The sequence below is a fragment of the Erpetoichthys calabaricus genome, chromosome 11, assembly GCF_900747795.2.
Source record: "Erpetoichthys calabaricus chromosome 11, fErpCal1.3, whole genome shotgun sequence".
Lineage (NCBI taxonomy): Eukaryota > Metazoa > Chordata > Cladistia > Polypteriformes > Polypteridae > Erpetoichthys > Erpetoichthys calabaricus.
The window spans coordinates 39,889,173-39,950,120 of record NC_041404.2 but is presented as its reverse complement, the minus strand read 5'-3'; the positions used below and the strand labels follow the sequence as shown (position 1 = coordinate 39,950,120).

At 41.0% G+C, this 60,948-nt stretch overlaps 3 protein-coding genes across 5 annotated transcripts; 2 read left to right on the top strand and 1 right to left on the bottom strand.

Moving 5' to 3' along the window:
- The first annotated feature begins 447 nt into the window (after positions 1-447).
- dele1 (DAP3 binding cell death enhancer 1) lies at positions 448-28,615 on the top strand. The gene is made up of 12 exons (XM_028812995.2): positions 448-652; positions 3,377-3,500; positions 3,825-3,933; positions 6,862-6,991; positions 10,287-10,457; positions 10,812-10,885; positions 10,971-11,064; positions 11,199-11,341; positions 11,476-11,634; positions 15,471-15,563; positions 16,965-17,124; positions 24,915-28,615. Exons 1-12 carry the CDS (start codon positions 622-624, stop codon positions 25,205-25,207), a joined length of 1,581 nt encoding a protein of 526 aa, XP_028668828.2. The 5' UTR covers positions 448-621; the 3' UTR covers positions 25,208-28,615.
- A 1,407-nt stretch (positions 28,616-30,022) lies between these two features.
- LOC114661268 (transmembrane O-methyltransferase homolog) lies at positions 30,023-42,192 on the top strand. The gene is made up of 4 exons (XM_028814482.2): positions 30,023-30,378; positions 34,043-34,305; positions 38,010-38,206; positions 41,741-42,192. Exons 2-4 carry the CDS (start codon positions 34,047-34,049, stop codon positions 42,044-42,046), a joined length of 762 nt encoding a protein of 253 aa, XP_028670315.2. The 5' UTR covers positions 30,023-30,378; positions 34,043-34,046; the 3' UTR covers positions 42,047-42,192.
- A 590-nt stretch (positions 42,193-42,782) lies between these two features.
- pcdh12 (protocadherin 12) lies at positions 42,783-55,845 on the bottom strand. 3 transcript variants are annotated; one of them, XM_028812992.2, is made up of 4 exons: positions 52,478-55,845; positions 51,638-51,726; positions 47,967-48,115; positions 42,783-43,169 (listed from the first exon to the last, which is right to left on the bottom strand). In XM_028812992.2, exons 1-4 carry the CDS (start codon positions 55,355-55,357, stop codon positions 42,790-42,792), a joined length of 3,498 nt encoding a protein of 1,165 aa, XP_028668825.2. In that variant the 5' UTR covers positions 55,358-55,845; the 3' UTR covers positions 42,783-42,789. The 3 variants fall into 3 exon arrangements, with proteins under 3 accessions (XP_028668825.2, XP_028668826.2, XP_028668824.2); XM_028812993.2 differs by having other exon boundaries at positions 51,638-51,729; positions 52,484-55,845; XM_028812991.2 differs by having other exon boundaries at positions 51,638-51,729; positions 52,478-55,844.
- Positions 55,846-60,948: the final 5,103 nt, after the last annotated feature.

Below are 60,948 nucleotides of genomic sequence, written 5' to 3'. Positions count from 1 at the left end.
ATACAATTTATGCTATTAGTGTTGCAGGCTAGACTGTGATTATCTCCTTCACTGAACCTATAATTTTAATATTCTGTATGTAGAAACAAATAAATGTTATTGATCAAATCCGGGCTCTCAAGTTTCAAACAACACCTTCTCTTTATATAGTTTAGTTGCTAGATGTTACCTGAGATTATAAATGTGAACTTCCAAGCGCTAGACTGACTAAACACCCTCCTCTAACAGAATTTTAGGTGACATCTGACCAGTAGTCGGCACTGTGTCTCCTTCGGTGGACTGCCACTTACTTCCTTTTGGAACGCAGCATCTCCGCCAGCGAATCACATCGTTTGTTTATGTCACATGACTAAACATCTTCCCACCAGCAACACATGCCTGGGCATGGAACAGGAATAGCTTTATATACGCGTCACTTCCGTAAGTGGAAGTGGGTGTTATGTCGCAGATCGGGTAGCGACATCCCCTAAACTGTCTCGTGATCTGAAGGGCGCTGCGACGATCCCCCATCATGACGCAATCGAAGAGATCCTGGCTGAAGGGGAATCACCTTGTTTGACTGTATTTTTTATGTTTGGCGTATGATATACATTTTAGCAGGAGGAGTGCACACGCTGCAACATGTGGAGAATCCAAGGGCTTATAGGCAGAGGTATGTATTTCAGGGTGTCTTCTGAGTGGCACGTGAACCCGGAAACCGAAGGGTTCGCAGTATGACACATGCTACCTGGTTATTGTGAAGGGGCCCGTCGTAATACGGGTCATCGGGACGGCTGGGCAGAACTGAAGTGTACCGTGACTTATCTCCACGCCGAAAGAAAAGTTTCTTAACAGGGGGCGGGGCATTTAGCAAACGAGGTCTTCAGCGGCACACCATCTAATCCTCTAACGGATCTCATTAGTTTAACGTTGTTCATACATTTGACGGGTATATTGGGGATAAGAGGAAGTTGCGGCCCACCATTTCGGGTAATGACACTTTGAACTTGACAGACAAGGATATCATTTAATGTTGTATATTAAATTTCAATGTCTAGCACCCCCGTCCTGTAGGTTATGTGGCATTCACAGAGCCCACTTATTTATGCCCAGCCCCTTGGTTTGAGTCTTTAAGCCACCGTTTATGTAGTAGTAGTAGTAGTAGTATCGCTACGTGTACAGGCCACTCTGAAATTTTTTCTTCGTTGCTAGACCAGCATGCAACAAGCTCTCAGAATAAGGAAGAATTCTGTTTTATCATTCCGTCCACAATAGACAGAATGTTTGCAACGCATAAGTCACCCACTCCCACCTACAGTGTTTCATATTGTTTGGATTTGTTAAACAATGTAAAGTACACATCCTGGATCAAGTGGGTTAGTACTCACCGGTATGCAGTTATTTCTACCCAGAGTACTGGTACCTTTTCTTGTTTTGCCAGTGAGTACCCGCTATACCTGCGGTTCTTGAAATTTCACAGGGGAACTGCTCATCAGTCAAATGCTAGTGTATCACCATACAAACAGAGCATCTTCAGTAATTTGGTTCCACTTAAAGAACTGAACCCACAGCATTAAATGGGAGTATGTGGAAAAAGAATCCTGAGAATCAAGCACATGCCTGTGTATTTGTGTGGCAGTGACAGTAAGCAGTGCATCCTTATAAAAAAAAAAAATGAGAGACCATTTAGTCCATCATACTCGTAAGCTCTCAATATCCTATCCAGAAACATCTTAAAGGTTTATGTTTCCATAAAGAAGTGCCTCCTGTCTTTAGTCCTAATTCCACTTCCCCTTAATTCTCACTGGTGTTGTCAAGTATGTGATTCACTGTTAAGTCAGAAGAATTCTGCTGGATCTTCTTTATCAATACCTTTAAGGATTTTAAAGACCTGGATTAGGTCTCTGCACAGTCTTATCTGCTTGAGTATCTATCTATCTATCTATCTATCTATCTATCTATCTATCTATCTATCTATCTATCTATCTATCTATCTATCTATCTATCTATCTATCTATCTATGTTTAATTCTCTGAGTCTGTTGGAGTAGGACATGATATGTCTGTAAGTCCTGGGATGCACCTGCTTTCTCTCCTCTGTATAGCTTCACGTGCTGCTATGTCTTTTTTTGCAGCGTGGTGACCAGAACTGCACACAGTACTTCAGATTTGGTCTCACTAGTGCATTATTATTATTTAGTCTGAGCATAACATCTCTTTAGGCTATATCATAATAATTGTTGAATATAAATCAACAGTTCATTTGTCTTTTTAAGTGCTTCTACATATTACTTAAATGATAAAAAAATTGTGTCAACTTAAACCCCTAAACCCTTTTCAGGGGTTGCTTCCTGTAGGACAGTGTGTCCCATTGTGTATTTATAACTGAAGTCCCTTTTGTCCATGTGTAGCACTTTGCACTTTTTTTTTTTTTTCTTAAACTACATTTCCAAGTGTTGTGAAGCATGTGCAGGTCTTTTTTGAAAATTTTGCAGTCTGCCTACTGTCTTTCATTAGTTCAATTTTACCGTCATTTGTAAATTTAACAAGTGTACTAAACACACCAGAGTCAATGTCAGTAGTATAAATGACAGAAAAAGTAACAATCCAAGACAGTCGCCTGAGGGACTCCAGTAATGACCCCATCCTAATCTTACCTGTATTCTTTGTCTCCTGTCAGTTTTCGAACTTGAGATCCAGTATTTTATTTTTGGTGCCTGCAGCTTCTAGTTTTAGGATTGATCTTTGGAGTGTGGCTGTGTCAAAGGCTTTTTTGAAGTCTTAAGTAAATGATGTCATGTGCTTTGTATTTGTCAAATTTTCCAGTTGCCTGTTCAAAAAAAAACAAACAAACTAAAAGCTTGGTTTCACAGGATTTTCCCCTGATAAGCCCATGCTGGCTGTTACTTAATATGTTATTATTATCATATATGCACTTTTCTAATATATATCTTACTGTAGTTTCTATAATTTTGTATGGTACAGAAGTAAGAAGAGTTGCTCATCTGCAGTTACCACAAGGATCCATTTTGTTTCCCTTCTTTAAGACTGGAGTCACATTTGCAACTTCCCAGTCCTCCAGTACTTCTTCTATCTCAAGTGACTGCTCAAATATGCCTAATAAGGGTGTATACAAGTAAATAGCATCTTTTCATTTCTTTTGATACAACTGGTAAACTCCCATCAAGTCCAGGGATTTATTAGTCTTCAACATATTGAGGGTCTTTAGAACATCTGACTCGTCTATTTTAAAATGTGTGAGCTCCGAGTTTGTCTGTACTTCTGCATGAGGCATTCTGTTTATTTCTTCCTTTAAAAATACTTGGGTCAAATATTTGTTCAGTTCATTTACCATTCCTTAAAATAACAATACTGATTACAATTTGTATTCTTTTCAGTCTCCACTGCCTTAAATCGGTCTCAAGGAGTAAATTCCCTTCGCATTACACAAGGGCACCATGTTGAGGATGACTTGCTGAGCCCTTCAACCTTGCTGTCTGTGGGGCTGAAGCCAGAGGACAGGTCTGCTTTTTTACTTCATAATTTTATAGTACTTTATTACAAATGCAAGTGATAATGCGGCATACACCTTGTTTTGTCTAATGTATCTGAAGCAGCTGAGACAAGTACAATGAATGGCAAGTACAATTGTATGCTAGATTATCCAGTACATTGTGCTTTTTTTTTTTTTTTTAAAGTAATGTCAGTCATTTTAGTAAATTGTGGAAATATGCATATTGCAGGAGTTTTTTTTTTTCCTCTCACATGCCTTAACATTTATGAAATGTTTTAAAACACTCTGTGCTTGTGCTGGTGTCATTTAATAATATTTTTTTTTTCAATCAGTTCATCAGGCTCGGGAAAAGGAAAAAATAAGGAAAGAAAGCAGGAGAGGACATTCCAGTATTTTTCTGTGCAGTCCTCACGTTGTTCTGCACTGGATGCTGTTGGCTTGGTAAATTAACTTTAGGCTTGATTGCAGTGTGACATATGTTGTGATTTCTAATTACCTGTTTAGCCATTTTACATTCATAAAGTCATTGCTTAAAATTAGCCATAAAGTATTCAAGTCAAGTCAAGTTGGGGAGCATGCACTGGTACAGTACGTTGCCGCTTCCACCACACGACGAAACAGTTCAGGATCCCGGTTTGCAACCCCCCAGGCAGACCAGTCCCAACCTCCTAAAATGACCCTCTATCTGCCACAGCCAGGTGTTACGTGGTGACCCCCTTGGCCTGGTCCAGCCACTTGGGTCCCCAACAATGAGGATCCTATGAGCCGGATCACCCTCAGGGAAACGCACCACATGGCAGTAGTGCCGTAACTGTCACTCCCTCACAATGCAGTAATGTGCCTCATTCGGGACTCTGTGAGCAACAGTTCATTCAACACAAAGTCAAACCAACGGTACCCAAGGATTTTCCAGAGAGTCACAGTACCAAAGGAGTCGAGTCTTCGTCTCAGGTCACTGGATAGCGTCCATGTCATACAACCATATAGCAAGACAGGAAGCAGCAGGACTCTAAAGATGTGGACCTTCTTCCTTTTACAAAGATATTGGGACCACCACACACCCCTTTCCAGCGACCTCATGACCCCCCACACTCTCCCAATCTGTCTACTGACTTCATAGGAAGAGTCACTAGAGACGTGAATGTCACTGCCGAGTTAAGTAAACCTCTCAACAAGGCCGACACTCTGAGCAGACAGACGCACTGCTGATGGCTGTGACCAAGACGACATTAAAGGTCTTTAATAAAGTATTTAAAGGAAAGAAATTTTAATTTTAGTGATTTTTTTTTTTTTTTTTTGTGTGTCAAAAATATACAGGATACATTTGATCAAATTTGGACTTTAATAATTCATTACATTTATATAGCACTTTTCTCAGTACTCAAAGCGCTATCCACATAGGGAGGAACCAGGAAGTAAAGGTGTCACCATGAAACTTGTAAGGGACAGCTAGAGGCAGTAACACCTTGTAGCATCCATCAAAAACTTACAATGAGAAGTTTTTGACCTCTCAAGTTTAAAAGATCAAAATCACATGTTTAAAATGTAGCCTTTCTTTAATGATGTAGAAACTTAGAGTATACAATAGTTTGCCTTTTCTAATGTGCTGTGTCTGCTCAGGAATTTGCTCAGGATGCTGCCCCCTTCTCAGCCACTCGCCCTTCTTGAGAGAGCAGAGGCAAGGTTTGAACTTGGTGGGGCCTTTGAATTACAGAACAACCCTTTCAGGAAGTGACGCTAACGGAGGATTCCCCCTGGCATGTGGCAAATTGAGTGTTCTGTCTGTGAGGGTGCTTCTTGTATGGCAGCAGGTAGCACTCTATCAGCTTTGCTCCTCTGTTTAACTTGCCCTTTCCCTGAGTGAATTTGGGTCATCGTACCACATTTGTCAGTGCACCAGGAATTTTCAGAATACGGGGCGACATGCCCCTCTCACCAGTTCTTCATCCCTAAGACAGCAGCAGTAGCAGAACTTGAATTTGTGGGGCCTTTGGATTATACAACAACAGTCCTAGACAGTGGAGCCAATGGAGAACTCCTCCAGGCTCAACAGCAAATCTGGTTTGTAACTGTGAGGTTGCCAGCTGCATAGCAGTAATAGGCTCTTGTTTTCTGCTCGTTATATGTTACAACACTTCCAACCCTGTCCTTTTCCTTTTGGGTTCAAGTTTTATGAAAAAATTTTCCTCACTGTCAATTTCCACATTTGCTGCACATGGGCTTAGTCATATAATAATTCTAAGAACTACAAAACACTTTTTCTGTTGTAGCTTTGAAGCTTAGTAAGGCATTCAGTTTTTGCACGCAGCATATACATTTTAAGTTGTTCTTATGAACTTGATGTTAACTTCCATCCAGCCCTGCAAGATCCTCCAACTTGCAGGGAAAACTTGGGGGTTGATGGTAGGATTGGCACTCCAGCCACTGTGAAAAACCTCACACTGTTCCAGTGTGGTGTTGAGGTGTCACCCGTTGTACGACTGCACTTGGGTGCTAATTTAGGATCCTGAGGTGGTCTGTCATGTGGTGGGTGTGGCAACACGCCGTATCTGTGTGAACTTCCAACCTCTCTCTCTCTCTTTTGATGTTCTCTTCTCCAAATACAAGCTTGGAACACTTAATACGGATGTGCAAAAATAAAACACAGAAAAATTTAAAAACCTGCCACATTTACATAATTAATAAAGTCAAAAAAAGTTCAGTCAATGTCATATTTGATCTTGACATCTCCTGATGGAGGAATTTCAGTAAAATAAAAAACATAATACAAGTCAAGCTCCCGTACGATATGGGCTTGGTCGTGTTGGAGAAGAGGAAAATAAAAACCTTGTTAACAAGATAATCAAGTTAACACTGTTCCTGCAGAAAATAAGCTGTTGTATCAAATTATAGTCTATTGTGTGATGCCTGTACTGCTCACCTCCTGTATGCCCTACCGCATGATGCACCATAGGACATACAGTACAAGTGTCTTTAATGATGGTCTGGCCTTATAGTGGCCCCAAGTTGATCCAAAACTTCTAAGCCACTCTGATATAATTGAGCTTCTCAGGAGCAGCTTGCTACTGTTAACTTTAGAAGCACAATTTACATTCATATTTTCAAACTCTCTAGGATGATCATTTATTTTACTGCAGGATGTAGAACATGATGTAAGCATTTTGAATATGGAAAAGGCACTAAATAAATGAAAAATTATTATTAAGGTGTATTCTTCATTTAAGGTGTCTTGAACAATATAATAAGCTTGGCATAATTATAAAAAACACCAGACTGAATATGCTTTATATTCCCTCATTCTCTCACAAGGAAGTCATTTAGAAACACTAAGAGCAAATATAATCCCAGTTTTATTTCTTTATATTCCAGAGTGCCGCAGCCGCTCTTTTCCTGCACTTAGTAAGAAGAATTCACTTCCAGTTCTCCAGTGCCAAAGAAAAAACTGAACCCAGCATATTGTTTTCTTCCAAATGTGGATACAAAATCTTCACAAGAATCTGTAAGTGTACATTGCATTAACGTTTTGTCTTTAGAAAGATGAATTGGAGATCAATATTAATGTATGATAAGGAAGAAAAATAGTGTGCAGGAAGATATCTTTTAATCTCGGTTTGCATTGTTCAGGTCTGAAGAGGTTTAGTGACATTTCTGTGCCAGTATGCCTTTGCAGTTCCTAACCACAATGCATTAGGTGTCTAGACTTGGTTGTACAAGGCTTTCACTTCATGAAGTTCAGGAGAAACCACTTTTGTGGTTAGTGAGACCTCTTTTATAACACACCAGTAACGGCGCATTGCTATAACGATAACGTGCAGTGAATACACTTGACTGGAGCATTCCTACTTTTCATCCTCTTTCTCTGTACGTTTAGCATTCATTTGCATAGAGGTTGATCCGCTTGCTGCTTCCTGAGCAGCTCTTCTTTTCTACACCCTAGTGGCCCACTTCTTCTCTTCTTTCGTCGGCATCTTTTCACGTTAAATCTAAAGTTAGTGTTTGTGTTGCAATTACTTAGTACGTTTTCCATTAATTTTTCACTTAAGCTGCCACTCAAGTCTTCAATCTGCCTCAAGAATGATTTAAGATATGAAGAAGTAGGGGAAGTGACTGCAAAGGTGGTAGGGAATGAGAACGGCGCCCATTACACATGTAACGCATGGCCGCCCGGCTGGCCGCTACCAAGAGTTGATATTTCAATAAAATAAAAAGAAGGATAACCTTGGAGGTCAATCGTCGCCCCGAAAGTGGATAGTAGACGTCACGTAGTATATGTGTACCAATTTTCAGGGCAATAGGTCAAATGGTTTGTAAGCTACAGGTGATTTAAAATCCTGGACAAACGGACAGCCACGGTAGCGTATTATATATAAAGATTGACTGCTGGACCATTTATTACCAAGACACTGCAGTATAGGTCTATACATATGTGATAAATAATCTCCTGTAAAAATCCATAAAAAATGTATTAGAAAGCAGTGGTTTAATTATCAATAGTAAATCACTCTAAATTGTAAAGAAATTGTTAATTGCTTTATTTTCACAAGCAGCACACAACTAAAATTCTCCATTTGAATGAGAGACCTAGAAGCATGGAACCTCGCAAAGTGAACATTTGTCGTAAAGAGAACACATTTCTTTGCACTGTCCATTTACATTTACTTATTTGGTCAACACCATTATCCAAAGTGACTTATAATTTTTGAGATATAACTGGTTACATTTCTTTTCTTCTTCCAAATAGAGCACAGGCAGGTGAAGTGACTTGCTCAGGGTCACACAGTGTCAGTGGCAGGATTGGAACCTACAACCGCAGGGTTTGAAGTCCAAAGCCTAAACCACTGCACCACACTGCCTGTCCACGCTTGTTGCAAACAACACGTTTGGTAGCTGATGACTGTTTGCGCTCAGTGGGCAGCAGAATGTCCATGTAGTGCTGTCCTGACAGTCGTGATCGAATGCCTTGTGATGAAGAAACGCCTCGGGTGCCAGTATCCTCATCAGTACCAGAGCCTACAGGTTCCACATCATCGAATTGATTGTCACTATCTCCATCACTGTCATTATCATCAAAATATTCATATTACGACAAATCTAGTTGTTTCAAAACATCAGCAGATGTAAACCTTTTTCGTGACTCGATAACTACAGACTGTCTGTTTATAACACTATTTTCTAAAAGCTGTTGCTTGTAAAAAAAAAAAAAAAATCTGGAGCGGTCTCCCCTCAACTCTGTCGTATACTGAGATATGGGGATGGATATTTGAGGAGTAAACCACAAGACAATGATTATATTTTTATATTATGTACATTAAAGAACTGTCAACTCAAATTAATAATATATTGAACAATTATTATAAAAGTAAAGTTGAATAAATCGGACTCTGCAACTGCATGAATTAAAGGTAAAGTACCACTTCCAGTTAACAGAAATATAGGTATGCAAAATTTGGTTGACCTAAGTGAAAGCGCGCTCAAGTTATCACGATTACAGAGACACACAGACATAATTCCAAAAATGGTATTTTCGGACTTAGGGCGGTCTAAAAGGTCGCGATTCATCAAAACCTCGTAATGTAATTTTGGAGGATTCCAATACTTTCCCAATAAGTCAGGGAGGTCTAAAACGTTGAGATTTGTCAAATCTCACATCGAATCTTTGGACGATTACAATACTTGCCATATACAGTACTTCATATCGGAGAAAGTAAAAAAAAAAAAAATAATAATAATAATAATTCTGTGTCTATCCACTAGATGGCAGCACTATAGTAGATATGGCCTCTTGCAGCTGTATATTGAGATATGAGTTAAGACATAGGACTTAACATCTACCACTGTTGACATTTTGTCACCTATTCCTATTGTCATTTCTCTTTGTCAGACATTTTTATCAAGATGCACAGCCTTTTAACTTTTAAACTTTGTTTTAAAAAAAATAATGATGAACAGTGAGTTTATCAAGCATCATCAGACAAAACCCAGTTACCACTCAATCAAATATATACATTCATGCCTTTTAAAATATCTCTTTGTATTTTATGATTAATTTATGAAAATCCTCGTTTTTTGGACATCATCTACTACCTAACTTACTATCAACAGCACCAGTGAACTATCATAAATTTCAACCCTTCCAGGTACAAACTTGGAATATTTATTTAATAGGTTCAATCTATTGTAAGAATAACTTATTTAAATAACATATGCTGTGTAAAAGTACAAAAATTCAAAATGCATTATTTTGTTTTTAGCAGACACCTTCATCCAATGTGACATTAGAAACAAATCATTATACATAACACATATAGTACTGTATAAAAATCATGTACTGCAGCTTCCCTGGGTTTCGTCACAGTACCTAAATCTTCAAAAGTGTAGATATCTAAAGCAGGGCATTTTACTATCTGTAATTGGCATTGTTTCGTGCTGTACACCACAAACTGATAATCCTTGTATTACTTACAGTAAATTTTATGATATAATCAAAGGATTCTTTAGCTAAAAGCTGGCAATGTGAAGAACAGTTAAAGCATCTGGCTAATACTGATGAAAAAGAAAAGAGTAATGTTGACTTTAAGGAGATCGGGTCTGCTCTTTCATTTAAGCTGAACATTTATTCTCCTGAATGTTGTTCAGTGTACTAGGAAGAATTCCAGTGCTGCATGCGTTTGATCTAAACATAGACATGTGTATGCTAGGGGCAGGTGTGATATTGGTTTAGTTACTTCTGTATGACTGCCTGATATATTAACAATTGAATGACTTTTAAAGTGTAATTATGTTTGTCATTTTAGTGACTGGTCAGAAAGTTCTACCTCACGCAAGAAATGCAAATTGCCTTCAAGATCTGGAAAATCAAGCCTCCGATTCTGACCGAACACATCACAATGAAGGCAACCACTCGTCCACGCACAACACCACCACCACGCAGGCTACAGTTTTACTCCACGACTTGTCAGGTGCAGGTGAGAAAGTATACATATTCAAGTTTAACTTGGAGTAAAATCAAAACATGTGCTTACCTTTGATTTGAATCTGATGTAGATTGTTTGAAAGAGTGCCAACAAACAGCTTGGCCGAGTAAATATAGTAAATAGCTGAACTGTAAACCACAAAATGAAATGTTTAGTCCCAGACCCTTACAGTATCCCTTCTAAGACGGTGAGCAGCTCATCTAACCTGCCAGTAGCCAAATTGTGGAGTAATTGAAACAGCAGCATAGTTGTAATTTGTTAATCACTTTACAAACATAAGTAAACGAAAACTTAAATATTGCGTCTTCTTGACTTGCATGTTCTGTTTATCAAAATCTTTAATAGACGCTGTTTTGAGCACCGAGTCGGTGGAAACTGAAACTTGTAATGCCGTGGGGGATCAAGCAGAACAAATAAAGGTACTATAGGAATCTACCACAGTTTTATGCTGTACGTTGACACTGAATAATTAGCACAACTCATCAGACATTTTTACTTTTCCAGGGGGCTCCAGCACCAGATGAAAAGCTGAGTGAAGCAATAAGCAATTTGCAACATACCACAGAAGCAAGTATTCCTGTTATCTTAAACATCATAGGTAAAGGTGCTTTTTCTCTTTTAAATCACCTAAAGATTTTACTCACTTGTAATTTAACCCACACTGTCAGCCCAGCAGATTCCGTTGGTAATTTTATGGTGTAAAATCATTTCCTGTTTACACAATTTTCACAGGCCTAAAAAGTGCAAATGCAGGAGACTACCAGGCAGCATTCTCCTGTTTCCGCATGGCTGCCAGCCAGGGTTATAGCAAAGCACAATTCAATGTTGGCGTGTGTTATGAAAAAGGAAAAGGAGTACAAAAGAACATCGAAAAGGTGGGTTTATATCCAGTTGAAAATTCTGTTTATGGTGAATTAAAATAAGCAATTTGAAGTATTACGTGTTTTTCAGGAAGGAATGTACATTTGTTCTTAAATTATTTCTGGATTTTTTTTTTTTTTCTTTTCAGGCTGCTTTATATTTTAAATGGGCTGCTGCTTCTGGACACATCCAAGCACAGTACAGATATGCAAAATATATTTTAAATAGCAAACATTTAATGCAGGCTGAGGACGTCCAAGAAGCCATTAGCCTGCTAAAGCAAGCAGCTGAATCGGGTCTTAAAGAGGTAAGATTAAGCACTAACTCGTTGTCATTATCAAGTCATGCTAGCACCTCTCAAATCTAATCATGTGGAGCTCCACATAGAAAATGATCAGTTACAATATAAAGTTAGGTTGCGTTTTATTATGTACAATTAATTTCTAATTTGAAAAATATATTTTTACAAACGCCATTTGTGTGAATGAAAAAGCTAAGAATCATCTTGAAAGTGCCTAATTCATGTGGCATTAATATGAAAATGTTTGGATTTCTGTTTTTGTATTACTGGTAAAACAGAAAATGTCAATGAATATGTGTACTTTGTACACATGGTTAGATGAATCCGGCAGTTTATAATGATCATATAATTCTTAATAAATCCTTCAAGCCTATACAATCCCCCCCAGGCCTACAAAATACCCCCCTACCTCCACAAATAAAATTCCTACCCTGTTATGTGTACAGTACAGTGGTCTTTAAAGGTAACTGAGCATATTCCTTTTACTTTTTAGTTTTTTATGCAGATTAACATTTTTGAACTTTAATTGTTCTTGCAACATTCGATCATACAGCTTAAGACAGCATGATTTGTAAGCGAGATTTGTAAAAGTATTACAGTACATGGAAACAACCATCCATCCATTGTCTCCCGCTTATCCGAGGTCGGGTCGCGGGGGCAGCAGCTTGAGCAGAGATGCCCAGACTTCCCTCTCCCCGGCCACTTCTTCTAGCTCTTCCGGGAGAATCCCAAGGCGTTCCCAGGCCAGTCGAGAGACATAGTCCCTCCAGTGTGTCCTGGGTCTTCCCCGGGGCCTCCTCCCGGTTAGACGTGCCCGGAACACCTCACCAGGGAGGCGTCCAGGAGGCATCCTGATCAGATGCCCGAGCCACCTCAAACAGTTTTTGGTCTTAATTTTAGCTTCAAAAGTAACATTCTTTAAAAAATTAAAATACAGCAATCCCTCCTCCATCGCGGGGGTTGCGTTCCAGAGCCACCCGCGAAATAAGAAAATCCGTGAACCATATGTTTATATGGTTATTTTTATATTGTCATGCTTGGGTCACAGATTTGCGCAGAAACACAGGAGGTTGTAGAGAGACAGGAACGTTATTCAAACACTGCAAACAAGCATTTGTCTCTTTTTCAAAAGTTTAAACTGTGCTCCATGACAAGACAGAGATGACAGTTCTGTCTCACAATTAAAAGAATGCAAACATATCTTCCTCTTCAAAGGAGTGTGTCAGGAGCAGATCATGTCACAGAGATAGACAAAAGCAAATAAATCAATGTTTGGCTTTTAAGTATGTGAAGCACCGCAGCACAAAGCTGTTGAAGGCGACAGCTCACACCCCCTCCGTCAGGAGCAGAGAGAGAGAGAGAGAGACAGAGTTTGTTTTTCAAGCAAAAATCAATACGTGCCCTTCGAGCTTTTAAGTATGCGAAGCACAGCTGCACAAAAGATAGCAACGTGAAGATAATCTTTCAGCATTTTTAGACAAGCGTCTGTATCGTCTAGGTGTGCGAACAGCCCCCCTGCTCAATCCCCCTACGTCAGGATCAGAGAAAGTCAGCGAAAGAGAAAAGTAAGTTGGGTAGCTTCTCAGCCATCTGCCAATAGCATCCCTTGTATGAAATCAACTGGGCAAACCAACTGAAGAAGCATGTACTAGAAATTAAAAGACCCATTGTCCGCAGAAATCCACGAACCAGCAAAAAAATCCGCGATATATATTTAAATATGCTTACATATAAAATCCGCGATGGAGTGAAGCCTCGAAAGGCAAAGCGTGATATAGCGAGGGATTACTGTAGTGTTATATATCCATCCATTATCCAGTCCGCTATATCCTAACTATAAGGTCACAGGGGGTCTGCTGGAGCCAATCCCAGCCAACACAGGGCGCAAGGCAGGAAACAAACCCAGAGCAGGGCACCAGCCCACTGCAGGGCGTGCGCACCCACACACCAAGCACACACTAGGGACAATTTAGGATCACCAATGTACCTAACCTGCATGTCTTTGGACTGTGGGGGGGAAACCGGAGCACCCGGAGGAAACCCACGCAGACACGGGGAGAACATGCAAACTCCACGCAGGGAGGACCCAGGAAGCGAACCCAGATCTCCTAACTGCAAGGCAGTAGCGCTACCCACTGCGCCACCGTGCCGCCCACTTAGTATTATATATATTCAAAATAATTATTTAATTTTGTACACAGTTTTTAAACTGTTTATCCAGTATCTGAACCTACAGATTTGAGTTACAGGGTCAGAAGAGTACATTTCCTTCTGACTCCTGGCTATGCTGGGCTCTAAACAGAAGCTAGATCTGGACAGAGTTTAGTCCATTACAGAGCACATCTACATTTAAGTTTACTAGCTGAAATACCCGGCTTTGCCCAGAAGGAGTTTTTTCTTTTAATTGTTTGAGAAAAATATAATTTAAAAAAAACACAACTTGACAGATTAATTTTTGTTTGGTGGTATAGTAATATGTTTTTACATGCAGAATTTTTGACGACAAAAAAAAGTCAGTTAAATTAATATTATTATTAGACTGATTTAATTCTATTCCCACTACAACATTGTTACAATAAGAATAATGGAAGATGAAAATATAGTTAACAAAAACAAAAATTAAACGACAAACAAGTAATACTTTGGAGTTTTCATGATAAAACTGTCAATTGCTTTTACGGAGCACACCAGAAACGTTCTGAACATCAACTAGATGATAACATATAACAAGACCGCAAGATTGTAACATTATAATATAATATAATATATAAATAGCATCCGTAGTCTGAATCTCTATCTCAGGTAACGTGTGTGGTTGGTCTGCCAGTCTGCAAACATCCGCCACGGGGCCCTCTCAGTTGCGAGAAGCAGATCATAGAATGTTACATAGTTTACTGTCAAATAATGCAAAGAGTATGCGACACGTGTTTCGCCCTTATTTGGGCTCATCAGGCGTACACACTCGTCTGCACCCCTTTCAGGGATCGAACCTCGGGCGTCAGAAGCAAAGCCCCTTTACACTGCGCCACGGTGTGTGGTTCGTTTGACAGCCTGGTGATTGGAGTAATTACATTCATAGTTTCCGTAGTCTGAGTCTCGATCTGATTGTGTATGTGTGTGTGTATGTATATATATATATATATATATATATATATAATATACACTGCGTGAGCTGGCGCCCTGCCCGGGGTTTGTTTCCTACCTTGCGCCCCGTGTTGGCTGGGATTGGCTCCAGTAGACTCCCATGACCCTGTAGTCACCAATATAGCGGGTTGCATAATGGATGGATGGATATATATTTGAAATTAAATAGAATTGGTGGTTCCGAGTGTCAACTGGATGATAACATACATACAAGATTGTAAGACAAGCACATTAGTGAGTCTTGATTTGTTTTTTTAATATTTTTTTTTAAATTGTGGGTTTTTTAAATTATATTTTTCTCAAACAATAAAAAAAAAAAAAACACGTTATTTTCCTCCTGGGCAGAGCTGGGTATTATCAGCTAGTATTTTTATATTTGGGGACTGTATTGCTGTGTCTGTTTGTTGCAGTCTGCTTTATATATAAAATTAAGCCTTCTGAGTGAAAATACATTGGTCAAAATATGACTGGTAAAACAGACATGATATCTTAATAATCACGTTCCATTCGGTCAGGAAATGAGTAATAGAGAACTATAGGATACCCTCTTTGATTGCAAAACACACGTTTCTTAGAGGAGGGGTGCTGTTCTTTGGACAAGGAAAGAAGCAAAGCACCTCTGAGAGGGATGAAAGCTGGATGGGTCAGTAAATTGAATATTAAGAACAACTGAGACTCTTTTTACTTCTAATGCACAGGCCCAGGCTTATTTGGGAGTACTGTATGCTCAAGAGCCCCATGTAGACAAAAGAAAAGCTGTTGGATATCTGATGCTGGCTGCACAGAAAGGGGTACGTTTACATTTTTTTTAGTTTGAAATGAAAATCTATTGGAGTTGATTATCTTTGAACAGAAATGTTTTAGAGATGATAAGGAAAACTCTATTTTACATTTCCAGTACTTAAAAATACTAGAAAAGTTGTCCATATGAAATGCAGGGATCTGTAGTTTAATAAATGCCATGTTAAGGGGAGCTTTACTGATGGGCTTTGTAAAGGCAAGCTGTATTGAAAATTATACAAACAAATACAAATGGAATAGGCTGGAATTATCTTATAGAAATTAAAGGCAGGGGCTATAAGCAACCTTTTAATATATACTTGTATTTGAATCTCTTGAATACATCTGCATTTTTATTTTTTAAAACTGGCCTTTTATGATACAATCATTAAAGAGCTGTGTAGAAAATTGTGCAGCCTATGAAGGTCGCCACTGCCTTTGAACAACAAACCTCACCTTTACACACAGTCATTTGTGGACTGAAACCAGTAAAACCAGTAATAAGTAAAGAATAATCTCAAGTATACTAATAGCTTGTTATTATAATAACACATTCATCTGCTTGTCTCGCTGAAAGGGCAGCTTATATTGTGCAGGCTAACAGCAACAAGGATGTAGTGGAGAGCTTTCACATGCCACTCATGAACCTTGAGAGCATGCTAATTTTAAAACATTTTAAAAAACTGTAAAAAGCCATAGGTTTGTGCACTGTGTTTAGGGGCCATGTACACTGGGAATATATAATTCACAAGTACCTTGAAGTATTTTTCTAAGGGTGGGAGTACACAGTGCAAGTTTAGCATAACTTCTGTGCTCCTAACTAGTTTTTCAGTTCAGCAAAATATAGTGAGAAGGTTATTGATGGTTGGTAGTCGCTAACCCCAGATACAAGAGATGTTCTGTCATAATCTGTGTGGTTTAATAGCTACCAATAGTTATTTAACATTTCAGAAATATTCAGTCATTGTTGTCTTAATGTTTATCTGGTTTGCGAATCCATACAAGCTGATTTCAGTTGTGGCTCTATGAGAAGGAGGACAATAAGGTCAACCTGTGGTGAGAGAACCATCCCCTCTTATATTTCTGTGGAGTAATATCGTGATCAGATCTTTAAAATCGGGCACATTGGGGAACATTACCCAGCAGCTACAAATTCCTAAATGTATTATACAGTTGTATTTTTGGATTCACTAACATTCAAGAAAAACTGCTATCTCCTATTCTGAATCCATTCTTCAGAGCCGTTTATGGATATCAGTGCAGAAGGTAAGTAATCTAGGGAGTACAACGTGAATTGTCATTTTTTGATGTCTTGTGTTATGGTACCAAATTAATTTACAAGACATTTTGGAAATGTAAATATGGTGCTGTGCATTATTTGTTGTTCTGATAAGGTTTTTCTGCATTTTCAGGACTCACAAAGCCTACTAAATTTGGGCCAGTGTTACAAAAACGGCTTTGGAGTGAAGAAATGTAATGCAACTGCCATTGAACTGTACCAGCAGGCTGCAGAGGCTGGGAATCCTCATGCTGTGCAAATACTACATGACATCTATCAAAAAATAAAAGAAGGTGAGACTTATTTTCTTTTCTTGTTTTAAGGCACTCCTGAATTGTGAAGCACTATATGCATTGAATAAAGTCAAGAGAAATATGTTAAGGATTCCTCAGAGCTATTCCAAATATATCTGGCTACATGACAAGCGGGTGTTTTTAAATTAGTTAGCTGAACAAATGCACATAACATTTTTAATAAGATTTTAAGTTTGAAATATCCATGTTTGAGATATTTATGTACATCCTGCAAGTATACATTAAATGATGGGGCAAAGAAGAGAAAGCAACAACTGCTTACTCTGTGGTTTGAACGGAAGTGTTATACCAGGTGCAAACACCACACTTAACATTTAATTCACACGAAGTTTGGTCTTTCCTTTGTTTTGCTGTAGTCTTTCTAAGTTTATGGTGTCGGTTAAATGGTACCTTCAGATCCCTTTGTGGTTTCTGATATTACTTTGAACTTGGACTCTTTAGGAGCACAGCACTTTCAAAGTGATTGTTCACCTCTGGTGCCTTTCCCTCACAAATATCCTCACAATTATTAAGCTTGGAGTTATAAAAGGTTTGTGGCATTGTTTGAATAGAATGCTGTACCTTCTTCTTCCTAATAATTAATTGGACCAAAGATCTAAAAAATCTTCCCTAAAAACTTAAATATTTTTCTATCTCTCCACTAAAATTAGGGATTTTTAATTGATTGCAGTTACAGGTTTCTTTGAGGAACATTCATGTAGACCAACTTGCTTCCAACCTTTATTCCCCCAAGTGTGCCACAAGAATATATGAAGGACCCCTTACACCTGCAATAATATTTGTCCACATGTATTGACAAAGGTGCTTGTTTCTGAACTTACATGTATTAAAAGGAGCATATTTGTTGTTACATTGCCTGCATTTGGTGTAATACAAAATTAATAAGCCATTTCAAAAATGGCCTGTATGTTTTTATTAAATAAACATTATTTTAACTAGTGCCTGAATTTTTTAATAACCTCATAATGTAGGAACTAAAATTGATATTTTTAAATACACAATGAGATGTCTGAAAGGTTAGATGGCAGTAGGGAATCCATTCCCGGGCTCCCGGACATTTTTCATTCCCACATTCCCAGGAATGAAACTGCTGTAATTCCCGGGAAAACGGGAACAGCCAAGCTCGCATATATAGCGTGTAAAAATCGATCAAGAAATAACAGAGTTATAGTTGAAAATAATTAAGGTGGCACCATTGCTGCAGCTTGCACTTCATCAGACAACAGCTTTGAACAGCAACTTGAAATTGCAATGCGTCAGTCTGTTGCATCCGCATTATCTGTGCCAAGAAACTTGCCATCACAGAATGATGACAAGAAACTGGATGCATCAGTAAAAGCTGAAATGGCGGTGTTTCAGAGCAAAGAGCGGGCGTTGTTTAGAACAAGTGTATCAGTATCTGATGATTGTGCCGCCTGCTTCAGTGGAGGCAGAGCATGCTTTCTCAGCGGCTGGCGTACTTCTGCACGGAGGTGCGCTCTCGCCTGGATGACTGCACTCTGGACACGTTGTGCTTTCTACGCTGTTTTTACCGCATACATGTACTTATATGACAGCATGAACTGCTTGTAGATAAGGTTAGTCTTTTATTTGTGTCAACATATTGCAGTAGTTTTATTAAAAATAAGTGTCGGTCATTCTAAAACCGTTCACATGTGAGATGCCTGTGCACTATGTCATCCCTGGGAGTCCGGGATTCCCGGGAATGAAATGCAGGAATGGATAAACCTGTCCGGGAATGGATTCCCTAGATGGCACCCTGATGTTAAAGTAAGACTCAAAGGAGGTTCTGCCCAAACTTTATAACACACTGGTGAGGCCTCATCTGGAGTCCTGTTTGCAGTTTTGGCCTTCAGGCTACAAAAAGGACATAGCAACACTAGAAAAGGTCCAGAGAAGAGCGAAAAAAAAAAGTAATTTTTGAAAGGTAGAATTAGTTGCTGCAAACATTTCTTCCGTCACTTACTTGTGTAATGTACTTCATGGTCCTCAGGATTCAGCAGTGCAGTGTTTCCATCAGGGACAGACACAGTTAACACAACTGGAACTTCAAATGTGTTTTCTCTCCATATACAACGATCAAGTCGGCAGAAAAGACAAAACCATCATGTAGGGCTGTGGCAGGAGTTAAGCAGGCCGCAAAAGAGTGTCCTGTGCAAAATTAAACAGTGAGCGCCGTGGAGGCAATTGCATTCCTTCATGATAGTGCAGAATTTTTGCCATCCTGCTAAAACAGGGGTTGCCAACTCCAGTCCTGGAGGACCACTGTGGCTGCAGGTTTTCATTATAACCCTTTTCTTAAGTAGTAGCCTATTTTTGCTGCTAATTAACTAATTCATTTTAATTGATTTGTTCTTGAAGACTCAAGACTCTTAATTGTTTCTTATTCCTTAATTAGCAGCCAAACAATACAGTGATCCCCTGCCTATCGCGGAAGTTACATTGCCGACCCATCAGCGATAGGCGATTATCTGCGATATACAAAGACCATATAAATAATTTTTTTTTTTTTTTTTTTTTTTTTTTTTAGTTTAAGCCTTAAAATAACCCTCCCACAGACTTTAAATACATGTAAACTTATTAAAACACACTTTGTAAACACATATGATATGTGGATGTCGGGCTAAGGATTTGAGTAACATCTTTCTATTATAAAAAAAATCTTGGCAGGGAGACGAGGTGTGATCTTCTCGAAAGACAATTTGACATCCCGCGAGAGACATTTTAATGTCACGCAAGACAAGGCAGTGAGACAGAAGTCAGCTGCTGTACAGGCTTTTAAATGATCAACGCGCAGAGCGGCAAGCAGAACAGGCATCTTGGCAGAAGCAGCACAAAACCAGTAGCTGATCCGTCCACTTCTGTTTAGTGTGCGTTCATCTCCCCCCATACCCAACCCCCCTTCAAAACGCGAGCTGGAGGAACGCGAAGTGGCAGGAGCGTAGCACGCCTCCTGGGGGGTTGAGCGAAGCGATCGAGACCAGATCATCTCGGAGTGACACTTTGAAGACACGCGAGAGTAGACATTACAACCTTAGGAAGGACAAACTTCAGGTGCTCCCAGCTCTTAAAACAATGACAAGCAGAACATGCAGCTTGCCAGCAGATGATCCAAGCACTTCTCCTTAGCGTGCGTTCAGCCCTCACAACCTCAACCCCCCTCCTCCTCCTCCTTCTTCTTCAGAACGCTAGCAGCAGAGACGTGAAGTGGCAAAAGGACAGCTGCTGTACAGGCTTTTAAGTGATTGACACAAAGCGCGACTAGCAGAACATACAGCTGGCCAGCAGCAAGACAGCAGCTGAACCGAACGCATCTCTTTAACGTGCATTCAGACCCCCCTTCACAACACGAGCAGCGTTATAAGTCCCGCAAGAAAGAGATTTAACCAAGCCGAGGGCAGGAATTAAAGGACAAAAATTGTTTTTACAAAAGTTTAAAGTAAAAATGAAAATACAGTAATCCCTCACCTATCGCGGAGGTTACGTTCCAGAGCCCCCCGCGATAGGTGAAAATCCGCGAAGTAGCGACCTATATTTATTTTATTATTTATACATATTTTAAGGCTTTATAAACCCTTCCCACACTCTTATAAATCTTTCTCACTCTCTTGTTAACCTTTCCCACGCTCTTATAAACACTTTCTACATTCTTAAACACCTCAGACCAACACTGCACACTGCCTGCACGCAGCGATCAGACGTCAATGTGTCTGCACTCGCTTTGTGAAGGGGGGCAGCTGAACTCACGCTGAGCAGAAATGGACTTTGTGCTGCTTCTGCCAAAATGCCTGCTTGTCGCTCTGCACGAGGAGTGGGTGTGTGAGAGCTGAACGCACCTTCGCTCAAAACCCCCCTCCCCGGAAGCGCAGTACGCTCCTGCCTCTTCGCATTGTCAAGGGGGTGGGGAGCTGAATGAATGCTAAGGAGAAGTGGACTTTGTGCTGGCTTTGTGCTGCTTGTCGCTCTGCGTGTCAATAATTTAAAAGCCTGTACAATCAGGCTTTTAGGTGTACATCACCTATTTTCCTGTCTCACTGTCTTGTCTTGCGTGAAGTTAAAATGTTTTATAATAGTGAGATGTTACTCATATCCTTAGCCCGACATCCATATATCATATGTGTTAACAAAGTGTGTTTTATAAGTTTACATGTGTTTAAAGCATGTGGGATGGGAATTTTAAGGCTTAAACTATAAAAATGTTTATTTATATGGTCTTTCTATATCGCGGATTTTCTCCTGTTGCTGATGGGTCTGGAACATAACTTCCGCGATAGGCGGGCAATCACTTGTATTTAAAAACCCGCGAAGTCGTGAATCCGCGAAAAGTGAACCGCAAAGTAGCGAGGGATTACTGTAATGCATATGTAACATTTCCCATGAAAATAATAATCTCTTTAAATTGTATAACCTGTAAACCAAACCCCTGGGGGCGAGCAAAGGGAGCAGGGGGCAGAGTCCCCTAGTAATAATAATAATAAATCCGCGATATGGCGAGGGCGTGATACCTGAACCACGATATAGTGGGGGATCACTGTAATGAAATACAAAATGAGTCAAAACAACTGGTGTCCATCACACAATATCTGAAAGCAAAGAAACATGAAGGTCTCAGGAATGTCAATCTGCTCAGGTCCCCAAAACATTTTAACAGAGCTCTTAGAAAAGAGAAAGTCAACAATTTGGGAAATGTCTGCTATTGCACAATGAGGGAAGGAACAAGCCGTGGAATTAAAGAACGGGTTTAATTAATGACGAGACATGGCTCCTTATTAAGCAACTGGTCGGAGTGAAATTAGTTGGAGTTTGAGGCCCTGACTTAGTTGGTCTTCTGTCGGCTCCCGCACTTAACGTTTCATTATTGTTTTTGGTGCCATTTAAGAAAAGAAATGAAGCAATTCAGAGGAACGATGAAGAAATTCAGGGGAACAAATCTTAAACAAGCAATTCAATTAAATTTAATTTACAAGAAGTTAATTAGCAGCACAAGCAGGGCACTCATTTAAAAAAAAAAAAAAAAAAAAAAAAAAAAAAGGGTTAGTATGAAAGCCTGCAGCCATGGTGGTCCTCCAGGACCGGACTTGGCAACCCCCGTGCGAAAACACTAAAATTCTTTATGGCCAAATTAGGCGTGTCCCCTTCTTTCCACTTTTTCTTGTTATTACAAGCAGCCCATTCCCATTCTAACTACAGGTTAGTAGCTGTGATGGGCTGCACTTATAAACTTGAGTGACCCCTAAACCCTGAATTGCTGTGTTTGTATGTGGGGAGTCCATCTGATTTTTATAAGGACATGATGTGGACACTGGAGAGAGACGCATTTTAATGCCAGGTGTAAAGTTAATCCAGCTATCTATGGATACAAACTACACATGAAAATGGACCTTCAAGGAGGTCTTTGAGAAAACTAATTATCGTCATAGACCCTGTGTAATGTGTTTTGAATATTGTTGAAGCAGATTGCTTCATGACACCCCTGTATTTGCTTGATTTTTAGTGATGTACGTATTTTTCTGCTGTTTTATAATTCTTTATGGTCCTCTTGAAGCTTTGCTGCACCCCTAGAAGTTTCCCCCCTCCATGGTTGAGAACCACTTGCCTACATGATGACTTAAAATTCCTTACCCAAGTAAGGTACTTGGCTGACATGCACAACATGTGGTCCAGTTTTACAGCAGCCTTATCATTTGGGGGTTTAGGTTTTATTTCACCCATTCTCTGCAGTTTAAATTACTAGCTTTGAATTAACGTATTCAATCAAAGGTTTGTTTCCCATTCAGCATTAATGCACATGAATTTGATTTGTGGGGGGCCTTGAAAGGACTGTATAAGTAAAAGCAGTATGCCAGTGAGCCCAGCATTTAATATTATTTCAAGTGATTGTAGAAACTGCAGCATTTTGTCATTAGCCATGTAAAGTGTGTGCATTGTGTGACCTGAATGTAATGTGCAGTACATTTGTGACACTAGCTGATCCATTTGAGAGCACTCTACTGGAATTTTGTGACACAGCGACATCATCAATAGTTAAAGGTTATTCGCTAGATCTGAGCCTTAATAGACAATCAAAAGCATTCTCAAAAATTAAACTGAAAAGGCTAATGGTCTTAATGTCTGAAATGGATTTGATGACAAAAATTTCATACCATATTTTGCTTTTTTTTTTTTTTAATAAACAATGCTACCATCCCACTGTATTGCACTCATTACCAAAAGCTTGCCTTAAACTTCTTCTGCCTCTTCATTATAGCCAATGGAACAAAGCCCAGCGTCAAATACCAGAATAACTTCAACACAAATCTTGCATTTCAGTTGAATTATTTGAAGTTCCTGTTTTGAAAGAAATACTTGGCCCACCACTCAGACTGAGCTGACTGCATACAGCACCTATAAAAAGTATTCACCCATTTGGAAGTTTTCACATTTTGTTGGTATACAACATTGAATCACAGTGGAGTTTATTTAAATTTGTTGACACTGATCAGCAGAAAAGACACTTTAATGTCAAAGTGAAAATACGCAGATCTCTGTAAAGTGGTGTAAATTAATTACAAATATAAAACACAAAACATTCTCTTCATGTTAGTACTTAGCCGGTGCTCATTTTTCAGCATTGACACATCCATTTTCGTTTTACTGTCACCTCAAGTCTGCATTGTTGGCAGATGGCGGCATAGGTTCAAGCTGTTTGCACCAAGGTACAATAACCATACCAGTAATGGTGCACTGCTGTAATGATAACGTGAAGTGAATACACTTGACTTGAGCATTCCTAGTTTTCATCCTCTTCCTCTGTATGTTTAGCATTCGTTTGCTCGAATTGATGCGCTTGCTGCTTCCTGAGCAGCTCTTCTTTTCTCCACCCTAGCGGCCCGCTTCTTCTCTCCTTTCGTCGGCATCTTTTCACATTAAATCTGATTAAGTCAGTGTTTGTGTTGCAATTACTTAGTACGTTTTTCTTAATTTTTCACTGAAGTTGGCACTTAAGTCTTCAATCTGCTTCAAGAATGATTTAAGATATGAAGAGGCAGGGGAAGTGATGGTGAAGGTGGTAGGGATGAGAATGGCACCCATTATGCATGCACCGCACGGCTCCTGCCAAGAGTTGATTCTACATTAAAATAAAATAAAAATTAAGAAAGAGGAATAACCTTGGAGGTCAATCATCATCCCAAAAGTGGATAGTAGACATCACGTAGTATTTGTGTACCATACTTCAGGTTAATAGTTCAAATGGTTTTCCAGCTACAAGTGATTTAAAATCTTGGACAGCCATGGTAGCATATTTTATAAGAAGACTGCAATAGAAATTGAGGTTCATCCACCCAAGGATGATTATGTGCCCAGTGTAGCCTGATCTCCCTGTTCTTAGCTGACAGAATCATTGGCAGCGTCGGCCCATCCGTGTCAAGATCAGATGCCTTTTGTGCTGCCGTTCTGCATGCCGCAGTTGTAAAGAGCTGTTGTTTGACTATTTATGGCCTTGCTGTTGGCTTGGACGAGTCTTGTCTGCCTTCCATCATTAACAAGAGCAGCCGCTCACTGGATGTTATAAGTTTGATTTTTAGCTTAGAATACACAATGGGAGGTCTAAGATTATGAGATTGATCTAAGAGTCTTAATGGCACATGCAAGTAGAAATGTTTACTCTGTACGTGTAGCAATAAGGCCTGTATAGACACTGCAATGTATGTGGAGCGCAGTAGGTGATAAAGTCAAAGTGTTTTTAAGAATAACTGAATTTTATTTTATTGATCTTTTCTATTTTCTAGAGTGTACGATCCCTGAAGATGTGGTTTTAAGGAAGAATCAGTCTTCCCCTTGTTTCTCAAACATCACTTCGTTCTGGTTTGACACACAGAGTCTCGCCACACCTGATCCACACCACAGAACAATCCTGCCTCGCTCGTGGAGCACTGGACAATTTCTGTTGTCACCAGTGTTGTATTCCAGGTCAAGCAACTCCCCGGTGGCCTTTGAAACCAGAAAAGTGCTTGGAAATGCAAGGTGGCAGGTGACGGACCAGAGAGTTCATAGCAGTTGGACAATAGGGGGAGTTGCATAATTTGAAGTGGCTCCTCATGCTTGAGTATATGTGAACATGTAAACCATAGTTCTGATGTTATGGTCCTTGAGATCCTCAGTAGTTGCAGGTTTTTATTCCAACCAGGTCTATAATTGGATGCCGGGCCTAATGGATAGTATTTAATGATATGGCTTGTTAGTGCTTTCATTCTTCCAAGTCAATATTTGTATATTTTTGTGTTTTCCGAGAACTTTATCCATATGGATCCATTGTGGTCCACCTCTCACTCTCTCTCATTTATTTCAAGACATTTTAATAACACAGATACTTTGTGATGACTTACACAAGTTTAAATGCAATCACGTTAGCTGGAGAGCTGGTGGCTACTTTCCCCATTTGCACCTCATGGTTATCTGATGGCTGGAGAAGAAAACCGGCAACGATTAAACTAAAGTGGAACATTAAGGGTTCTGAATTATAACAAGCAAGATAACTTCACTTAAACTAAGGCCCAAAAAAATCATTGCTTTATTAGTAAAAAAAAAAATAATGAGACAGGTTTTAATTAAGAGACTAGTTCACGTGAAAACCTGCAGCCGCTGTGGTCCTCCAGGACCGTAATTGAATACCCACATTTTGTGAGTTTTATAAACCTTGTCACGTTTTAAGCACTTAACCATTTTATCTGCTGTTGAGATGCACAAAGTGCATGTCATAGATTCTAAAAAAGGATTTAAAGCAGTAAACCAAGCTTCTTCTGTCAAAGGCAGGAAGATTAATATTTAAATGTTGCATGGCGTGAGCCAGATGAATAATGTTTACATATCCAGATTCTAAGGAAAGCTTTTGTTGTTTTTTATGTGCCTTTTATATCAAGTACGAGCTGTATATACCCAGCGTTGCCCGGGGCAGAAGTAACCTAATCGGTCAAAGACTTACATATATACCAAAGTAAACCTAATCGGTCAAACAGCTTCATATATACAGAAGCGAACCTAATTGGTCAAACAGTTATGCATGTGCAGAATGATTTTACAAACATTATGCGTGTTAACAATCATTAAAAAGAAAAGATTGAGGAACTGTTCTTCTATATGTGATGAAGCCACTAATAAGACAGATTTTTTTCAGGACCCAGCTGTTTCATAACTAAACTACTGCCACCCCAAAGTAATGCCTAATAGTGGTTTTTGGGGTAGCTGTGGAATAAAAAGGGTGTTTTTTAGTCAGTAAGAATCTGACACTACCCTTCAGTACGGGCTGAAGGGTGCCTATGTAAGGTTTTACATCCTTCCCGTATGGAAAAAAAAAACATAGTAAACTTTTTTTTATCGTTACAGATAATCTCAGTCAAATCGAAGTACGCATTCTCAATTTATTTGTATCTAATTTTTACTTTTTCACAAAGCCATCCCATGCCAATTTGTATGAATAAACTTTTGCTAGAGAGTTAGCAAAAGTTTATTCATGCACATATTTTAATACGGATAATCTATCTCTAATCAAGGTTCTCATTTTCATTGTAATTTAAAATAATAATAGATACTCATTTTTTTCTTCTGTTTTAGAAAAACCAATCTATGCCACCTACATCTTCGTCAAGTCAGCTTCATCCAGCTTCATCACATATAGAAGAAGAGTTCCTCAATCTTTTCTTTTTAATGATTGTTATACACACACATACATAAACACACACATAAGACTTACTGAGTGAAACGGGCTTTCATTGACAATCATGTTACGTTATTTTGAAAATGTTTCCTTTTTTTTTTCATAACCTCTTTAACACACTACTTCTCCGCTGCGAAGCGCGGGTATTTTGCTAGTATATATATATATATATACATATACACACATACATGCAGTTTTAATAACACAGAAATCAATATAAACATTAACATCATTATCATATGAGAATATGAAGTAATATATAAGAAGCACATTTCATATAAATATAAATAATTAAACAGTAAAATCTTCTTCTGTAATTTGCTACCGTGGCAATTTGTGTGTCTGTCCAGGATTTTAAATGACCTGTAGCTCGCAAACCGTTGCACCTATACACTTGAAATGTGGTACACATATAGTACGTCACGTCTACTATCCGCTTTATGGGTGATGATTGTTTTAGTCTTTTTATGTTTATTTTATTTTATTGTAGAATCAACTCGTATCTGCGCACACCAGGGCGGCCGTGGGCGGATGCGTATGGTGTATTCACTCCATGTTATCGTGCATTGCGCTGTCACTGGTATTTTGATAAAAGAATTTGAACAACATATAAGAAGCGTATAAATTATTAAACAGTAAAACATTAACATTTAAGAAGTAAAGTTAGATTAAGTACTACTGCAGTGCCTTCGGGTATACCTCATTTTTTGTTTGCCCATTACATGCTTAAATGTATACATTTTTTGGTGCACCTACCCGAGAACACGCGACATATAACCGAGCGTGGGAGAAGCATGGATTTTAAACACGCGTTGAGTTGATGTGCTGGTCTCCCTCGTGAAATAACTGGTAATGTTTGACTAAAATCTACAGCGAGTAAAACGACATTAGCTCCTATTTTTTTTTTTACGATCTCTGAGATGTTGCTTTTTTAGGTTCAAGGCTTCATAAGCTCTTTTATGTTGTATGGTGTACTTATCCCAAACCATCATCTTTGAATGTTGCAAGACTTTCGCCTTGTATGTAGATCGGGGTAATTACATTCATTGCATTCCTAGTCTGAATCACAATGTGATTGTATGGGTGGTTACCTGGCACTGTAGGGTTGCCACCCGTCCTTTAAAATACGGAATCGTGCCGCGTTTGAGAATGAAATTGCGCGTCCCGTTTTGAATCAATACTGGACGGGATTTATCCCGTATTTTTTTTATCATTTTTTTTTTAAAGCAGCGTCTCATGCAAATCATCCCACACGCATTTTATGAAGATGCCTCCTTTCCTACTTTTGATTGGGTAATACTTGATGTCATCGTTAGTTTGATTGGTGTTTTTAACTGTCCACTGAGTAGGGCGTGTCTTTCAACCATAAGCAGATTTTTTGCACTGGTATCACTGACCTCGACGACGGCGACGTTATTCGTCAAAAATAAATTACGATAAATGACGATTTTAGCGATACTTTATTACGACGGCGGCTACATAGACAGGATCAAATAAAAACAAAAAAATCAAATAATCATTCTACATTTTCAAAACGACGGAATGAAAAAAAGGCCCACCCGACGACCCACCCATTCCATTTTTATATATATAGATAAGTTTATTAAATTCAACCTGTGGACATGGCTTCCTGATCTAGAATGGCACCCCACCTCGACCAGGACACGTTCTGCCCAACCGCACTTGACCCTGAGTTGGATTAATGTTTGCATCTTCGTGGTTGTAACCACTAAAGAAGTAAGCTTGCAATTCATTTGTGTCAGTTGCTCACTTTTATTTTGGACTTTGGGGTAGAGTTGGGCATTTCATTTCAATTTACTGAATCGATTCTTCTGAACTACCTATTTAAGTAAATTGATTCTTTTATTCATTTGATTCACTTTTACGGTTCACTTATACTGCAGTTCTGAGGGGGCAATGTTTCCCCCTCCGATTGCCTCACAATTACTTAATAAAATAATTACTAATATAATAATTTGAATTATATAATATATATGTGTGTGTATGCATATAAGCAATTATATATTTACCACTATAATTCATATACAACAAAACACATTTAAGTTCCAAATTTAAAACAGTACGTTACTGTTACAGAATCATAAGTGAATGATAATTCTGCAACTCGTAATTGTTCGATCACGAATCAAATGAACAAAATCGTTAGACTGATTTTCGGGTACTTTACTCGTCCATGAATTAAATGTGTGAGACTCGTGACTCAGGCGGTCCTTGCGCATGCGTTTTACAAATCCACTGGCGGGCAACTGTAGTGAAATGTCAGACGATGACGGAGATGGGACTAACTACAGCCTGCAGTACCTATGACGTGGGTCAAGTAATGCTCACAACGTCTGTCACCAAACGCTCTTTGAGTCAGATATCGCTCCCAGAACCGTAATCTTAACCATAGTGTAACGCGATGGGCGATGATGTTGTGATGTTGGGGCATTACGTAATTGACCTCATAGGTACTGCAGTCCGCAATTACACTGTTGGCGATGACGGCGTCACGCAGGACACGCATGCGCTTTAGAACTGGTCCCTTTTGCACTCCTCTGAATCGATTCGTTCAAATCGCCAATCACTACTTGGAGAGCAATCGATGAAGATGGAGCTGAAAAAGCAAAATTGACGGATAACGAGCTTTATTAATGTTAATATTCGAAAGGAATGGAAGTTACATCGATCTAGATACCTGGGAGTGCTGAACCCAGTTATGTGAATTTCCCATTGGGATTAATAAAGTATCTATTGAAGCCCCCAAACTGTCTAGCTTTTTGCTCGCTCCCAGTATACCCTTATAGGCTCCATATAATCCTTGTGTGCACAATCTGATGGGATACCCATATTTGGGCTTTTATCAGGCGCATTTGGAGCCTATACGCGCCTGCTACCTGGGGTGCAAGATGTCTCAATTCGCTAATATTCGCACATCCCTGAAGTTGTGGGTTCAAATCCCGCAATTGACACTGTGAGACCTGCCTGTGCTCCAATTGGAAAACCAAAAGAAATGTAACCAATTGCAGCATAAATGTTGTAAGCCGACTTGAATAAAGGCGTCAGCCAAATAAGTACAGTAAATGTAATATGACTGCATGTGTTGATTCCGTTTTTTCGGGAAGCGGGCCTTAAGCTAAGATACCAAAAGTTATTCGGTGTTACGTATTTAAAATCAAGGCCGCCTTCAGATGTGAAGCGACTGAGCAAACTTTCCAACTAGACATCTGTCGCCTAACAAAGGCGCTGTCAGCTGCAGCCTCGCGAACGCCAGTGGCAGGTGATGCTGAGGTGACTTGAGCTCTGCCAGTGACAGGTGGTGACGCGAGAGGAGCTGATCTCAAGGAGCCTGGCCTGCCGTTAACTTATCTGTTGCCAGTCGGGTCTCCGGAATGTGCTGAGCGACGGTTTGAAATCTGGTTTGACCGGGGTAGCCCATTTCAGACATCACTTTATGCGGTGTTTTTCTTACAGGTGCGCCAGGAGCTGTGCAGCCCGCGACTTCCTCGCTCAAACTCCGTGTCCGCTCAGTTCTCGCGGTAAGTGAATGCTTCGCACGCTACTAAACGCACCCCTTTCGTCTTTAGATAAAATTTCGTGTATTCATGCAGTAAAGGTGTTTGTGATCGTTCTTAATACTTAATGAGTATTTTTATTTGTGACGGGGCGGAAGAATTGTGATCTTTATCGACACGGAGCTGTCGCGTGACAACGTTGCCGATCCAGCCATTTATTGTATTACTTCTTTCTCTGATTAGCTTTTTTTATTTTGATAGTGACATCTATCATTCGCTTCAGAATGAACCTTAAAATAGAAAGTTGTCTTGTACGAGGACTCCAGATATGCACCGGGGTCTCTGCGTGAGTCTCGGGGTCGTGCTTAGGTGTGAGACTTACCTGTAGTGGAAAAAAGAGAGCGTCGTGTGCATTGTGCGCATGCGCAGAACTTTCACGTTTAAATAAATCTCGAGGTGGCTTTTTTTTCCCTCGGTGGTTTGCATCGCCCGTGCCGGGTACTTTATAAACGAACTTACAATCAGAACTGTCGCTGTGGGCGAGCCTCGGATGGGGTCGAGACTGTCCAATCAAACAGTTAGGCTCATCTATTAATATTTTTTAAGTGAGTGAAAAGTAACGTACTTTGTAGATTTACAAAGAGCTGAATTGGGGAATTTTGATTGATAGGCGACTGTCTAGCGAGTATGATGACATGTACCCATACTACTTAATCGGCGCAGACGGTAACTCAGCATCGGTGGACCATTAGTAATTACAAAGCACAGAGCACCTAAAAAACAAAAAAAAGATTATAGTAATATGAAAATTGCTGGCCACTTCAATTGCTGCTTATGTTTCACCGGACGGAGCGTGCTTGACGAAGGTGTCGACCAGAGCCGGAATGGTAACATGTTCCAAGTTCGATCACTGTGGATGAACAAGGGCACGGACAATTCTGAGGGGGCGCTATACGGGGCACATTTTTACATGGATCTTTTTCTGAGCTTTGATAGGTTTGCGCGCACCCCTGCCGTGCTGTCTCATTTGTTTTATACATGTAATTTTCCAACCAGTGTCTTGAATGGGGGTAGGGAGAGGGTGCTGGAGCCTATTCCAGATAGCATAGTGCGCAAGACAGGAACAAACCTTGGACAAGGGGGCCAGTTCATCGGAGGGCGATCACACCCACGCGCCAAACACACACCTAACCTGAATGTTTTTGGACAACAGGAGAAAACTGGAGTATCCAATGGAAATCCACGCAGACACGAGGAGACCCCTGCATGTCACCCTACAACCACTGCGCCACCGCTCCGCCCCGCTTTACACAAACACTCTTCAAAATGCTGCTTCTCTGATGGCACAAGATGGTTCTTTACTGGGTTGTGTGGCTCCTCGTAAAGCCACTGCTTGACAAAACTCAAGTCATTCTGGGAAAAGTTCTTTGCACACGAAGCTGTGTTTTATGCTTTGAAAACTTTCTGATATGTAGAAAAAAATCTGAAATATTTACTGTATTGTAGGCTACAGAAAACTCGAACTTAGCCTGTGTTAACGTATTCAGCGAGAATCCTTTTCATATCCTGAGCAATTGGTGTTTTACAAATCTGTTATCATCTATTTTTGATTATTTATGAAGCCGTTTACGGATCTAAATTAATAAAGGCTTTTTATTGAACTTTCACAATGCTACTTCTTTTGGGGACCAAAAACGGTTCCCTATGGCATCACTTTGAAGAACTACTTTGGCACTTTTATTTTTGAGAGTACCCTTCGGTTACGAAAACAGCACCCTTGTGTACATTTATTGAATTTGTGGAGCTCGCACCCCTTAAGACTTCGACGAATGGCGAGGGGGGGTGTGGATCGGAGGTCCCCGCTCGGTATCCGGAGCGGCGCGCGCGCCGCATCAGTTATACAATTGGGTTCCCTCTGTGCATTTAACTCTGACTTTACGGAGCGCTCGCCCCTTAACTTTTTAGGAACGGTTTCCCTAACGGATTGAGCGCCTCAGGCGGTAACCACCCTTCTAATTTTGTGGCGCAGGATACGGAGCCAATCCAGGCAGCACTTGGTGTAAGGCAGGAAACCGCCCTGCAAAGGGCGCCATTCAATCATATAGGGTACACTGCCGAGGTCGCACGTACACGAAGACATCTTGAAATTCAAAAATAAGCTAAACCTCCAACGCCTTTGGGGAATGAGGGAGGAAAACCTTACGTAGGTACATAGGAGGAGAATTTCGATGGCGTGTGGAGGTCAGATTTGTTAATCAATGCACTACCAATAAAACACTTTATAATTTAATTTTCCGTGCAATAAGTATAAACAGATCTCCAATACCGTTAGTAAAATAGGGAAACATATCTACTTACAAGTATAATCGGTATAATTAAACGATAATACAATTGTCATCATATCCAGTCACTAGGGAGACGATCGATGACGGGCGTTTCACTTGAAACCATGGATGGCTCAGCAGTACGCTCTTAAAATAACTACTCGTGGCATTGGCTTTTTCTTGCTTAACCATCACTTCAAAAAAAGAAAAAAAAACACTTAATTCTGAAAAGGGTTTATTGCGTATGAAGTTCGTTCCTTAGGCTTTGAAAAGGGTCCTACTCTGTTAGGCATGCGCAGTGGTTAAAGCTTCGTAGGTTGAGGGTTCAAATCGCAAGTCTATTCACCTGTCTGTGCTCTATTTGGAAACAAAAAAAATGAAATGAATCCAATCATATCTCCTAAATGATGTGAGTCGCCTTGGATGAAGACGTAAGATAACAAGTACAGTAATAATAATTCTTCTTCTCCTTTCGGCTGCTCCCGTTAGGGGTTGCCACAGCGGATCATCTTGTTCCATGTCTTCCTGTCCTCTAAATCTTACTCTATCACAATAATAATAATAATAATATTCTAAGTTGGCCCTAGTTTGTGCTTGGTGTGTGGGTGTGTTTGTGTGTGTCCTGCGGTGGGTTGGCACCCTGCCCGGGATTGGTTCCTGCCTTGTGCCCTGTGTTAGCTGGGATTGGCTCCAGCAGACCCCCGTGACCCTGTGTTTGGATTCAGCGGGTTGGACAATGGATGGATGGATAATAATATGGACAAAACAGCAATCTTATATACAGTACTGCAAGATACTAACAGATCAAGAAAACCTGAACTTAGCCCTTTGTTGCTGTCATTTTAAAATCGTGGGCTCGTTTGAACACTACAAATACATTCTCCTCTATTCATGATTATTTATAGCTCCTTGTTGTGGACCTGAAGGATCTTTCTGGAACCTTCACGTAGATGGTTCCCCTATATGGCATCGTTCTGACTAACCACTCTGGTACCTTTACCTTTAAGAATGGGGCGCGCGCTCGTGACACCGAGGGAATCCCCAACACCCCGTTAATCGAAGTCACCAGATATGGACACCCAGAGGCGCTGCCCCAAAACAATCCACCGGACCAACTGGATTGTGGTGGTTTAGGGTGTAACGTGCGTTCTTTCGTTAATGTTGAATTACGGGGATTCGTGTGTATCACTTTCTTATAAATGGGGGTCCTGTACTGCTGGCTTTGACAGATTCGGCGGCTCGTGACCAGAAACGAAGGATCTGACCACATCATGAATGTCGCCGAAAGGAGTCCGAAAAGTGTGTGTGGTGTGCTGTATTGTAGTGAAGAAAACTATTAAACACGGAATCTTTGTCCTTCACAGAGGTATGTGGCTCTCAGTAGTCTCCTTGTCTGTCCTACCTGTTTTGGGGGCTTTGGTGTTCCAGCACCGGGGCCGAATGGCCGGCGTCTGCCGAAGTGTTTTTCAGAGATGGAGATTCACGAACACTTCAGTTGGCGCCTTGGAGCAGCGCGTCCACGGCTTTGTCATGACGAACTCGACGCACGGACAGCCAGACAGCGTTCTGCAGACTTTTGACGACTTCTCACGGTTGGAACCCACATGCAGCATAGGCCGGGAGAGGGGTAAGTGTGTACCAACAGCAAGAACAACATTCATTTCTGTAGCGCATTTTCATACAGAGGGGCGGCACGGTGGCGCTTCCCGGGTCCTCCCTGTGTGGAGTTTGCATGTTCTCCCCGTGTCTGCGTGGGTTTCCTCCAGGTGCTCTGGTTTCCTCCCACAGTCCAAAGACATGCAGGTTAGGTGGATTGGCGATCCTAAATTGGCCCTAGTGTGTGCTTGGTGTGTGGGTGTGTTTGTGTGTGTCCTGCGGTGGGTTGGCACCCTGCCCAGGATTGGTTCCTGCCTTGTGCCCTGTGTTGGCTGGGATTGGCTCCAGCAGACCCCCGTGACCCTGTGTTCGGATTCAGCGGGTTGGAAAATGGATGGATGGATGGATATGGAGAAAGCAATTGTCTGTGGCCACCACCTGCACAACCATTACCTTTCTGGGTGTGTCTTGCTGTAGCCTCTTCCTGTCACCTGTTGTCACTTTCATTTGCACCAAAGCAGGTGAAGCTGATTCACAATCACTTATGCTTCCTAACTGGACAGATTGATATCCCTGAAGGTTAACTGACTTAGTGTTAGACTGTGATGATTAAACTTTCCCTTATGTTTTTTGAGTAGTATATATTGCTATCTAGAAAAGTTAAGTATTTATTTTCAGTCATTATTTCTACCTCCTCTGTGAGAATAATGACGGGTAAACATATAGATTTTTGACCCTGTGTTCGGATTCAGCGGGTTGGAAAATGGATGGATTTTCATACAGAGCATGCGGGGCAGGATTAACCATTAAGTAAAAATAAGCAAGTACTAAGGGCATCAAGTGAAGTGGGGATACCACAGAAATTTTCCATTGCCAGATTTTGCTGGGACTACACTATATGGTGCAAAACTGCAAATGGTGTTGCTCAGGGGTCCTCAGTCATGGTCCTGCAGGTTTTTGTTCCAACCCAGTTGCTTAATAAGAAAGCCTTTATTGCTCAAGGAACACTTCTGCTTCAATTTAGTTGTCTCCCTCTTTAAGGTTTTTTGTTCCTTTATTGATTATTTTAGTCTTAAACAGCTGTATTCTTGGTTTTTAATTGCTCTTAATTAGCAATAACATACAAATGACAAAATAGAGCAGCACTTCTCCATTTTGCTTGTTTCCATTTACACCTCTGTGTGTATTTATCGTGCACTATTGGGTTTAATTAAATACTTGGAAGGAAAGTGAAGAGAAAAAAGTGAAGGACTGAGAGTTACTCCTCCATTTTAGCCTTCAAATCATTTGGATGATATCCTTAGAAAAGGAAAGAAAATCTAGGATATGAGAATGACTTGACATAGCGGAGTTAAAGCACTAACAAGCCATGAAATTAAATTATTATCAAGAATTGCTTTCTAAATAAGCAACTGGGTTGGAACAAAAACCTGCAGCCACTGCAGCCCTCCAGGACTGTGATTGAGGACCCCTGGTGTAGCTGAACCAGGTTTGACAAAAAGAGCCTCCCATATTAAATGAAAAAAAAAACCCGTCCCTACCCGACATAGACAGGCAGGGGCACAAGTTCCTTGGCATAGCACACGTTTATGCAGGGGGGAAGCGTTTTTTGCTCGCTCCCCTCAGTGCAGTACAATCACAAGTAACACAGTCCTTTTTCTCTTGTCCTTTCTCTCTTCCCTCCTCCTCCTCACTTCATCTGACTCCCTCCCGACTCTGGTTCCTCTCTGTGAGGCAGCTTGTTCCTTTTAAGCCACAGTATTCCATGTGGTTCATTAGGGAGGTCTTGCATTACTCCCAGGTGTGGCAGAAACCCAAAGTAGGGTCCTGCCGCCCCCACAGCATTAAAAAGGAGGAAACCCAGCATTTGGTGATGTCCATGAGTTCAAGACTTCAGGCTGTCATTGCCAGCAAAGGGTTTTCAACCAATTATTAGAAATGAACATTTTATTTCCAGTTATTTAATTTGTCCAATTACTTTTGAACCCCTGAAATGAAGGGATTGTGTTAAAATAATGCTTTAGTTGCCTCACATTTTTATGCAATCGTTTTGTTCACCCCACTGAATTAAAGCTGAAAGTCTGCACTTCAACTGCATCTGAGTTGTTTCATTTAAAATTCATTGTGGTAATGTACAGAACCAAAATTAGAAAAAAGTTGTCTCTGTCCAAATATTTATGGACCTAACTGTATGTCAGGTGAAGACCAGACACTGCTCCTTAAATGCCTAATACCAAACTTATGATGAGGCATGGTGATAGCAGTCTCCTGGTTTTAATGGTGCTTCTCGAAGTTAGGGACAGGTGTACTGATCAGGATTGAGGGAAGGGTGATTGCAGCAAAAGACGCAGAGGTCCTTGGAGAAAACCTGCTCCAGAGGGCATCCAACTTCAGACTGGGGCAACAGTTCACCTTTCTGCACATCAATGACCTGGAGCATGCAGCCAAGGTAACACTGGAGTGGCTTCAAGACAAGTCTTAGTGTCTTTGGGTGGCCCAGTCAATGCTCAAACGTAAGTCCCACAGAACATGTGTATAGAGACCTGAAGATGACAGTTTATAGTTGTGTCCTATCCATTCTAGCAGAGCTTGAGAGGATCTGCCATAAAGACTGAGATAAACTGCTCAAATCCAGGTGTGCAAAGCTTGTAGAGGCTTCACCAAAATGACTCACAGCTGGAATTGCTGTCATAGAGGTTTCTACAAAGTATTGAATTAAGGCTCTGAATATTCATATGACTGAGAGATTTCAGTGTTTAATTTGGAATATATTTGCAAAACTTTCTGAAAACACATTTTCAGTTTGTCATTAACAGTTATTAAGTATAGATGGGCAAAATGTATTAATTTAAAATTAAATCTACAATACAATAAATTATGCAGAAAGTGATTGATTCTGAATACTTCCTGAAGATGGCATTATATCATTATGGTATGAAAATCATTTGAAGTGTGCATATTCAGTTATTAAGTAGCAAAGCTTTACCTTAGTATTAAAGGCGAGTATTTGGTTAAATGTTCTCCCCGTGTCTGTGTGGGTCACCTCAGGGGGCTGCAGTTTGCTCCCACAGTCCAAAGTCATGCAGGTTAGGTGAACTGGTGATCCTAAATTGTCCCGAGTGTGTGTAAAGTTGGTGTGTATGTATGTGTGTGTTTGTGAGGTTGGTGTGTGTGTTTGCCCTGTGATAGACTGGCATCATGTCCAGGGTTTGTTCCTGCCTTGTGCCCTTTGCTAGCTGGGTTAGGCTCCACCCTGTTCAGTACTAAGTGGGTCAGGAAATGATTGACTGGCTTATATTGGTTTAGTAGCAATTAAAATTAACTAAATATTTAAAAAAAAACAACTTATAACAATATTATTTTATTTGTAGATCCATTTATTAAAAACAGGAAAGGCTTTAGTGTTGGGATTTTGTTTTCCTTTATAAAACATGAAAACAAAACTAAATTAGGTGGGTCAGAGTAAAGATGGGTATAACAATATTTACATATACCTGTACATAAACGTTTGATCTTTTAATACAGTATCAATGTGAGCGTATGGCAACACTGCTACCCATAAATATTCTTGCACATTGAAACAATGAATTGATTACCTCTCTCTGCAGGATTTCTTAGCAGCTAAAACACTGCCTATGCATTTACCCGTTTAAAATTATTTTGAACCGTTAATCGTATTACGGTTTTCACAGTGAAAATGTGCTGTTAATGTGTTACCTTTCATTTGTGCTGCAGGTGAGCTTCTTGACCGCATAGTCATGAAAGTCTCACCACAGCAAGTGCTGGAGCTCGGAACCTTCTGTGGATACTCAGCGGTGCGAATTCTCAGACTTCTGCCAACTACTGGGAAGCTCCTCACGGTGGAACGAGATCCTCACACTGCCGACGTGGCCGAGGAGATGATCCTGGTGGCAGGCTTTAAACACTCACAGGTAGAGTCACGTCCATTGTCTTAAACCTTGTTTTCCTGTCGCTTTCACCTTTAGAAATAAAGGCTTCAAAGCGTTTCTTCAGAGCAGTGCCACAGGGGAACCATTTTTGGTTTCTGAAAGAACATCTAGATGAAGGTTCCGAATGAACCTTTGTTTATTTAGATTCACGATAAGACTTCATAAATAACTGTGAATAGATGGTAACAGATTTCTAAATTCTCAATGGGTTCCTGATTTTAAAAGGACCTTTACTGCACACTGTAACACAGGCTAAGTTCAGATCTTCTTGATCTGCTCATGTCCTGCTAGGTAGCCTGTTATACATTAAAGATTTCTGTTTTGTCCACATATAAGGAACCAATTTAATATGCGAAGAACCCCTCATAGAATGGGATAGTTCTTTGTGAAACACCGATGTATGGGGCAAACATACAACCCAGTAAAGTGCCATCAAAGATCCAATATTTTTAAGTGTTTAACATTTCTCAGCAGCTTCTGGGCAAATGTAGTAATCAGCCCTGGGTGGTACACCCATACTGAGGGGTACCCTAAAGAACTCATAATTGCCCTACAGAGCCCAAAATTCTAATATCTGTGATGTGAGAGAAATTTTGCATGGCATGTCATAATCAATGAGAGCACAGGAAAACTATGAGGATGCCACACCGAAAGCGAAATGGCTAAGAAATAAACACAGGTCCTTTGAGCTATAGTGTGGTGCTAAACTGTCATGGTCCGGCTCTCCTCCCAGAATTGGCACTTACTTTGCGTCTGATTTTGCAAGTTTTGCTCCAAATCCCCACAAATCTACAGCAAAATTGAATGGATTGCTCTCACCTGTCACTTTAAATCCAAAGCTATTGAACCCTTGCTTATCTGAAAGTACTTAAAACAATAAAGCATTGTCACTTATTGATTTGTTCTGCAAGTCTGGCAGCGTGGTGTAGAACTTATAACTTTGGACTTCAAGTCCTGATGGTGTTGTGGGTTCAAATCCTGCTATGATATAGTGTGACCACGAGCAAGTCACTTCACCTGCCTGTGCTCCAACTGGGAAGAACGAAAGAAATGTCACCAATTACGCCTCAACTGTTGTAAGTCACCTAGGATAAAGGCGTCAACCAAATTACAAGTAAAAATAATAAAATCCTGTAATGAAGAATTCTTTGTTGAGAAGTTTCTGGCTCAGCTCAGCCCAGCGTGTGCTATTGGAATTATTGATTATATTAATATAAATACTAATCCTTGTTCATCCTGTGGGTTTCAGCATATCCCTAAAGAGTTTGTTTGGAGTAGTGCTTTATAACAATGAGGATTTTAAACTCTCCTTACATTTCACTAATGTGAACATCATCATGTCTTTATTTTAAGTGCTTTAATCATTCTGTTTATACACCATTTTGAAAATAATTGCAGAAGTCATCAGGACAAACTGAGAAACCTGGAGCATACCAAACTTCCCACTTATCCCCCTATGGGCTGAAAGTTACATCCTATTTAATTACAGTATAATTTCACTGTTACCTCATCTCATAAAAGCCTGGAGGGGGCAGTGGGGGGGGGGGGTGATAATGGGGTATTCCGACACTCCCTCAACAACGTCTTTGACCACAGACAATATGGAGGAATATGTCAGACAAAATTAAATAAGTTAATATATTGTGAACTGTGACAATAAATAAGTAAAAAAAAAACACAATAATATGTGAAATTTTTAATCAGATGTCATGAAATATGTTTTCTGTTGCTTATTTCTTACGTATTTATTTAATTGCTTCTTCGTCTATTTATTTCAGTGACAATATACACAACATGAGTATGCCCTGAAATGAAAGCTGTCACTTTGCTCGTCAGCATTGAGAGGGCGGGCTCTAGCGAATCCTTTGCTTTGATTGGTGAAGTGAGTGTGTATAAATCTGTGGCCATCAAGTGCTACATGTATAATAGGCAGGCACCACACATCAGATACAGACTGCTGAGAAGATGTTGAATGCTGGGCTCCTTGAATTAAAGAAGCTGTTTAGTACAGTGATTCCAACTAACTTTTCACAGTCATAACTTTAAGCATGTGCTTTGTTTATATTATGAATTGTGCATGTTGAGGATATTTTTAGCTCTTAAAATATTTTTTACAGCAATATATCGTGTGGGAATTTGGGTTGCTTTTTCTCTAGCATCTTCTTCTGTGTGGGTTTTTCACAGTTGTATGTTTCCTGAATGTGATGATTAATTACATGATGCAACATGATTTTGTTTATCATTCGGGCACCGCCTGGTTAATATTACCATTAACGCAACGTGGCTCCCAGGTGCCATGGACATTACATAGTATGATGCCATGCCTTATCACTGTCGGGCAACCGGAGCGCGTGCGCCGTGGAATTTTCTAGGGGCGCCGCGAAAACTTTTGTAAAATATTTAAAATTGCTAGTGTTTTTGAACTTTTGGTTGATTAAAAAGATAATGTTTTTTAAAAAATATTTTATGTTGGAAAAATAGATAACGGTTGATCAGATTGCTGAATAAACGAATGTATTTATTTTGAATGCAAGTTAAAATGTTCGCTGTTCACCATTCATCATACTATCAACACCAGCGGTGTCAAAAACACATCTCGTGAGACTTAAAAAGTATCGTTGTTAGTCGATCTCGCTCACTGTACGGATAGAAGAAGGCGGAGCAAATATAGAACGAGAAAATACGAACGCTACTGTTTTTATTGGCGATTGTCCATAGATTGTGTCGTGACGACTTTATTTATGGGCAGTCCCTCAGGTGCGCCGCAAAAGAAAATTTTTGGACTTAGTGCGCCACAACTCGAAAAAGGTTGCCTTTCACTGCCTTACATCATCAGCGTGACCCTCTAACTTCAGGCCAAACATTCATTCAGTATCTGTGTCCAACTTTGATTTTTGGTTTATGAGTTGGCTCTGGTGTTTAGCGTTTAGTCTTTACAGTTTTGACTTTTTTCTAAATTGGCAAACATGTCATCTCGGGGTCCTTGGGCAGAATAGCTTGTTTTGGGAATCTTGTGGCTCACAGACTTCTGGAAAGTTGTGAGTGTGTCGGCTCCACTCTATCAACGATTCACCAGTCAAAACACAGGAGTCGCTAGAACTCGCCCATTCAGCCTTGACAGGTGAAAATGAAAGATTTCATTTCGAGGTGTATTTCATGTTGTGTGAACTGAAATAAATAAATGATGATGTAGTGAAATAAATGCTTAAAGAAATTAGCAAAAAAGAATGTATTTCATGACACATTTATTTATGCTCACATTATCGTGTTTTTGTTTATTTACTGTAACATTTCAAATTGCATTTATTTATTAGCATATTTATTTGATTTTATCTGAAATATTCCTCATAACCTGTAGGGTTATTTAGGTGTAACTTTTAAGAGGGGTCTGAAGCATGACGCACCCACTCTCACTTATCCTTCTGAAACCAATAAATCCAATGATCTGGTGTGCTGACTGCTGCAGACAATGACTTGGTAATGCATCTCTCTCTCTCTCTCTCTCCTCTTTATCAGTTTCGGCTCCTCAGCTGCACTGCTCAGGTGGCCATTGCACAGCTCCAGTCGTGCTATGGGATTTCAAGTGTGGACCTTCTTGTTATGAAGCACAATGTTGCTGATTACCTGGCTGACTTGCAAACCCTGGAGAACAGTCGCATCTTGAGCTACGGTTGCGTTCTCTTGGTCCTCAAAAGCCATCTTCCTGGAGCATTACAATTTCTTCAGTATGTCCATCACAACGCTTCTTTTAAGGTGGTGTCACAGGTAATGGACGTGATGGAGATCCATTACTTGCCTCCTATAACAGGACCGGCTCTCTAAGGTGTCACCAAGCTTTGGTGTGATCATGGCCAGTGTTAAATTCATACCTAAAAAGTATTGTCTGTTAATTTAAAACAGAAGAGCATCAAGGTGTGGGTTGTGTGTAACTCAAGTGTACAAATAAAGTCAGCCATGAGAGTTGTGAGTGAAGATCTGTCTCCATGTGGTTGTGTTTCATGCTCTTTATGCATTCCTAATTTTCAGACAAAACAGTAAAAAGGGCAGGGATCCAGGCTGCTGGCTAGAAACTTCTCTGTGTAAGTCCACAAAAAGGCGATATGTGGACAATAATAAAATGTAGCATTACCTCAGCTACTTGAGTCATAAACGTCCATTGCAGTCGTGAAAACACCAGAGAAGCAGGGCACTGCCCCCTAGCTGAGACTGTAAGCATTTTTGTTGGGCTGATGTGCTGGAACTCACTGGACTGAGCACATTTTATATTGTCCCACTTCCATAGCACTAAGTGACACTGGCTGATTCAGGCCCAGTAAAACTTTTAGTCTATGAGAAAGGGAGGCAAACAGCCCTCCTTGACATGCAGAAGAAAGCAGCCTGTGTTTATCAAGAGGCCTCCAGAACTGTAAATACACCCCAGATGGATGGGCACACAATTATAATGGGAAAGGCCTGCTTATTAAGAGAGTCCATTATACCCTTCTTAGATTGGAGGCAGGACAGATCCACATACAATCTGCCAAGTGTTCATTTGGTCCTCTGCTTTTCGGCTTGGCTGCACAATTTTAGGCCTCTCCTGAATCTCTGTAGCCACCGGTGCCCCCTGTGACTTTATCTTCTCCCTCCAATGAGCGCCGGTAAGCAGCAGAAAGTCTGTACAGGACCTCGGCAGATGGTTGGCATTGTGATTCTGCCTTCTGGGACAGCAACATCTCAAATAGGGTGCTGACCTCGGAGAGTAAGTTCCCAGTTAGTGTTGGAGAGGCAGTATGGCTCTTCCCAAATGTAGAAAATACAGTGGTTCCATCGGCAGGGATAGGCACAGCCGGTGCTGCTAGTGACAGCGGCTCCTGAGGGACAAAGATGTTCTCCCTGTAGTCTGCAGTGAGCGGCAAGGAAAGTCGTGCCATCCATGCAGGATCAGGAAGGTCCACAAAGACATCATCTAGAAGGGAAGAAACAAGTGCTTATGTGGGTTTGTGATGTGCTAGAGTATTAGGTTAATCACCGATATCGGGTTCTCTATCTTCCCAAGCACGTTTACCTATTCTCATTGGCCAAAGTGTGCTGCTTGCAGCTCATCAAATGCTCAATGAGAAAAGCATCATACCCTGCATCACATCATGTATTCCAAGGTTTCAAATTACTTGAGTCATGTTTACACAAGAAAACATGAAATTTGTCTTCTCAGTTTCATCTTATAACAGACAGAAATGAAATAAAACAACAAATAGCAACAAGACAGGTTGAAATTTACACAGAAATTCTAAAAGGTTTACATCCTTTGAAAAACAACTTCTAGCAGTTTGATAATGCAATTTTACCTACAATGGTTATATCATAAATATATGAAAACTTCTTCTCTTCTGGATGTTTTTAATTTTCTCCCATATTCCTTGTTAAAAAGAAGTATGGCACTAGGAAGAAAGAAATTTCTGGTGCGATTTGTATGGATGTTTAAGGCGATGCTCCTCCCTCATTTACTGAAGTTAAATTCAGTATGTAATGGGTGTCCCTCATCAGCTGAGATGATTTCCATTTTTGTTTATTTTTTTTTGGAATGACCCTCTAACACATATTTACCAAATTCTCTCTGTCAGCCCCAGTAACGTTAGTTGCACTCTTGGTACTTTGCTGTAGCTTTTTTAAATTCCTGTTTGTCAAATTACTGAACCAAGCCATGAACCTGAAAGTGATGACAGACTGCATCACACTGTGAGAAAAGGACAACATGAGGTCCTTATCTATTTTAAACACTTGAGTTTATGCAGACAAAATAAGTGTTGGTTGCATTTAGAGAATATGTATTTTACATTAATATTTCAAATATGCACTGCTCAAAACATTAAGGGAACACTTAATCATCACAGTCTAACACCAAGTCAAATAAGCTTCAGGGATATCAGTCTGTCCAGTTAGGAAGCATAAGTCGTTGTGAATCAACTTCACCTGCTTTGGTGATGGTGATGTGGAGAGGCAACAGCAAGACAACCTCAAAAAATGGGAATGGTTTTGCAGGTGGTGGTCACAGAGAAGGGCGGCACGGTGGTGCAGTGGTAGCGCTGCTGCCTCGCAGTTAGGAGACCCGGGTTCGCTTCCCGGGTCCACCCTGCGTGGAGTTTGCATGTTCTCCCCGTGTCTGCGTGGGTTTCCTCCGGGCGCTCCGGTTTCCTCCCACAGTCCAAAGACATGCAGGTTAGGTGGATTGGCGATTCTAAATTGGCCCTAGTGTGTGCTTGGTGTGTGGGTGTGTTTGTGTGTGTCCTGCGGTGGGTTGGCACCCTGCCCAGGATTGGTTCCTGCCTTGTGCCCTGTGTTGGCTGGGATTGGCTCCAGCAGACCTCCGTGACCCTGTATTCGGATTCAGCGGTTTAGAAAATGGATGGATGGATGGTCACAGAGAATCACTCTCTCAAAATCCTTCCTGACTGATTCTTCTCTAGTTTTGCATTTTGCTTGTCTTCTTGTTACTACTGGTAGCATGAGGCAGTACCTGCAGTCGATTTATGCTGCACAGGTAGTCCAGCTCCTTCTGAATCACCCATCCATATGTGCTGCCTCAAGGAGATTTGCTGTGTCTCCCAACACAGCCTCAAGAGCATGAGATACCAGGAGATGGTCCATTACACAAAGAAAGCTAGGAAGAACCATAGAAGTGCATCAACCCAGCAGCAGGACCGGCATCTGCTTCTTTGTGCGAGGAGGAACAGGAGGAGCACAGCTTGACCCCTGCAAAATGACCTTCATCTGGCTACTGGTGTGTATAATTCTGACCAAACTGTCAGAAACAGACTCCATGATGGTGGCATGAGGGACTGACATCTCCTAGTGGGACGTGTGCTCACAGCCCATCACCATGCAGCTTGATTGGCATTTACCAGAAAATACCACAATTGGAAATTGGAAAGGTGTACTGTTCTCTTCACAGATGAGAGCAGATTCACACTGAGATGTGAAGGAGTGAAAGAGTCTGGAGACGCTATGGTGAAGCTTATGCAGCCTGCAACACCATCCAGAATGACAAGTTTGGTGGTGGGTCAGTGATGGTCTGGTAAGGTATATACTCGGAGGTTTCACACAGACATTTTTGTGATAGGCAACGGTACCCTGACTGCCGTTAGGTACCAGGATGAACTCTTCAGAGCCATTATCAGACCTTACACTGGTGCAGGACAATGCCTGGCCAGAGTGTGTACAGGTCCTAGATGACGAAAGCATTGATGCCATTAAATGGCCCACATGTCCTCTAGCTCTTCTTGTGTAATGGATCATCTCCTGGTATCTCCTTCATGCTCTTGAGACCATGCTGGGAGACAGAGCAAACCTTCTTGTGATGGCATGAATGGATGTGCCATCCTGGAGGAGCTGGACTATCTGTGCAACCAGGTACTGCCTTATGCGACCATCAGTGACAAGGACACTAGCAAAACACAAAACTAGAGAAGAATGAGTCAGGAAGGATATGGAGAAAGCAATTGTCTGTGGCCACCACCTGCACAACCATTACCTTTCTGGGTGTGTCTTGCTGTAGCCTCTTCCTGTCACCTGTTGTCACTTTCATTTGCACCAAAGCAGGTGAAGTTGATTCACAATCACTTATGCTTCCTAACTGGACAGATTGATATCCCTGAAGGTTAACTGACTTAGTGTTAGACTGTGATGATTAAACTTTCCCTTATGTTTTTTGAGTAGTATATATTGCTATCTAGGAAAGTTAAGTATTTATTTTCAGTCATTATTTCTACCTCCTCTGCGAGAATAATGACGGGTGAACATACAGATTTCTGCCTTTTAAAGTGAAATATCACTTCTTTGGTCTTTTAACATGCAAAGTAAGATGGTTCTTATTACACCAATTTATTAGACATTCCACTTGATTTAAACAATGGCTTTCATTCTCCCCAAATGGGCGAACTATCAGCATGGTGTCATCAGCATACTTGATAAAGGAACAGAAGTCATTGTTCTGTCTCAGGTGAGTTGTGTACAGTGTGAATAGTAATGGAATGCATCTTTAAGGAGCCTCTGTATTTGAGAGAGTGACTTTTGAAAAAGTGTCATGTACTTTACATCAAGATTGCCGCCTTGCCGCATATCAAGTGTCCTCTCAGCAGGGAATTCTACCTGCCAGCAAATTACCTATCCCATCAGACTCTCCACCATGCCCCTATCAAGTGTCTTGTCATCAGGGAATCTTGCTTGGGACCATTTTCTCTATCCCATTAGAACTGAATACTACTCAGGCCCCAATCATATATTCTATATAGCCAAAAGAATGTGGACATTTTTCCAAATTATTGAGTTAAATTATTTCATTGTTAAAAAGGTGTGCAGATTCAAGCACACAGCCATGCAATCTCCAATGACAAGTGTTGGCAGTAGAATGGGTTGTATTGTACAGCTTGGTGTGGTGGTGTTAAACATGACAGTCATAGGATGCCACCTTTACCACAACTCAGTATTTGAAATATCTGCCCTGCTAGATCTGCCCTGGTCGACTCTTAGTGTTAATTTTGTAAAGTGGAAGCATCAAGGAGCAACAACAGCTCAGTCACAATGTGGTAGTCCATGCAAACTCACAGAGCATGGCCACCGAGTGATGAAAAGCATGGCATGTAAAAATCTCCTATCATGAACACATCACTCACAGTAGAGTTCCAAACTGCTTGGGAAGCAAAATCAGCACAAGAACTGTGTGTTGGGAGCTTCAAGAAATGGGTTTCCTTAGTCGAATAGCTATGCACAAGCCTAAGATGACTACCAGTATGTGCATTGCCAAGCGTTGGCTGGAGTGGCGTAAAACAGACTGCCATTGGACTCTGGAGCAGTGGAAACATATTCTCTGGAGTGATGAATCACACTTCACTATCTGGAAGTCTGATGGATAACTATGGGTTTGGCAGATACCAGGACAACGGTACCTTCTGGTCTGCATTGTGCCTACTGTAAAGATTGGTGGAGGAGGGATAATGGTCTGGGGCTATTTTTTAAGTTTGGGTTCGACCCCTTGGTCCAAGTGAAGGTTAATGTTAATGCTACAAGATACAAAGACATTTTAGTCAACTGAGCACATCCAAAATTGTGACAGCTGAAGAATTTCCTTTTTCTTTTCCAGTATGATTGTGTTTTTGTGCACAAAGCCAGGAGAATAAAGATTTGAAGAAACTTGACTGGTCTGCACATAGTCCTGACCTTAGACCTAATGAACTCTTTTTGAATGAATTCAGAATGCCTATTTTGAGCCAGGTCTTCTCGTCCACCTGATCTCACAAATGCTATTTTGGCTGGATGGTCACAAATTCCATATTCCCATTGTGGAAAACCTTCCCAGAAGAGTAGAAACTGTTATATCTCCAAAAAGGTACGGCCAACTCTGTATTAATGTCCATGGGTTTGGAATGAGATGTTCAACAAGCTCATATAGGTGTGATGGTCAGCTGTCCAAAATCTTTGAGCCATATAGTGTAGTGTATATCTTATCATTTCTAAGGCAACTTGCCTGACACCAAAGTGTATCCCCTACACAATACAGGCCAAGGTGTCTTGCTTCTCTTTGATGCATTGAACATGATTTAAAAACTGAATGTGGCCTAAGATAGTTTAGATATTCTGGTCCTCTATAGGTTGAGGAAATTATGGAAGTTATGCTATACCATGCAGTGAGGTTGTCTGAGATGAACAGGCCATACAGGAGATGAAAGTCAGAAAAGTAAGGTAAAGTAAAGAGAACTTCAGTCTCTACCTGTTGGGTGGGGTAAGGTTTCCATCCCTTCTGCCAGCAAGGGGTCAGTTGGGGAGTCACGTCCAGTTTCCCAGTCCACATCACCAGCTTCACTCTCTCCATGGCCGCTGTCCTTAGTACTCAACCAGTCGGCATCCTGTCCTCCACTCCTGTGGCCATTAAAATCAAACTGTCAGTCATGAAAACATTACTGTGCCTCCCATCCATCAGCCTGCATTAAACAGCGGCCATCAGCCACGATGTCTAATTCTTTTAGGAGAGATGAGGGCGTAAAAAGAGAGCGCAATAAAGCAGGCACAAAAACAGCAAGTCAAGTTAACTCAGACACCAAAAATGCAAACTGCCGGCGGGTTCGGCAGAAGACTGTGTCATGTGAGAAGGCTAATATCAAAATGCCACAGAAGCAGCAACACTGAGTCTGTGGAAACTTGTCAGGGTGCAACGAGCAAGCAGCCAAACCGCTTTCATTACAAAGACAAAGAAAGAAAGTTAGCCTTCTGGGCATGTTGGAAACATAAAAGAAAGAATCTGATTACAAGCTCATCTTCTTGTATGATCCCCCTGAGGTGCTGACAGGGTCATCCCAAAGAAGAGGTGGAGTTCAGGAGATGCTGTGGAGTTTGTTACTAGACTGAAATGATGGAGCTGTAGATGTAGCTGGTGGCTGACAGAGTTTAGTTTGTAAAGTGGAGGATTCAAGATGGGGCTATGGAGCAAAGTGAACATGATGGGGAACAGAAGTGGTCAGACCTGTTAACCCAAATCAAATCATAAGCCAAGCATTTGCATTTCTGTTGGCAGACATTAGTCAATATGAATTTTCAATATAAAATCAAATGAAATCAATTAAACTTTAACAAAGCACTGATGTCAAAATGAAATGAATGCACTGCAGAGAGGCTGATCTGCTAATTAACTAGACACTAGATTGAAGTGATTGTTTTGTAACAGGAGGTCAGTGCCACTGTGAGCCAATATTCTAAAATTCACAAGTTAGCTAAAATCAACAGATGAGATTTCTTTGCTGGGTCACAGCCCACGAGTTAAGCCCAAACAAAAATGGAACCATCCAATAAGTTCATTAATGGCTTTGAACATCATTGTGACTTCTGAAGGCTTATTATAAGACTGCATGAATTGAATACTATATAGATAGATAGATAGATAGATAGATAGATAGATAGATAGATAGATAGATAGATAGATAGATAGATAGATAGATAGATAGATAGATAGATAGATAGATAGATAGATAGATAGATAGATACTTTATTAATCCCAATGGGAAATTCACATTCTTCAGCAGCAGCATACTGATACAATAAATAATATATAAGAATGATAATAATGCAGGTGAAAAACAGACAATAACTTTGTATAATGTTAAATGTTAACGTTTACCCCCCGGATGGAATTAAACAGTCGCATAGTTTGGGGGAGGAACGATCTCCTCAATCTGTCAGTGGAGCAGGACAGTGACAGCAGTCTGTTGCTGAAGCTGTTCTTCTGTCTGGAGATGATACTATTAAGTGGATGCAGTGGATTCTCCATAATTGCTACAAACTAGACACACTCAATGCCAGAACACAGCACCACCGAGTCAGACTGCACATATATGCATATGCATATATCTACATGCTACACCGATCCCTCTCTCACTTGGACAGAGGCAGTGGTGCTGTAAGAATTATGTTTCTGGACGTCTCTAGCGCCTTCAACACCATCCAACCTCTGCTCCTTAGGGACAAGCTGACAGAGATGGGAGTAGACTCATACCTGGTGACATGGATCGTGGACTCTCTTACAGACAGACCTCAGTATGTGCGTCTTGGGAACTGCAGGTCTGACATTGTGCTCAGCAACACAGGAGTGCCGCAGGGGACTGTACTTTCTCCGGTCCTGTTCAGCCTATGTACATCGGACTTCCAATACAACTCAGAGTCCTGCCACATGTAAAAGTTTGCTGACGACACTTCTATCGTGGGCTGCATCAGGAGTGGGCAGGAGGAGGAGTATAGGAACCAAATCAAGGACTTTGTTAAATGGTGCAACTCAAACCACCTACACCTGAACACCAGCAAAACCAAGGAGCTGGTGGTGGATTTTAGGAGAGTGAGGATGGGGGTGCACTTTGAGCTTACTCTCATTTTGAATGTGAGTACAGGACACATTAATAGCATTTCATGGAAATTAAGGTGAGGAAGTGCTTTTAATATCAGAGGATGAGATGTGTTAGGTTCAGTTCATTAAGATGGAGGTGAGGGGGTAACTAATGAGCTCACTTTTCAGTAGTTAGCGAACAGTGCCAAAACAAAATAAATTAAACTCCATTAATTATACTGAGGGTGAGGCATGTCCGTAGTATTTTATCAAGGCAGAGCTTTAGCACTCACTGCAGTTCTGAAATCAGAATCAACGCCTCAAATAAGTTCAATGGAGTTTTAAGACTGGTTAGTAACAATCATACACATGGCGATGAGGAGGAAATGCACAACACAATGCAGATTTTAGTGGAGTAGCAATATTTAATAAGGCCTGAAGTTTTATGATTGAGGGAATAATATGTTGGTAGCATTCATAGAGATGAGGTGGGAGGCAAGGCTTAGTTCATTTGACAGTAAGATTTAGGTGCAAGATTTAGGTGTAGGAAGTGAGGGGGCGCTGTTGAGCTCACAACATTCTGAGAGTGGGAGGTGTTAGCAGCATTTCATAAGGATAGTGGTAAGAGCACTGATACTCCCTTACTGCAGTACTGAAAAATAATGATAGAAACAGTTAAGAGACTAAACTGACTATACTGACTCTATGTGCCTATGGAGGGTTAGGGATTGGGTTTGGTTAGATTAGGTTGGAGAAAGGGGGAAGTTCCCATGGGCTCCTTCCACATTGTGAAAACTAGCTTTGTTGTTTCCAGTTCCATTGGTTGCCCAGGGATGCACTAGCCTTCTCCACCATATCGTTAGGATTTTTTTTCTCACCGCTGTCCCTTCATGTTTAATTCTGTTAGAAAATGTGTTTGTAGTTTTTGAAACAGGACTCTTTCTGTTTGCTTTCCCTCTCTATTTTGTCAATGGGAGTTGTGTTGTAGCCCTGTTGTAGTTAATGCCTCCTAGACATTGCTGGGGTTGTGTGGTGTAAGGTTGGTGGTATTAGGGCTATTTTTGTTAGGGTAGCTTCTTGGAGGTGAAGGGTTATTAGTTTGGGATGGGTGTATTGCTTGTAGAGTGGAACTTACAGGTGGTTGTGGCTCCTGGGTTATATTTTTTCTAAGTTTAGGGCCTGGAGGATTTTGCTCTGGTAATGTGGTGTTTTTAAAGATATGATTTGTGTGTGTGTGTGGGGGGGGGGGGGGGCTTTGGAGGTGTATGTATTGGTAGGGGAGACTGGAATCAATGGTCATAGGTGCAGATTCTAAGGTCTGTGCACCTCAGCAGTAATCATAACTGTGATACCTCTCATTGGAGGAGGGCCCTGGGGCAGCCGGTTCTGACCAGCGAGGAAGGAACTATTGGTCCAGTTGGACCTTAAGGTGGTTATATTGAAAATCTCCTCCCAGTTGGGTTAGGTTTAGGGTGAGTGAGTATTACAGAATTTCACATCATGTAAAGTTTCATGCCATCAGTTGGGAGAGGTTGGGGAAGCTGCACATGTCTTCACCATTGTTGCCTTACCTGCCAGTTCTTCCTGAGTACTTGTTTCCTCTGAAGTTGGGTCTTGGCTGGAACTGGCCCTTGTGCAGCAAGGAAAGCAGCTGGGAGATCTGCTATAAAACAGGAAAGGCAACTGTGAAGGGAAGCCAAGCTTCTGAAGGCAGACAGTTGTTTGTCACATTTCCTTCCAGTACACTCAGCCTAGCACATTCTCCTAAGCACGTTCTGCCAAACACACATTTTCTCAATCCCTCCTCAGCCCACTGGATTTAACCTAAAGGCCCAGAACTTCAGCCTGTTCATCTAACTCCATCTACTGTTACCTTGACAGCAGCTAAGATAACTCATTCAATTTAGATGTAAAAAAGATGCCTCACATGTTGATATTTTGGGTTTCCATAAAGCATCCTTCACAAGATTAACTGGGGTACAATAGGGGAGAATGAGCTTACAAACAAGCTGAGATCCTCAGGGCTCCCAGATTGTGTGAACAAGGCTCTGAGGTGGTGTGCTGACCTTGAAATTGAGACTTTTAAAAATAAAATGCAAATTTGACTGTCTCCTCAGTGAACACCCATTATGTATCTCAGCAAACCCTGCATCCCATTTATTCTGTGTACTCTTTTATCTTTCCATATAGCCAGTATCCTTTACAACATTTCACATGAATCTTGTGCAAATGCAACCCTCACTCAGCTCAATATACAGTCCATTCCGCATATAGTGCCTATATGCCAGACTGTTATTTTACACTGCCTAAAGCATTTGGGCTAAACCATTGCGGGCAGAGCCAACTCCTCCTGCCATATCACCCCCTCCCTGCCAGCTGTCCCCATTTCCAAAGACTCATTTACTTCTCACCTGTACCTGTGATGATGCAGCTGTCACTTCAGTGGGGTTGTATTCTGCCAAGGCGGCCATAGAGAGGCGGAATAAGTTCTGGAGTATGCGTTGCTGGTCTTCATTCTCAGCTTGCGCTTTGCTCTCTGTGTTCTTCTGTCTCCGCAGGGTTCGATAGAGGACAGGTGATGAGGGGTCCTGCTTGCCAGCACTTCCTGACATCTTCATTGTGCTGCTGTCAGCGTGCACTGGCATGGAATCTTCAGTGTTGTGTAAGTTGATATCCTTCGGCTTACGGAGCGTTTTACAAGAGCCAGAGGGGGTAAAGAGAAGGCTTTCATTGTCCACCTTACGTAGAGTCCGGCATGATGTCAGCGTATCATTGGGATCTGGGAAGGTTTGGTTTCTAAGAGTCCTGCTCAAGGAAGGGGACAAATTAAACTGGCAAGGTGGGGAAGGAGAGGGCACATCCATGGTGTCATCTGAGGGACCTGGCAGAGCCTGGCCGATGCCACCGTCACTGGACTCTGCTGGTCGCCCCCTTAGCACTGGCACTAAGTGGATATCAGCCTTGTGGATCTGTTTTTGAGGACGTCTCGGGTGTCTAGTGTAGGTTGACTCGGCCTGTCTGCAGTTGTAAGCCCGGTTGTCCCGTCGTTTCTCGGTGTGGCACAGCGTGCTCAGGCCTGCGGCTATTAGAAGTACCAAAAGCAGTCCGGCAATAGTGCAAATGAGCACTATCATGGTGACACTGAGCTGGTGTCGCCCACCCGAAGATGAGTTCTTCAGATGATCAGCCAAGCTGAGGAACGTCATCTGTAAAACTACAGTGGTGGTGAGTGCAGGAGAGCCCATGTCTGTGACTGTGACGTCAAGAAGGTAGACCTTTCCAAGCAGTTCGGTGGTATTGCTGCTGTTGACGAAGATCTGGCCAGTAATTTCATTAATGGTAAATATGCTGCTGTCACTCTGACTTTTCATCCTGTAGCGTAGTTCCCCATTAATACCAGAATCTAAATCAGTGGCCCGGATGCGTGCTGCTGGATACCCATCAGCTTTAACACAATCCGCCAGCTTGGGTGGCACACAGTTCCTCAAGTGATCACCGTCTAGTTCACTAACAATCTCACCAGTATCAGTGTTGATGGGGACGCTAACAGTTGCCACTCCGTTTTTAGGAGATGGGTCCACAATTATAGGATAATTGTCATTGATGTCTTGCACCCTTATAAAAAGTGTAGCACTGCTTGAGAGTGGTGGGTTCCCCTTATCGATGCCCTCAATAATGAGTGTAAAGTTCTGCCGTTCTTCAAAGTCAACTGGTTTTTGTGCAATGACAGTGCCATTTGAAGGATGAACTGCAAAGGCTGGTGACAAGCCCGGCTCCTTAATGGAGTATGTAATGGTCCCAGCCATGCCTAAGTCAGCATCACTGGCCTTCATGTTAATCACCTGGATTCCTCTTTGGTTGTTTTCTTTTAAAGACACCATGTAAAAATTACTTGAGAAGACAGGAGCATTATCATTCTCATCAGCTACGTGAACAGCCAGATGTTTACTTGCAGAAAAAGATGGCGTCCCATTGTCCTTGGCCACTAGGGTCAAATTATACCAGTCCAGTTTTTCCCTGTCCAAGGAGGCATTGGTCACTATCATGTAATTATCTCCATGGGTCTTCTGTAGTCTGAAATGTCCAAGCCCATGATGAATTTCACATTGCACATTTCCATTTTCACCTGAGTCTGCATCTGACACCACCATCAGAGCAAGGAAACTTTCAAGGGCGGCATTTTCTGGGATCACTGCAACATCCATGCTGGAGGATACCCAGGAGAGATGGATGACAGGAATGTTATCATTAACATCTAAAACTTTGATATTAAGTTTACAGTGTGATGGGATGGGACTAGGCCCCAAATCTTTCGCTTGGATATCAATTTCATACGCCTGCTTTTTTTCATAATCCAAAACACCACACAGGGTCACTATGCCTGTCTTGGCATCGATATGGAAGAGATTAAATACTTCCTGAGGTGCATGTTTGCTGAAAGAATACTCAACCTCTCCATTGGCTCCTTGGTCAGGATCAGTAGCTTTAAGACTGATGACCATTGTTCCCTTCTGGGCATCTTCTCTCAACTCTGCCGTCAATAGGTTGTCTTCAAAGATGGGACTGTTGTCATTTGAATCCAAAACATTCACCCTGACTAATGTGGTGCCAGATTTTGGAGGATTTCCTTTATCCCAAGCTGTGAGAAAGAGTTTGAAGGAGGACTGAAGCTCCCTATCCAGCTCCTTGATGACAACTAGCTCTGCATGTTTTTCCCCTCCAGACCCTGTGATGACATCCAATGCAAAGTGTGGGTTGGCTGACAAAGAGTAAGTCTGTAAACCATTTGGCCCCCAGTCCGGGTCCAGCGCTCGATCCAATGGAATCCTTGTCCTCAAGTTAGCACTCTCCGAGATTTCGATCTGCTGCTCCTGGCTCTCAAATGTAGGACTGTTGTCGTTTATGTCCAACACTTCAACCTGTATGTGAAAAACTCCAAACGTAAATCCTCTTTGATAAAAAACGTTGAACTTGATTACGCAGGTCGCATCATTCGTGCACAGGGCTTCTCTGTCTAACCGGCCCAAGGTGCTGACCGCCCCGTCACTTTCTGAAACTTGAAACGGAATCGCTCCGGTGTCACTCGAGACTTGGAACTTCATCGCAGGGCCGTTCTGTCTTTCCAGTGACAAAACATCCTCCAATTTGCCGACCACAGTCCCGCTGGATACCTCTTCATTCACCCGGTATGCCGCACTAAAGACGGTAGCGGAGTTGGAAAGCGAGCGAGCGCAAAGGCAGCCTAGGAGGAAGAGTGAGAGTTCGGCAGCCCTGGTCTTTCTCAGTTGCATGACTGCTGCACTGGCTGATGCTGCCCGTTATGCAGAGCTGGGTGACATGACCCACGAGGACACCTTGGTGACTAGCAATCGAGAGAACGGCAGGTACCTTCCGCGCGTTCATTCGTCCTTCCACTTGTGCGCTGTCTTAGCAGGGAGGCTGGCAAGTTTGGAGTGCCGGCTCGCCGACTCACACACAAGCACGCAGTGACGGCTCCACCTTAGCAGGAAAAACAGCCCCTCAGGAAACTGGGCAGCAGTTAAAAGAGAGCTGACTCGTCGTTAAAGACGTACTCACCCTTTTCTCGGTAAACAATTGTTCATCACTTGCTTATCTGCCCATCTTTTGATGCCTGCACTGGCAAAGTCCCAGCAGTCCCGAGGTAGAATGGAAGAAAGCAAGCGCGAGCAGATGAAAGTCCTATCATCGTAACTGTGCCTGACTGAATGCGTCTCTTGCGGCTTTTCTGATCCTCCCCGACAGTTGCCGCTGGCTCTGAGAACTTCTACTGATTTAAAACGTTGAAATTCAAACTCAAAATGAAGTGCTGCTTTTCTGCGCACCCCCAACGGGATGCTAAATTGGATTAAGCGAATTCGAGTTGATACCTGGATGGACTGGGTGGCTCAATGAAAGGGCGATTGAGTGAAGTAATCTATTCGAATACGATCAGAATATTGTAAGCACGGGTAGTCGTGACAGTCGTCTTTATTAGTGATATCTGATTCTAAATTGGCCCTAGTGTGTGCTTGGTGTGTGGGTGTGTTTGTGTGTGCCCTGCGGTGGGTTGGCACCCTGCCCGGGATTGGTTCCCTGCCTTGTGCCCTGTGTTGGCTGGGATTGGCTCCAGCAGACCCCCGTGACTCTGTGTTCGGATTCAGCGGGTTGGAAAATGGATGGATGGATGGATGATTAAGTAAAACACTAGAGCAGCATTTACCGCAGGGTATAAATCAGTCATTCTCCAAACTGCTTAATTCAATTGAACATCGTCAGCGTCTTGCTCATCAGCATGGGTGCAAGGCAGGAAACAGCAGTTGCTCCTTAACCGAACCTGCACGTCTGTAGGAACATAAGACGAAAATCCACAGAAACACTGCAAGAACGTGCAAAATCCATACTACGGACGATCAAACGCGACTCGAAATCCTAAGACGGGCACTTCATCTATGACGCAGCCTAAATGGTCAATGCAATGTTTAAATAAAAAAAAAATATGAGACAAAAATATTATTTAAAAGGGCCAAACTATAGAAACGATACACATTAAAATGTTAAGTACAAATGCATGCAGGTTAGGTGAACTGCCATTGATAAATTTGCCTTATTTTTTGTTTGTGTGAGTGTTTGTATGTTCACTCAGTAATGGACTGGAGCCCTTTGCCTTGGGCCCTATGCGGGTCTTCCCCGTGGCTCTGCCCAGGATAGTCGGGGTTGAAAATGGATGGTTAGTTAGGCACAATACTGGTCAAAGCAACTGCTGAGATTTTATTGAATAAACCATTGGTGTTGCTGTGATTTTAAAATGGGTACAGTTGTGGAGCGTTAAGGCGGACCACCTCCGTCCAAAGTTTGTTCCTGCCTCGTGCCAGGTTCGCTGGGAGAGGCACCGGCTCCTTGCCTCCCTGGGCTGGATTTGTGTATTAGAAGATAGACGGGCCTACGCTAACACTTATGCTTGTGCGCCTGCCAAGAGATTTGCTCCTGGGAAGGATGAATTCCTTCAGCCTTTTGTAGGGATGCATGCGTATTTAGGCTATTTTTACTTTGAACCAGACTTCCTCTTCTGTACGTGCTACAAAGAAGTGGACACTCTAGACTTTACAACTTCAGGCGGAAAGTGGATGGGTCTTTGGGATAAAATTTGAGGAGTGGTTGGGGATTTGTCTCATTCTCCGATTTACAGGGACTGTTTGCTTCTGAAAACCTGACCCTGCCGTGGGGCTACGATAGATGGATAGATAGAAATAAAAGGTAACATACAGTATACAATAGTTATAGGTATTAAAGACATAGAACAATATAGATTGATAGATACACAGATAAGAAAGACATACAACGCAAGAAAGCAATACAATATAGAATGATGGATATGAAAGACACTATATAAATTAGATTGATAGCTATGAAAGGTGCTATATAAAACACAGTTATGAAATTGAGACACAATTAAAAGGAACTGTATACAATGGATACATAGGTATCAACTAAAGGTGCAATACAATATAGATGGATGGATATTAAATACACTATATAAAATATATGGATAGGCAAATATGAAGATAAGAAAGATATAAAATAGATATGGAAGGTGCTATATTAAACATATTATGAAATTCACTGGATAGATAGATAGATAGATAGATAGATAGATAGATAGATAGATAGATAGATAGATAGATAGATAGATAGATAGATAGATAGATAGATAGATAGATAGATAGATAGATAGATAGATAGATAGATAGATAGATAGATAGAAATAATAGGGCACTATATACAATGGATAGATAGGTAAAGTGGCAATACAAAATGAAAGATATATAGAAAAAAAGATATATACTGAATACTGTAGTTATGAGATTCATTAGAAGGATAGATATAAATAAAATGAACCATATATAATGGATAGACAGATATTAAAGATCCATCCATCCATCCATTGTCCAACCCGCTGAATCCGAACACAGGGTCATGGGGGTCTGCTGGAGCCAATCCCAGCCAACACAGGGCACAAGGCAGGAACCAATCCCGAGCAAGGTGCCAACCCAGCGCAGCAGATATTAAAGATGCTATATAAAATAGAAGACAGAGAGATATGGCACTATATAAAACAGATGGATAGTAACAGTTATGAAATTCACTAGATCGATCTATAGATTGAGTGACAGAAGTAAAAGACATTTTATCAAATGGATAAATAGGTTTTAAATTGCTATGCAGAATAAATGAATAGATAAGAAAGACACTATATAAAAAGATGGATAGCCATGAAAAGCACTACATAAAACAGAAAGATATGAAAGTCACTAGCTAGACAGATTATGTCTGCCACGACAGCCCCACCCGTGTTATATTTCTCCTCTTGTCAGGGACACAAAGCACATCTTCAATTACAACTTGTAGGAGTGACTTTGAGTTTGTCTTCACTTACTTGTGATTTGTAAATGTTCTTAAACAAGAGGGTTTGCTCAAAGAATTGATTTCATGTCTGTTGCTCCATTTTACAAGACTGAATTGTCTACCACTGGTTAGGTCTGTAAAAAGCAGGGTTGCTGATTCAAGCACTGCCATTGTCTCACCGTGTTACTGTGAGTCATTTCATCTGTTGGCCCTCACATACACAAACAATTGAAGAGTACCTGTGAAGGCAAATGATACACGATACTTCCATGCAGAATGAACAGTTACAGCTTTATTGATTATCTCCAGCCAAGCTCTAACTTTACCAGCCATTCAAAAGCCACATATTTAACAGATGTATGCACTGCCCTGGTGAGTGTACAATTAACAAGTGTCAGATAAACTTGCTTTTATGTTCAGTCTTTAGCACTGACTCATCGCATGACCTTTAGTGTGTCACTTAATTTGCCACTTTGCATCTTGTAGAAATGTGGAAACAACTGAAGTGTACATGTGAAACGTCTTGGGAAGGTCCGTGCTTCCATGCAGTATTAAACAAGCGTCTTTTAATGTTTAACCCAGACTATTTACTCACTGATCCCAAGAAAGTCTCATCTACAAGTGGCCATATTTTAAAACAAGTGAAACAGCTGTATGACTGTGTGCCTCTAACGTGTCCTGATGTGGTGTTCTCCAAAGTAATTTACTGAAAGAATATTTTTTATTGCTTGTTCATTTAGTTAGTCCAGCAATCCCTGATTAGCTGTGCACAAAGAAATAGTGGCAGATTTTTTGTGATTTATGAGAAAAGACAGCAAGGCAGTTTAAAGAAATGCATCGTGCATTGGCACACCGGTCTAAGCAGGAGTTGCTGTACCTTTTGTATATACAACAGTGTATTACAAAGAATTGTGGAATTTTTCTAAAGTTCATCAGCAATAAGGGGGTGCTTTATATATAAAATAACTGTCATTTTTCTAAGTGCATATTAAATTAAATAATATCACATTATATTATCTGTGGTGGGCTGGCACCCTGCCCGGGGATTTGTTCCTGCTTTGCGCCCTATGTTGGCTGGGATTGGTTCCAGGAGACCTCCGTGATCTTGTGTTAGGATATAGCGGGTTGAATAATGGATAGATGAATGGACCTTTATCTATAGATACAATTTAAATGAAGGTAAAATTTCTATATGTTCGCATACTGTATGTTGAAAAAAAAAAACATTTAATCGGTTGCATTTACTTTTTCAGGTGACTGTATATTTATAAAACAAATGATTTCTTCTAGCCCCACCTAATAGGTGGTCTGGATTTGCTAAGTTGTTTTACTTTAAGTTTCTAGCTATCTTTACAGTCTACCTGCTTTCTAGCTGTCAATCGTCTCCAGGGGCCACATGTATAAAACATGCTTATACATGGAAACGTACATGAACTTACCATGAAAAATACTTTAAAATTATAATAAAGTTGAACTATTTAGAAGTCCTATTCAGACTTTTTTGGTTTTGCTATTTTAGCAGCCCCAGGCGACAGGGCAATGAAGTGAACAGAAGACCTTGTTTTCATTGCGCATTTCAACGACTCCTCAGTGACATTCTAATGATCTTGAACTAATTATATCACATTGAACTGACAAGTCAGCTGTCTTCAATGTTGGTAATAAGAACTAATACATTCGCTTAATGGTAATTGCTTTAGTGTGTAGCCTAACTCTTTTGGGTATAAAAAGGGTGTGCTGTGTGTTATACGACATACCTGGCAATGCTATCCAGCTACTTTCGGTCAGGATAAGCAAGCCAAGATGTAAAGGACATTTGCAGAAATTTCTGATTTTCCTAATGTAATTGACGCAATTGAATGCACACATGTTACAATTATGGCACCATCACAGAATGAGTTTACTTTTGTGAACAGAAAACATGTTAATTCAATTAATACAAAACTAATATGTGATACTAAAATGTGTCTGACTAATGTTATTGGGAGGTGACCCAGCTCAACCCCAAATACCTTTATTTTATCAAACAGTAGTGTGGGAAGCAAATTACAGGGCCACACTGTGTGTGTGATAGTTGGCTTCTTGACAAGTAGGACTAATTGATAAGAATGCAATTACGTTTAGTACATTACAGAAAAATAGTATAATCTTTCTTTCAGGTGATAATAGATACACTGCAAGAAGGGAGATATAGTGAAAGGCACTCCATGCACATGATCAATGATAGAATGGACCATTGGTTCATCAAAAGGTAGATGGTGGTGTTTGGACTTGAAAGGTGACAAATTGCTATACTGGCCCACAAAGGTTTGCTGCATTGTGATGACTTGTGTAGTACAAAGAGGGGCTGCATCTGCCACCTGAGACAGGCCAAGATGAGCACACAGGTGACCCAAACCCTGTCCCTAAAGACATCAATGTTGTACGTCAAATGTTAACAAGACTTGCATAAATTACAAAATTGATATTTAACTGGCAA

What these genes read in the sequence shown, in the direction of transcription:
- dele1 (XM_028812995.2), top strand. Translation starts at nt 622, where the DNA reads ATGTGGAGAATCCAAGGGCTTATAGGCAGAG. An exon ending in CCACGACTTGTCAGGTGCAG is followed by an intron (nt 10,458 to 10,811) that starts GTGAGAAAGTAT and finishes AATCTTTAATAG; the next exon opens with ACGCTGTTTTGAGCACCGAG. An exon ending in TACAAAAGAACATCGAAAAG is followed by an intron (nt 11,342 to 11,475) that starts GTGGGTTTATAT and finishes TTTTCTTTTCAG; the next exon opens with GCTGCTTTATATTTTAAATG.
- LOC114661268 (XM_028814482.2), top strand. Translation starts at nt 34,047, where the DNA reads ATGTGGCTCTCAGTAGTCTCCTTGTCTGTCCTACCTGTTTTGGGGGCT. An exon ending in CAGCATAGGCCGGGAGAGGG is followed by an intron (nt 34,306 to 38,009) that starts GTAAGTGTGTAC and finishes TTTGTGCTGCAG; the next exon opens with GTGAGCTTCTTGACCGCATA. An exon ending in CAGGCTTTAAACACTCACAG is followed by an intron (nt 38,207 to 41,740) that starts GTAGAGTCACGT and finishes CCTCTTTATCAG; the next exon opens with TTTCGGCTCCTCAGCTGCAC.
- pcdh12 (XM_028812991.2), bottom strand. Translation starts at nt 55,357, where the DNA reads ATGCAACTGAGAAAGACCAGGGCTGCCGAACTCTCACTCTTCCTCCTA. An exon ending in TACTCAGGAAGAACTGGCAG is followed by an intron (nt 48,116 to 51,637) that starts GTAAGGCAACAA and finishes TAATGGCCACAG; the next exon opens with GAGTGGAGGACAGGATGCCG. An exon ending in AACCTTACCCCACCCAACAG is followed by an intron (nt 43,170 to 47,966) that starts GTAGAGACTGAA and finishes CTTCCCTTCTAG; the next exon opens with ATGATGTCTTTGTGGACCTT.